General features: G+C 39.7%; 1 protein-coding gene across 2 annotated transcripts; it reads left to right on the top strand.

Annotated features, from left to right (window-relative positions):
- Nucleotides 1–46,253: 46,253 nt before the first annotated feature.
- Nucleotides 46,254–58,557, top strand: LOC124615648. Of its 2 annotated transcripts, none has more exons than XM_047143661.1 (5): nt 46,254–46,511; nt 47,581–47,827; nt 48,055–48,185; nt 48,287–48,499; nt 57,685–58,557. In XM_047143661.1, the coding sequence occupies exons 1-5, from the start codon at nt 46,442–46,444 to the stop codon at nt 57,774–57,776; spliced, it is 753 nt and encodes a 250-aa protein (XP_046999617.1). In that variant the 5' UTR covers nt 46,254–46,441; the 3' UTR covers nt 57,777–58,557. The 2 variants fall into 2 exon arrangements, with proteins under 2 accessions (XP_046999617.1, XP_046999615.1); XM_047143659.1 differs by having other exon boundaries at nt 46,258–46,511; nt 48,269–48,499.
- The last annotated feature ends 13,532 nt before the right edge of the window (nt 58,558–72,089 follow it).

Genomic DNA, 72,089 nt, shown 5'->3' with positions numbered 1-72,089 from the left:
TGGGGTTCCTTCTAAATACTGGTGCATACCGAAGTATTACTTCTTGTAACTCCTCTTTCTGATCTTCTGACAAGCAAGCAGTTTCACTTACTTAGGCCCGGATAGTCTTCGGGTTCGTGTCTTCTTCAGACAGGTGTTACCCCCTTTGTGTATCAAGAAACAGTACGTTTGGGTAATAGAACTGTACTCTTATATCAGTACTCACTTTGAGTGTGTTTTCAGTTGTGTTGATTTTAGTTAAATTTGCTGATTTCGTTTATTGTAAAGAAACATTTTCCTTCCCTATGTCAATCTGTACTTTTTATTGTCTAAAGGTATCCATTTCAGTCAGACAGTTTACTGCAAGTTTTTTCACTACCAGAAAAATACTCTTTAGAGAAAATTTGCTGATGGTAATGGGTATTAATGTCTGAAGTTAAACTCCTTCTGACTCGCTGCCCACTGTGGCCAGAATACAACAATTATACATCAGAAAGGTTGGTGCAGAACATCGTCTTTTCAGCTCGTTAAACAGACCTTGTGAGATGACATTTGTCGATGCACCTGTGTCAAGTACCAGAGGTACATCTAGATTACATATTCAGGTATTAATTATAGCATGCACTGACTCCTCGTTATCCTTGTCCCAGTTGCTTATATCTTCTCAACACAGTTCTTCTTTCATATCTACCTGAGAAAGTAATTTAGGATAAACTGCATACCTCCCTCACTTTCATTGGCCTGCGAATGGGGGGCTAATTGCGACCTGTCTGAGTTTTCCTGGTTGGTCTTCATTGTGAATAGCTTCAATTACCTACACCTTGTGAGTTTGACCCTCACTGGATATACATTTGTTATTCTGTTGATTGTAACTGCCAGTTGGAGGACTGCCAGATGGTCTATTTACGGTCTGCTCTGCCAGTCACTGTATTGGCTATTGTCACTGCAGGGGATGCGTTGTGAACTTATTGGCCACAGCCCCTTTGTTCGGTATAAACCAGTATTTTTAATTCTGTTTATGAGTTCCCTTGAAACCTCTTTTATGCTTTTGGTTTCCCCCATTACCATAATAATTTCGTGTATTATTGTTGTTGCACGGGGCATACGGGTGCCAACCTTGTTCGTTATTGCCGCCATTGCCATTCTGCTGTTGCTTATTTTGCAGAGGTGCGAACTGTGTATTTATGTTCTGTGGTTGCGACGGTCCCTCTTTGTACAGTATATTAGATCAATCGAGTCGAAAGTGGATAAGAAATACACTATATCATTTTCAGTTGTAGTGATATGGGCGGGCAGGCGACTTTTCAGTATTTTCAGGGTTTTCCAATACCTAGTTTTGTTTAAGTATTTTTCGAAATACTTCCTCAGTCCCCCATATTTACTACTGAATGGTGATGGGTTGATAACCTCTCGACATAGCCTCTCCCTGCTGTGGAACAATATTTCTCCAAGAAAACCCGTTCAAATTGATAATAAGTATGGCACCTCTCAGCCGTATCTGTTGCGCACAATAAAACATCATCCTGTGTGTGCCCCACAATGAACTGGATCTTCTGTGCATCTGACCATCTGTGGGGTAACACTTTGCTAATAGCTCTGATAAACACTACGGGGTTCGTTTCCTTAACCTCAGTTGAAAAAATCGGAAATTACCTATGACGGAGCAGTCAGCCGCTGTGGCCGAGCGGTTGTAGGCGCTTCAGTCCAGAACCGCGCTGCTGCTACGGTCGCAGGTTTGAATCCTGTCTTGGGCATGGATATGTGTAATGTCCTTAGGTTAGTCAAGTTTAAGTAGTTCTAAGTCTAGGGGACTGATGACCTCAGATGTTAAGTCCAATAGTGCTAAGAGCCATTTGAACCATTTTATGATGGAGCAGACCCTTGTCTGCTGATATAGTAGACAAACATGCAGTATTCTCTTTTGCCGCCGTGGCGTTGTTTGGATGCACCTGATTATATTCTGGATATGTTCACGCAGCTGGTATTGACATTGGCAGTGTCTATTGCATTTTGTAATTCCTATCTTCTCCCTCTGAAATGCTGGTAGCGAATGGTTGATAAGTATTACTACTATCTATCCTGCTCGACTGCACCTGACTACCTGCTATTGGAGTCTCTCTTGTGACACCCGCAACATTAAATACACTACTCTGCAACTTCTCTGCCTTTAAGCTTAGCTCAATACTAGCAATCAATTCGTTTTCCTTTTCGTTTACTACCTCTTCAATTGCTTCAACGCAGGTCTTAAGCTCTTATACGACATCTGTGCGAGAGTTGTACCCTTATCTAACATTCGCTCTTCGGCTCTATCCGTTAAATTCTTTGCCTTCTTTTCAAATTTTTTTTGTGCTTTCTTTATGAACTTAGTGCCTAAATATAAATTATTGAATTGCACTGACAGCTCCTGTACCTCTTCTGGCAAATCTTCACATAAGGACTGCAACTTGTTAACAGTAACTGTCATAGTTCTTAAATTTAAGCAAAATTTCGACTGGGCCTCTTGCTTCTGAGTCTGCAAGTCACTCACGATTTTTAGTTTACCTGCCATTTCCTCTTGTGCCTCGTCTATAGATGACGCTTTTTGATATAGGTTGTTAATCTCCTGAAATAAATCAGTGAATAATTCCACCTCCAGTTTATTCCCCATATCGACAAATTTGCATGTTAAATCATTAGAGAGGTCAGTATGTAGATTTTGACTTAAATTATCGAACCTCTGTGATTAGACATTTTTAAAATCACGAAATTTTTCGTCAAGTTTTTCGGTTTGTTGTGTAGAAAAATTATTAAATAAACTCTTCATTAGGTCAGTGAGACCTTTATATATGTCCAACATCGAATGTACTGATGACACATTAGTGTCTTGTGTATCTACCATCTCTTGTTCCGTCACATTTGAAAGAAATTCGCTTGACATGGAGAAATTGAAATTTACTGAGTTTACACTAGCGCCTTTTTCACTGGCTTCATGTGAGATAATGCTTCTCGGAGAGATTTGGGAATTAGTATAATCTACTGTCAGCATAGGAGGTAAGACATTATTGTCATCAGCATAAATTGAATTTGTGTAATATTCCCAGCTGCGGTCGATATGACTGAAATTTGCGGTGTCACCATCAACTATCATCGCACCCATTGTGGCGACATTTTGTATCTCCACACTATTTTCATTAGACCGCACAGCCTTTTTAAGTGATTCCATTGCGTAAATCTTTTTTAAAGTTATAAATACGAACTAAAATTGAATTTTAATCTTGAAACTGATCGCGAGAATTTTCCCGATCAGTACATGATTCATTCTACGCCAATATTGCAGCTTACTGTTGCCGTTTACAGTTTTTGTGTCTACAATCCAAAATATCAAAATAATGTTAATCCAAATATCTGTTGCGTTAAAAATGCTTTTGATTTATGATTGGACACGGTAAGATACTTATACTACTTTTGACCTAGGCGTTAGCAAGTGCAGTAATGCAAGCTTTATATGGACTCGCATTCGGGAGGACGACGGTTCAATCCCGTCTCCGGCCATCCTGATTTAGGTTTTCCGTGATTTCCCTAAATCGTTTCAGGCAAATGTCGGGATGGTTCCTTTGAAAGGGCACGGCCGATTTCCTTCCCAATCCTTTCCTAACCCGAGCTTGCGCTCCGTCTCTAATGACCTCGTTGTCGACGGGACGTTAAACACTAACCACCACCACCAAGCTTTATATTTTCTTAAGTGTTGTTTGTAAAATTCCCTCAGTTAGCCGTTTGCAATTTATGCATACCTTGTGGTGATTGACATCATGAAAGAAAGTAAATAAAAAATTGTTGCAGTTGAATGTTATACAACATGTTTTACATCATTTAATTACTGCACCAGCCTAATCTCGGAATGGTCGCCAGTTCTACTGATTAATTAATAATTTTAAGAATAATAATTAAGATGGAAATTTGCTGGCACCGTACAAGAGACGCAACAACAGTGAGTTCGTTTGGAAGCGTGTTTCCCATCTAATTTACGCCCAAGGACGATTTGTATAAGTACCTGTCCATGGGTTTCGGACTCATTCCCTCATTTATATCCGATGCTGAGGTGCTATTCCAAAACATGGAGTCTTGTCAATTCTGTTCATGTGTAAGTAGGAATTTAAAGTAGACTGGGATGGCAGTGAAAATTTGGGTCACGGAAGGTGTGCCAGGGTAATCTGTGTAGTTGTGTGAACCATTGTGCCAAGGTGGTTTAGTGGATAATGCACCAGTCTAGTAAGCAGGAGACCCAGGTTCAATTCCCAGCCTTGGTGCACGTTTGCACTGGACCCCTCACACCTAGTTGATGCACTATTTGGTGCAAATGTAATAAAATTTATCATTAGGCTGCTCTCCTGTATTGGATGCAGCTAATCTAGATTTGGTTAATTTGATTGTTGTTTCACCAATTCTAAAGAAATTATCTTTTTGTAATGAATCAGTGGTGATGATTAGATAATATCATTCAGTTCTATTTTAGATACCTGTGTTACTTTTTAGTTTTAGATTTCTCTTCATCTACTTGTACAGCAAGTTGCTGATGTACCTCTTATATTTTAGATTATTTTCGAAATTTATAGCTTGTTGTTGAACAATTTTTTGAAGACTGAATAGTTTCATATTCTTTCATACATTTCAAATAATCACAAAATATATCTTCAGGTGTTATATAATAATCTGTAATTTCATCACTTGCTTTAGTTCTTAAACTCATTATCAGTTACTTGGAGTTCTTAACAGACACTAAAAACAATCTCTTTTTACTTAAATTGATGGATGTTATTTGTTTGGTTTCCTTTTGAATATAATAATATTGTAAGACATTGGTTATATTTAATTTTTGTATATTCTGAATTACAGTTTTTAATTGAATCTAATAAACATTTTTAATCTGCTTAAGATTTGTAGAGGGGGGTTCTCTCTCCTCTGAAATTCCATAATGAATAAAATATAAAATATTGTTTGTAATTAAAATATTCTTTTGATGAAATAAAGAAAACCAAATATCTTTAAACCAATTTCATGAATTAATCTGATAACTTTTTTCAATAAATTCAACAGCAAAACTACCTCAGTTCCTCTTTCAAAATAATTATTCCTCATCATACTCGTACAATACTTTTTGGCCAAACCTTTGTCTTATAGCTTCTCAATGCATTTCTTCCCAACTCATCATAACTCATTTTCTTATATAGGGGCAACTTAGAACTACTTAAACCTAACTAACCTAAGAACATCACACAACACCCAGTGATCACGAGGCAGAGAAAATCCCTGACCCCACCGGGAATCGAACCTGGAAACCCGGGCACGGGAAGCGAGAACACTACCGCACGACCACGAGCTGCGGACTACAGTGAGGTCAGCGGCCTCTCTTTTCTACAGCTAAGCGAGCGCTTGCGGGGGTGCAGTGAGCTTAGAAGTGGCTGAAGCGACACCATTAAAGTTGACAAGCAACACATACTCAATGCTCTTGCAGTATTACAGTGGTTCGTAAAGTAAATGTCGATGGTTCACAAAATGCAGACAAGTACAATTTCATAAATGTGAAGTAATTCCACTGTGTAATTACCTATGCCAGAGACGTAGTAAAAATGCTCATTTCTCTTTGTTAAATGACCAGATATCTGTGTATTTCTGTGTTAGAGAAATTTTGTACCGATGCATAAAATTGTATAAGCAAATACCATATTAGCTAGGGCTCCTTGCGCTTGCCACACACATGGTACACAAAGTAGGCTTACCCCCATGAGGGATAATGTAATTATACATCAGATGTTGCAGATTAAAACTGCAGAATGAAATGTATCACCCATAACGTTCTCTGTATCATTGTAGTTCAAAAATATTTCTAAAACTTCCAAGTACAAAAAGGTAATCACTAAAATGCGTGTCATGTAGCGCTGAACTATGCTTCTTGCTGTAAGAAAATTTCTGTCATTGCTTAACGGTAAAAATGTGACACGTGTCGTAGTTATCGTATTCCATAAGCAAAATTCTCCAAAAGTTGATGTGCTTACCTTGTCATATATAAAAGTAAAGTGCTATGCGTATAAATGTCGTAGTTATTACGTTCATTACCTTGACCTTGAAAGTATTGTAAAGTACTGTACCATAAGATGTTGATGTGAGACTGTACAGACACAAAACAGATACACCATAAAAACAACAACGAAAATTGTGTCACTCATAAGTAGCGTCGTAATATAATCGTGTAGCTGTCAAACAAAATACTGTGTCATCTGTGACCTGTCAGAAAGTACTTTAAATAAAAAAATGTTTCTTTTCAAGTAAACAGACGTGTTTCAGTGAAACCTCATTAGCAGTATACTTTCCAAGAATGTGATCCTTTTAGTCGGGACGTAATCGTGCAACTAACAATGTGTCATCTGTTCCCTGTAAAAGTGAACTCGTGAAACTACTGTCTTAATAAGTTCCATAGGTTCTTGACCAGATAGTTAACTTGAAAACCACGCTGCATGCTAAATGTGATGAAGCGTAATACCACCTTGAAGTAAAAATTTTATAGCAACGACTATGTCAGAAAGCAAATTATTTCTCAATAAACGGTTTTGCATGAGAAATGTGGTGTAACCCTTTACTTTTCGTAGTACGCAGAGTTTCAACTTCAATACAATTATCATAAGGTATACATCGGATCCTGTAAGGTCCATTGTAAATCAGAAAGTATTTGTAATTCAAATGTCTCTTTTTATGCGACAATGAATGGGCTTTAATGAGAACTTTCTGACCAACATGTAGTTTCTTTGCATTTGTCTTACCGTGTAGTTTTCGCCTTTTGTCTGCAGCAGAATTTATATTTTCCATAGGCAGATCATTTACATCTTTATGTCGAAGTTTACGTGTACTCGGAAGAGGTACAAGCTCTCTGGTTCTGTTCAGTGGTTCCACATTCTTCAGTACAGGAAAAGGTGGTAAAGCAGTGGGGTCATGAGGCATTTCATTCAGTACGTTTTGAAATAGGTGTAAGTATCTGTCCCAATACTGGTTCTACCTGTGAGAATAAAGTCTGCAAAGCTTATTAATTTCTTTCATAATACGTTCAGACGGTTTACAATATGGAGAGTACAACGAAATACAGGTTTGACTTTACGATTCCGTAGCATGCGTGACCAAACAGTAGATTTGAATTGTCGTCTGTTATCTGAAATGACCTTCGTAACATGTCCAACTTCATGTAAGAAATTTTTACCAAAGGCTCTTGATACAGACCATCCAGTGGCCTTGCATAACAGTGTGGAAGAAACAAATTTTGAAGTAAGTTCAACAGCGACGAGAATGTACGAAAATCCATTCAATGTTTTGACAAGGGGTCCCAAAAGATCAACAAAAGCTAATTCTTGTAATCTAGTAGGAGTAATAGTAGACAATGGAGCACGATGTCAGATGGTAGATGGTTTAGCTTTTTGACACAGTTTACAAATAGACAAGACTCTTCTAATTATCTTTTCCATGTTGTTAAAATAACAAGTCGTCCGAAGAATATGATAACATTTTCGTGGACCTAACAAAATCGTCAGGAATGCAAAATACCCATCGATTGTCATCAACAGTGCAAAGTTTGTAGAGTATGTTTTTTCTAACCAGTTAATAATGACGAATCTGTGTGTGTGTGTCTTTTCATGCCATATACTTTCAATATCTTTCCAAATCGGATCCCTCTCTTACTCATGAGCAATGTCCTTTAAAGATGCAGTGAAGAAGTTTTCAAAGGCTACTTTTTGAATATAAAGAATACTGAAATTTTTCTAAAGGTTTTCTGTGCTGCTTTTCTCAAGGACAGCCACTGCATCTGACAGTGCGTCCACTATGATGTTTTCCATACCAGGAATGTAGATTATTGTGGAGCGGAATTCTTGCAGAAAAATTGCCCAACGTTTCGACCAGTCAAGATTTAATGTTGACGACATAATAAATTGTAATGCTCAATGATCTCTATAAACTTTCACATGTTTGCCAGATAGAAAGGAACGAAATTTGTCAAATGCCCAGACGATAGCTAAAGCTTCTAATTCAGTGATGGAATAATTTTTCTCAGATTTTGTTAGCATGCGGCTAGCAAAAGCGATGGTTTCCTGAACATTAAAGTCATTTTCTATGGCTTCTTGAAACAAATGGGCACCAAGACCAACTTTAGAAGAATCTGTGCTAAGACAGAAATCTTGTGACAGATATGATTGAGCTAAGACTGGCACGTTAAGTAGCGCTTCTTTCAAAGAATTAAATTCCAACTGTGCCTGTTCGTTCCAGTTGCAAATAGTGTTTTTGCCAGTGAGAGAACAAAGTTTTGGTGTTACTAGGATTTGCATATTCGGGAGTCCTAGAAGACTGTGAACTTGCCTTTTTGTGGATGGAACTGGAATGGCTCTCATTGCTTCCAACTATTCAGGATCTGGCAGAATGCCCTCAGTAGAAATAATGAGACCCAAAAACGTCACCTTTGTCCTACCGAATTCAAATTTTTCCAGGTTAACAGTAATTCCAGATTCAACAAAAATACATAACAAATTGTTGAGGATACAATCATGTTGTTGCCAAGTGGATTCTGCTATTAAAATATCGCCCACATATGAGGTGATGTGTCATTTTAAGAACTCAGGTAATATGATATTTAGTCCACGAATGAATGCTGCTGAAGAAGTGTTCAAACCAAAAGGAAGTTTCCGAAATTGACAACAAACGCCGAAACTAAGAAAAGCCGTATAGTGTCTACATTCTAGATGAAGTTCAATTTGACGAAAGCTGGATCTGAGATCAATAGAAGACAACAGTTTTACGTCAGTGAAATTTGGAAGAAGTTCTGCCAACGTTCACAGCCTGTCTGTTTCAGGAAAGATTATGGTATTTATCTGTCTGGAATCTAAGAAAGGCCTGGTCGATCCGTTTTTCTTTTCAGCAACGGGTAATGGATTATTGTATGGGCTTACCGTTGGTTCAATAATGCCCTCATCAATCATAGATTGTATTTACGTTCTAACACGGTCCCTCTAATGTGCCAGAATTACGTATGATCTGCCGCAAAATTTGGTATGCTCACGAACACAAATTTTGTATTGAAATCCTTTGATTGCTCCTGTTTTTTGAGTAAAAACTGTGGAGAGTGCTTGTAAAATGTCAAAAAGGTCCTGCCTACCAGTGTCATTACAATTCTCAATTGTTTGAATTTTTTCTGAATTAAAACATTAGTATCTAATACGTCATCAATATCATCCCTGTCAGTACTTGCAAAGCGATTATTAGTGTCAAATTCCGTCGAAAGTTCCAAACTGTGATCTGACAAAAGGTAAAGCCGATTGATTTCCTCGTCATGGTCTGAAAGCTAATCTTCAAATTTCAAAGCTATTGACTTACCTTCTTTTTCTAAACTTATTTCAGCATCGTGATAGCATAAAATTACTTTATACTCATTCAAAAAGTCTACACCTAATATAATTTCCGTAGACAATAATGGAACAATAAGAAAATTCATAGTAAATCTGTGACTTTGACAAAAGAATTCTAAGTTACACTCCTGGAAATTAAAATAAGAACACCGTGAATTCATTGTCCCAGGAAGGGGAAACTTTATTGACACATTCCTGGGGTCAGATACATCACATGATCACACTGACAGAACCACAGGCACATAGACACAGGCAACAGAGCATGCACAATGTCGGCACTAGTACAGTGTATATCCACCTTTCGCAGCAATGCAGGCTGCTATTCTCCCATGGAGACGATCGTAGAGATGCTGGATGTAGTCCTGTGGAACGGCTTGCCATGCCATTTCCACCTGGCGCCTCAGTTGGACCAGCGTTCGTGCTGGACGTGCAGACCGCGTGAGACGACGCTTCATCCAGTCCCAAACATGCTCAATGGGGGACAGATCCTGAGATCTTGCTGGCCAGGGTAGTTGACTTACACCTTCTAGAGCACGTTGGGTGGCACGGGATACATGCGGACGTGCATTGTCCTGTTGGAACAGCAAGTTCCCTTGCCGGTCTAGGAATGGTAGAACGATGGGTTCGATGACGGTTTGGATGTACCGTGCACTATCCAGTGTCCCCTCGACGATCACCAGTGGTGTACGGCCAGTGTAGGAGATCGCTCCCCACACCATGGTGCCGGGTGTTGGCCCTGTGTGCCTCGGTCGTATGCAGTCCTGATTGTGGCGCTCACCTGCACGGCGCCAAACACACATACGACCATCATTGGCACCAAGGCAGAAGCGACTCTCATCGCTGAAGACGACACGTCTCCATTCGTCCCTCCATTCACGCCTGTCGCGACACCACTGGAGGCGGGCTGCACGATGTTGGGGCGTGAGCGGAAGACGGCCTAACGGTGTGCGGGACCGTAGCCCAGCTTCATGGAGACGGTTGCGAATGGTCCTCGCCGATACCCCAGGAGCAACAGTGTCCTTAATTTGCTGGGAAGTGGCGGTGCGGTCCCCTACGGCACTGCGTAGGATCCTACGGTCTTGGCGTGCATCCGTGCGTCGCTGCGGTCCGGTCCCAGGTCGACGGGCACGTGCACCTTCCGCCGACCACTGGCGACAACATCGATGTACTGTGGAGACCTCACGCCCCACGTGTTGAGCAATTCGGCGGTACGTCCACCCGGCCTCCCGCATGCCCACTATACGCCCTCGCTCAAAGTCCGTCAACTGCACATACGGTTCACGTCCACGCTGTCGCGGCATGCTACCAGTGTTAAAGACTGCGATGGAGCTCCGTATGCCACGGCAAACTGGCTGACACTGACGGCGGCGGTGCACAAATGCTGCGCAGCTAGCGCCATTCGACGGCCAACACCACGGTTCCTGGTGTGTCCGCTGTGCCGTGCGTGTGATCATTGCTTGTACAGCCCTCTCGCAGTGTCCGGAGCAAGTATGGTGGGTCTGACACACCGGTGTCAATGTGTTCTTTTTTCCATTTCCAGGAGTGTAGTTTGTTGGCGTACATCTACAATTTTTCCAAAAATTGCATCTTGTAATTTAATCTTACATACAGGAAGTGTGGGGCCAGCATTGGATTTGCTGCATTTTCTGAAAGCTGTTTCACTAGTTACTGAAATAGGACTGTCAGAGTCAAGTACTGCCATAAATTTTATGTCATTTGTTGTGATGTGAATTACAGGATGTGCAATATTGTTCTGTTTCATGACATGTTCCTAATGTCTTCCATTTTCACGTAATTGATAGTCATGGCACCTACGTTGTCAGCTTCATAAGTATGTTTCGTGGCTGCCTGCAAAGCGGGTCATTGTCTCTTATTTCTTTGTTGTTGCGTGTCATTACTGGGATTTGAAGATCTAATTTCTACCATTTCCGCTTGTTGAGAGGGCTCAGCCCTATTTGAATCACTCCAGTTCTGATTAAATTCAGGTCTGTTGTCACGACTATAGCACCTGTCATCTTATCGGTAATTTTTATAATTTCTTTCTCGTCGGTTAAGTGGTGGAGAATTTCTCCTGGAATCGTAATTACGAGCTGGACTGTTGCCTGTGAAGTTGTTTTTTCTCCCTCAATAATAATTATTCTGGTTCCCATATTGTCTATTTCTATGGTTGTCTCTGTGATGATCTTTTTCTGTAACAATTGTTATACTGTCAATGGTTGTCATGTGGGTGATATCTCTTTTGGTCACGATTTGCATTATAACAGTAGCCTTGTCATGTCCAGTTATTATTTCTGTCATCACGGAATTGTGATGGATGTGACCAGTAATTGTTGTCATTTTTCTGTTTTCGCATAATGTGATTGACTTTGTCGATTTCCAATTCTTGCGAAAGTCCCTGAAAAGCTTCGATATCATCTTTACAATGTCCAGCCAAAATAATATGTTTTAAGTGTTCAGGCACCTTAATGAAGCAAAAGTGAATAAGTTCCGAGGGGCTGTATGGGTCTCACAAATACTGATGCTTATGTAACATATCTTCAAAATATTTTACAGGGCTGTTTCATTATTATAATATTGTGTTTTACTCGATCTTTAGTAGCCTGAGACAAGTGTGCAGAAAGGGAGGCATGATAAAAATCTCCACTGTGACAGTCGCGAATAACCAATCACATTCTTACTGCTGGTTCATTCGCTAAGTAGTGACATATAAATTGTAATCTATGCTCTAATGACCAGTTAGGAGAAAAACAATGAGAAAATTGATGAAACCAAGCTTGTGGATGTATATCATTACTAGAATTCTTGAATGTTTCAAATTTACGCGTTGTGATGAAGAACTTAAAGTCATCGCGACGCCGAGTTGCAAATCGGTCATTGTTACGTCGTGTCGGCGCTTCCATCTCATTCGGTCCACCTTGCCAATTCGTTTCAAAATCTCCGAAATACCATATGTTTTCCTTATTTCTAAATCCCTCTTCCCTTGTCGGAGCGTAAGTATTCTCTGAAATATGTCATTCTTGTATCACATGTGCCAACTGATCTTCAACTTCCCGCAATTCTCTTTTGTGTTGCGTATTCATTTGTTTCTGACTTTGTTCGAATTTCGTAATTTCCTCGCATTCCTCTGTATCAGAGGCTACCAGTCTCGTATCATTCAAATCATCATCTACCTTCATAGATAAATTTGTTAACTGATCCGAAAGTTCGGCTACTTTTTCCGATCATGTACTAATTTCCTCCATGTGTTCTTCTGAACCAAGTTTAAAAGTGTCCATTTGTATCGTAATCGTATCTACTGTGTCTTTTAAGTTTACCTGATTTCTTACAAGTTGTGTGACTGTATCGGTAGATGCACCTAAGTCAATTTTATACTGCAGGGTATCGTGATTTTCGTGTACAATGATCTCCAATTCTTTTATGCTCTGCTTCATGATTCTGTAATGTGTTTCCATGTCGCGAAAAAATAGGCTGAAAATGCTCACAAATTTGTGTTTTTACATCTTCAGAAATTCTTTAATATTCGGATTCGACTTTGAGTTTCTCAGCGGTTAAATCTTCACATGTTTGTTCAAGCATTTGTTCAATTATATCTAACTTTTGAAGTTGTTACTGTGTTCATTTCTGATTTTGTTCCATTTTGTCTAACTTTTGAAGCTGTTGCTGTGTTTATTTCTGATTTTGTTCCATTGTGTCTAACTTTTGAAGCTTTTGGTCCGTTTGACGAAATTTTTGAATTAATTGCAATAACAATGAATTAGTGAGTGAAACATGTTCCTTTGTGCTTTTTGTCAGTGCATTTGCGTCGGCAGTATTCGTATTTTGAAAAGCAGAGAGTGTGTCTTGACTTAATTGAGAACAGTGTAATGATGCAAAACCTGAATCTATGGTATTTGAATTCCTGTGGCGAACAGTTACCCACCAATCGATCGACAATAGTTCCCTGTTCACTGACTGTTTCAGTTTCTACCCTGTTGTTTACTGCCTGGTCTATGTCCCTATTATTATTATCATTATTATTATCAGATTATTGTCTTTTTCACTTTGCTTTGCAGCCTAGTTTTACGGTTTTCGCTCGCCATGATTATCAATCTAATTCATACAATGACACACAGAAAACCTATTTCAAAAGCAAAAATAGGAAGATACGCTAAAATAGCACTGAAAATAACAAATATCTAATTAGTTGCAAAAGCGACTCTGACATACTTAGTGCAAATTCACATGCATGCCACAACTGCTTTGCTCATTACAATGCAGTACAACAATAGGAAACTACAAAATCAATACATAAAATTATGTGCTAGCACTAAACAATAACTAGTTTCTAATAATGCACTAATTATGGAAACTACAAGAATATCTGAAGATTCCAGTGAAGTACTCTTGTCTAAGAGTCGACAGGTGAAACTTCTTTGCTTTTTTTGTCTACTGAAAAAACTGACTGGGTGAAATTTCTTAGTTTGTACTGAAACTGCAGAATGCAACTGAACCTACTGTCTTGTTGCTTATTTTTATCATTACAACACTGACCTACAGAATTTTCCGTGACAAGCATGACTCAAACTTAACCTATTCATTTATTACCCATAATATACAAGTGCAACACAATACAATTGCTCTAAAATGACAACCTGACTTCAAATAATTAACACAAAAGAAAGACCCTAAATTGGAAGAAATCCTAACAATAACCCACACTTTTTCATAAGTCACTTACCTCACAGAAAATCTTTATTACATGAACTACAGCAATTACAGCAAGCAGCAACTACAGTCAGCTGAATAAAAAAGATTCTAACTACTATAGGCTCTAACTACTGGTAGGCGTATGGTTAGTAAAAGAAAGATTTTGTTGAAGAGCGAACAATATATTTAGCAGATTTTACCTTAATCATATGACATCCAGCTCCAAAAATTATATAATCGTCAATAATTCCACTACCCAAACATTAGCAAATGCATTAGTCATCATTTTACAATGCATGTCCTACCAACACTGAATCTCGATGAAGGACAAGTGTCCAAACCGTCCTCTTGCTAACTGCTAACTGCAAGTCTGTCCAACCACAGAGTCTCTTACTGAGGGTGCAGAGTACTGTCAGTGATATTAATACAGTCTATAGTGCTGCCAACATACAGACATATAAACAGGATACTTACAATATATATATATATATATCGAAGAAACAAAAATTATCTCATGATTTTATAAGATAATTTCAGGATAAAGGCTTTTACCGACAATTTAAAGATAAATTAGATTGTTATAATATACTAAGATATCAATAATTATCTGAAAATGTTTTAAAGAATTACAAGACAAATTTAATTGGGAGGTTATATCAATATTTCAAAATTCATCTGAAGATTTTGTGAGAGAATTTCAAGATAAATTAAATTGGGATAGTACACCATATCGACAAAAATATGTAAAGATCTTATGAGGCAATTTCAAGATAAACTAAAGTATTTATATAGATCATATCAACCAAAATTATCTGAAGATTTTATAAGAGAATTACAATATAAAATACATTGGGATCACATATCAAATACACAAAATTTATCAGAAAAATTTATGACAAATTTTCAAGACGGATTAAATAGGGATATATGTGAGTTGAACAAGTTGTTGGAAGATTTTTCTGATGGAATTTAAAGATAAACTTAACTGAGGAATTATTCTGTCTCAATAATACTAAAAATAATAAAACCTTAGAAAATGTTATCTACTGCAGAAGAGTATAGTTCTATTTGCTCAATTGATCAAAATCATCATTTTGTCAAAACAAAATGTAATAATCTATTTTATTAAAAATGATTTGATAAAGGTTTAGAAGATAATTTTTCTTGTCCTATCTTTAAGAGCGTTATCAAAAATTGCAGGATGGGAAATTGTTGTTCCTGATGAAGATTTATTGTGTCATTAACAATTGTTCTTGCTTGTAGCCATATAAAATATTGAAATAATTGTGCCAACAAACAGTTCTTAAAGTTTTTTCATTCTTTGGTATAAATTTACTGAACTAGTTTTGTAATTAAATCTTAACATTTCTTCACAGGTTGGATGTCGATCTTTAATATTGTTAAATTACTTTTGTAGATTCTTCTTTGTGATCTAATGTTTCTCTGCCTCATGATGACTGGGTGTTGTGTGATGTCCTTAGGTTAGTTAGGTTTACGTAGTTCTAAGTTCTAGGGGACTGATGACCAAAGATGTTAAGTCCCATAGTGCTCAGAGCCATTTGAACCATTTTTTGATCTAATGACATAATAATCATATTCCTGTTCAAATAATCGTAACACAACAAAAGTTCGTCTTCGATTCTGATCGAATTTTTGAGGAACAACATGAGGTAATAATAAATATATTCCTCTGTTACCCTCTCATACTATTTCTAGAGCGTTTTCAACCAACTCACCTAAATGTACTGTATGTTCATCTTTAAGTATGTTTAAATTTTCTGAGTGAGTTATTTGGCCTTGATACGTTTCTTTAATCTTATATTCTCCATGTCTACAAATTGGTGGTAAAACATGATTGCAACCCATTTCTGAATTCCATGGTCTCTTACTTTTGTGATTTGAAATTTAAAGAAAATAAGCCAGGTCAGTACATAAATATTAACGATTTTTCATTACCAATTAACCCCGAGACTGCCTTGGGGTTTAAACTTTCAAATATTTTTATCTTCTCTATCAACATGTTTCCTAATTGCATAGTCACTAACTTTGAATTCGAATGCTTCTGCAACATCTTTAGCTTTAAACCAAGGCTTATTCTTTTCATCAATTAGCATATATACGTGATTCATATCTATTATTGAATCCATTCAATAATGATTATTTTTATCAAACATATTATTTTTAATTATATACAAGTGAAGATACTTCTACTATAGTTTTTTGTGAAAATCGTAGTTTCAGATGAAAATAGTAATGCAATAATTTATTTAAATGATTTTGGTTATTTGAATATTCCAACGACAGTGGGAAAAGCCCAAGTGATGTATTTAGAGAAGCAGTAATGGTATTTCAAGACACACACAATCTTGAAATAAATAGCGAGTTAGGTAAAGAAACCTTAAAATTTATGAAGAAGCCTAGAAGTGGTGTAAAAGATAAAAATATTGCCTCTAGGACTAGTATGTATAAATGGAATTCGAAAAATATGAAATAGTGTTATAAAGTTGAAACTAAGAAGTGCTTTTCCCATTGTGGCATATGTATGTAGGTATCTGTCTATCGTTAAGTAGGGTGAAACCATTTTCTTCTAGGGTTTCATTGACTAGTTTTGTTTTATAGTTTTCTGTGTCTATTCTGCAGTTGAGATCACCTGCAATAATGGTGGGTTTACTGTCGCATTTTTGATTAGTGTGACTATTTCGTCAATTATTTCTACAGCATTTGTGTGCTGTTTAAAATAGGCTGCAATTATATTTATGTTTGCTGCTTCTACTAGCATACTATTTTCTTGTTTTATGATTTTTTTGGTAGGCGTCATCCAGGGTTTCAGTAGGACAGATATTCCTCCCATGGGTCATCCTCTTTTTCCCTTCTTTGCCATTAGATCAGGCTCATCCAAACTGCGCCCCTGGGGCGCTAGCGCCCGCGATCGCCCGCGGCCAGCGCCCCGGGCGAATTCGTATGTTGTCGCAGTGGCCGAGCCGTGTCGCCTATATGGCCGCGCGGACCGCCCGACCGCCCGCCGCGCCTCTCGACCTTATATCATTATAAGACACAACCACGAGTTTGGATATTTTTCTAGCCGTGGAAAACGTGTTAGAGTCAATGGGTTTAAAATGGGAACGCCTGACCAGTGCAACAACGGATGGAGCCTGTATGGGATCCGTGATCCCACGAACATAGATGCTAGTATCCGACGCCCAGGTCGATAGTAGATAGGAGTCGATTGTCAAGCGCTGCAGGAGGCAATGAGACGAGTGTCGAGTGCGCAGTAGTACTAGAGAGTGTTAAATGAGAAGTAGTGTTGGAGAGATGGGCAAGAATGGTGGTCGCATGAGTTGTAAACGGTAAAATTCACCGGAGTATGACGAGTGAGCACGTCCTCCTGATCGTCGTGGGGTTGACCCTCACTAATACCGATTCGCGAGTGATATGAAACAGGAAGTGACTAGTGCCGAATTACGTGTTTCGCGTCAACCGCGTCGGTCAGCAATATATATCAATGTGTACATCGCAACCTTTGTGGTCCTTAATAATAAACAAACTTTCAATCATTAGCTATTCTGTCTCAGAACAGCCGCATTCGGTTGAAATACTCCCTAAACCACAGCAGAAAAACCGATAGCCTTTCATCCATTAAGCACACGGTCATATATCATAATAATTAACTGTTTGGCGGCTTTGGTAAATTACCCAAAATCCAATAAGGAATTTAATTGGGGGTGTTTCATCTTGGCTCCCGTGAAAAGGACAGTTGCAATCTTCGGATCCGAACAATGATTTATTAAGCACCATTTTTGGTTTCAGTGGAATGACTTTTGCAATTATCGGGCAATTTTAGTGAAAGAGCAATCCGATATTGTCGTTACCGTGACTATAATTACAGTATTCCAACTAGAAACAGTGAAATATAACATTTGTGGTGAAATTAGAAATCTATTGGAAGTTCTAGTTCATGTCACTGGTCATGCATTAGGTCTAGAGCACAGAAATGTTTATTGAGCAATAATGCATCCTTACTATAACGGATCAGATATACATTATTTCAAGATGACATTAGTCTATTGAAAGCTTATATGTTAAAGAAACATCGACACAAAGACCTGTATCAAAAACTACACCAGTTACATCATCTGAACCAACTGAATCATGTAATGATTTTGATCACTTATTATTTGCTGATGGAGTTTTACATATTTTTTCTCAAAAGTGGATAAGGATAGGCAAAGATTTGAAATCACAACTACTAAATCCTTGGTTAACATTCTTACCTAAAGATTAACTAAAAAAAATAGGTGGAGTACATCAAAGACCTCACAGTGAAATTATTTGTTGATAATATAATTGTTGAATTTTCATACATTACAGTTAACTTCAGAATAGCTTAAGCCAATATATAGTACAGGATAATGTAATTTTTTATTAGATGCTGTAGTCAACATTTACACAGGAAAACGATTTTATTCTTTAATGTACTTTTCAATGTGGAGATAGATGAATACAATTCTAAATATAATCACATAATGTCTAGATTATTTCCAGAAGTGCCTACTGGAATGAATTCTGCATTTAGGTATATTAGTAGATTATTGTATTTTTCCAGTGAGAATACTTTCTATGAATATTACGGATTAACAAAAACTATTCCGTCTCAGAACAGCCGCATTCGGTTGAAATACTCCCGAAACCACAGCAGAAAAACCGATAGCCTTTCATCCATTAAGCACACGGTCATATATCATAATAATTAACTGTTTGGCGGCTTCAGTAAATTACCCAAAATCCTATAAGGAATTTAATCGGGGGTGTTTCATCTTGGCTCCCGTGAAAAGGACAGTTGCAATCTTCGGATCCGAACAATGATTTATTAAGCACCATTTTTGGTTTCAGTGGAATGACTTTTATAATTATCGGACAATTTTAGTGCAAGAGCAATCCGGTATTGTCGTTACCGTGACTAAAATTACAGTATTCCAACCAAAAACAGTGTAATATAACATTTGTGGTGAAATTAGAAATCGCGGGAACGAAGCACATTGTTTAGAGATTACAGTGCAAAAGTGACTGAGGAACAGTAAACAATTTCTTTTTACAAGTTCAAGTGACAAAAGCAGTGTTAATAAACAATGTAATGAAGTATGGACAGGAAAACATGCATACTCTAAGAAGAGGCGCGTTTGTGCATAATCGCCAGTGAACCAGCCAAAATTACGTTTCGGAAGTATCAGGAACTTCTTTTCAACTGATTTTGTATCTGAAATTATCTTTTGTACGGTGTAAATCGCTCAATTTGATGTGGACCCATAAACTGTTACCGCATTTGCGAGTGTTGACTGTGGCGTAATTGTTGGATGACGTCACCCAGACCACGAGGGAGCAGTAACTGCTGCGCAGAAGCAAACCCATTTCTGACGTTCTGCGCATGACGTCACTAAGGAACAGCTCTTGGCGCGCGCGAAGTGTACGTCTGAGCTTTGTGTTGCCGTGGTTCGTTCGTGTTGTGTTTCGTGCGTGTTGTCGTTTCCGTTTGGTTATCTTTGTGCAGTGAGTGTTTGTCCGAAGTATTAGAGTGTGAGGAAGCAATGCCAGGTTGTGCTGTTGTTGGCTGTAACTCTCACAATCGCAATACAAAAGGGACTGAAATAGTGTTGCATTGTTTCCCACGTGATGAAAGTCTGCAAAAGGTTTGGCTTTCAAAATGCTTTAGGAAAGATCCTGTGAACGTAGGGAACGCTAGAATATGCTCTCGTCATTTCAAGGAAACGGATTATATCCGGGACTTACGTTCAGAGCTGTTAAATTTACCGCGAAAACTGATCCTTAAGAGTGATGCGTATCCGTCTTGCAATTTGCCTTGTGGTAGTAACGCCAGTGATAACACACCGATTGCAATAGAAGAAAGGAAAGAACGTTTTAACAAACGTGAAATTCGTAGAAGAAGCCTAGAGACTTTAAAGAAGCTCTCACCATTGAAGAGGAATGTTGACAAGTATACATTTACAGATGAAGTTCTTTGTAGTGATCCACATAAAGTCACTTTACAGAATTCTGTAGCGTCACTACAGAGGAGAAATGCTCATCTAAGGAACATGTGCATGAAATTGCGAGCACGTAATAAATATCTTAGAGGTCAGCTGTCCTCAATGAAACGACGTCTGCACGAAGAAGAATTTAATAAAAAGGAACTTGTGTCTCGTGAAACTAATCAAATACTGGGCAAAATATTTTCACCCAATCAAATTAGAAGCTTGTTGCATGGCTCAAAACGGGTTCGATGGGGCAGAGAGGACATTTGTAGGTCTATTACTTTACGTGCTCTGTCGCAGAAGAGTTACAATTTCCTCAGAGAAAAACTCGGATATCCTCTACCTGCAGTGTCAACCTTGCGTTCTTGGATTAATCGCAGTTTCAGTTGCCAACCAGGAATTTTGAAGGATGTTTTAGTGATGATGAAAATGCAGGCTGCAACACTGACTGACAGGGAACGTATTTGCGTTTTGTCATTTGATGAAATGAACATTGACAGTAGAATTTGTTACGATCAGCAAGATGACAGGATTCTTGGACCTCACAGTAATGTCCTTGTTGTCATGGTCCGAGGCTTGTTTGCAACGTGGAAGCAACCTATCTATTTCAATTTTGACGTTCAGATGACAGCAGCACTCTTGAACGAAGTAATTGTTTCCTTGGCCAGCATTTGCTACAATGTTGTGGCTGCAGTAGCAGACATGGGTGCAAAGAATAGTTCTGTCTGGAAGGAGCTTGGCATTACTCATGAAAATACTTGTTTTCCACACCCGTGTGATTCTCTGAGACGTGTGTGGGTGTTTGCTGACGTTCCCCATTTGCTCAAACTCTTAAGGAACCACGTGCTGGATCAAGGAATAATGTTGGAAAACAAGGCTGTGACAAAAACTGTGTTCGAGAAACTGTTAGTTCTGGACAGTGGCGAGATGAAAATATGTCCCAAGTTATCTCAGCAACACATTATAGTGAAGGGCAGAGAGCGACAGCGAGTACGCTTAGCAGCTCAGCTGCTATCAAATACAACTGCACAGGCGATTCGGTATTTGATGCCTGAAGAAGAACACGCCAGTGATTTCATACAGATGGTGGATGAGACTTTCGATGTACTTAATTCAAGGACAAAAGAAAGTAATAAATCACTAGCTTGTGGATTTGGTGTCAATTTTCAAGCCCAAGAACAGTGCCTACGTAAATTTTCGAAGTGTTGTGAGAAGATGCGTATTGGCAACTCAAAACATCTCCTACCCTTCCAGAAAGGATTTTTGAAAACTGTTCGGTCACTTTTGGGTCTGTTCAGTGACTTAGCTGTTTATAATATTGAATATATTCTTACAGCAAGATTAAATCAAGACTGTTTGGAGAACTTTTTTTCTCTTATAAGAGGCCTTGGACGTTTTTATGATCACCCATCGCCAGTCGAAGTAAAGAGCCGAATAAGACTGTTGTTGTTGGGAGCAAACGCTCATGATATTCCACGTTCAAATGCATCGTCTGTTGAGCCAGATGAAGAAGGAAGATTCGTGACTGCAACTGTTTTTGGCAATATCCTGCCTGATATGTCTGAGGCGTTGCCAATGGTTGAAGGAGAGAAGGAGATAGAAGATTTAGATTTTGGAGTAGGAGAATTCGATGTGCCTCCAATGTCACTGGCTTCTGATTGCAGCACTGAAGGATTTAAATATCTTGCTGGATATGTAGCTTATCGATGCAGACAGTATGACAGATCACTGGCCACACCCACTGGAGAGTTACTGACACTGCCTGAGGAGACATCGAGAGGATGGCTGGGCATGGTTTCTCGTGGGGGTTTGCTTGTGCCTTCAGAAACGTGGCTCGAAACAATTAGCAGATTTGAGTTAATTTTTGCCCAGATCCATGGACACGACAGTTTGTCCAGGGAAACTGGTGTCATCAAGAACCTGTGTGCTATACTTACCGAGCGATTCCCCACTATTCCCCCAGAAATCATTAAGATTTATGCTAGGACGAGAACCTTTATCCGACTGCGTTGGCTGTCTGCAAAGGACAAGTCGAAGAAAGCAGTTGCCGCTCAGCAACGGAAAGCAAGGAAGTGGTATTTGTCATCGCTTTAGAATGGAAATAAACATTATTTGTGAAAGTTAAATAATATATAAACTTAGTGATAGAAGTGAAGGTCCTCTGACTGTGTGTTTCACAACAAGCAAGACTCTACACTGACAGTGTCAAGGATTGGCTTATTGTTTCCCACACTACATACCAACTTTGCTGAACGGCGGACTCGGTAAGTTAATTTACCACTATTTCTTGTAAATCGTATTTTGCAGCACTTTTTTTGATTCAATGCTCTTTTATATAAGTGAATTTTAACAACTAGGACAAACATTATACAGCCACCTTGATAAAAATATAAGCCAAGGTTTGAGGTGTGAGAAAATTAAGAATGTGTGTATGCGTGTGTGTGTGTGTGTGTGTGTGTGTGTGTGTGTGTGTGTGTGTCAGTTCAGGTAGGTAATTCAAATGCTTCCTACAAATAAGGCAATTGCATAATTTCTTGAGTGAAAATGAAAGTGTTTTTGTAGACATGATGTAAACAGAATATAAATGAGCGTTACATAGAGCTTGTCTACAAGTTAACACTTTTCCCAGAGCCAAAGTTAGAAAATCAAATGCTCATTTCGAACGTTTACTTCGTAGAGAACTGCAAAACAGACTGTACTTTGCACTTATTTTTGTATAGTTTGATCTATAGACGCTTGATTTTATTAAAGTCACCACTCAGCAGTGTCTGTTTAAAAGCTGGACAAGTTACAGAATATAGCAGTAACTTTCTAGAAATAGCAGAATAACAATTTACCTTTTACTATTTCTGTAGAAACTGAAACATTTCACGAATACTTCGCTTAAATGCGCGGACTGCGTCTTGTAGCGCTGTTCAGAGGCAGCGGCGGTTCCTTCGTGACGTCACAGCCTCAGCCAATGGCAGGACAGAACGCTTACTGCTCAACCTTATTTTTTTACGGACCTTGACCCAGACTGTGAGCGGCTAGTCATAGAGTCTGAAGCAGTGAAGAAGTTCCACCCGCGACAGCAAGGATTTGGACAGCGGAAATGCACCACACTGACCAGTGACTACAGCGGAGCCAAGTGGTTGAAGTAGAAACAACGACGACGCGGAGTTCGACATCTAGTGGCGAACACCCGAAGTATACGACGTCTGCGCCACCTACCCGCCGATCAACGAAATACGTGACAGCAGCTCCATCTCGTCGCCAACCACCGAACTACGAGACTGCGTCAGCGCGATTCGTCGCGGACGTAAACAGTGCACACAGCACCACACCAGCTAGAACGACGCTTCGCGTGACAGCTGCCGCGCCAGAGGAACCAGCGCCAACACGACTAGTAGCGCGACTTCAAACGTCAAAACATCGCGACTTCGACGAGCGTCGAGGGGTGAGTGAGGACGATTTGCTGGCGAGAGACTAGTTAATATTGCACTATCTTCAGAGTGTGGAAGGAACTTCAAATTAAATTTGTCAATTGCAGAAATTATAAAAACGATATTTTTTTAACATTTTTTTTTTTTTTTTGCGAATTTGCTCTGAAGCCTGGTGTGCTAATATGCGCGTGTTTTCATGCTGTACAGCACAGAATAGTGCCTCATTTGCATTATTTATTGTAAACTACATATTTATACGTCTTGTAAGTTGTGTGTATATTACTTTGAGTGTTTGTGTATAAATGCAGTCATTGATATTTGATCTGGGTAGATTTCTGTAATTTATGGTGTTCAATGGAGAGGTCTATTTTGCCAGTCTGGGTTAACCTAATACAGTGAAGGATTATTTCGTTATTAGCTTACTGGTGAGTGTTTGGGTTACTAGGAGGTTATTTTTATTTTTATTTTTTTCTTGTCTGTGCATAGTGAATAGTTAGAATGGATCCTGAATTGAAAGAAAAGGTTGTGGAGGAGGTAGTTAGAAAAATGGAGATAGGGCAGGAGGACAAAGATGAGTCAGGAATTGGTAGTAGTTGAATGTCAATGGACAGCCCTTTGGGTCATTCAACCGGTTACCCTGAGATACCAGTAAAACCAATTAGAAAGGAACTGAGTCTAGAGGATGTAGAATTGCAGTCAGTAATAATTAAGATGCTCCAAGGAATCAACAAGCAGTTAGAAGAGATCTCCAAAGGAAATGAAGAAATGAAGAAAGAAAACAAAGAAATCAAAAAAAGTATAGCAGAGATGTCTCAAGAAAACCAAGAAAGTTTAAGGAAAAGACTGCAGGAATTCCAGGAACAGATGAGAATAATTCTTCAGGAGAGAGATGACAAGTTACAGGTGAAGGTAGATCAACTCCGAGAAGAGATGAACGATATGAAGACAGAGATAATTGGAAAAGCTGAGGGAGATGTTGAGGGTGTCAAAGTGAATTGGAAGGGAGACTGCAGAAAATGGAAACACAACAACACCAGCAGATTAAAGACATGGTACAAGTACAGGGCTATTACAAATGATTGAAGCGATTTCATAAATTCACTGTAGCTCCATTCATTGACATATAGTCACGACACACTACAGATACGTAGAAAAACTCATAAAGTTTTGTTCGGCTGAAGCCGCACTTCAGGTTTCTGCCGCCAGAACGCTCGAGAGCGCAGTGAGACAAAATGGCGACAGGAGGCGAGAAAGCGTATGTCGTGCTTGAAATGCACTCACATCAGTCACTCATAACAGTGCAACGACACTTCAGGACGAAGTTCAACAAAGATCTACCAACTGCTAACTCCATTCGGCGATGGTATGCACAGTTTAAAGCTTCTGGATGCCTCTGTAAGGGGAAATCAACGGGTCGGCCTGCAGTGAGCGAAGAAACGGTTGAACGCGTGCGGGCAAGTTTCACGCGTAGCCGCGGAAGTCGACGAATAAAGCAAGCAGGGAGCTAAACGTACCACAGCCGACGGTTTGGAAAATCTTACGGAAAAGGCTAAAGCAGAAGCATTTCTTAAACGGGAGATTGGAAAACCGATGGATCGGTCGTGGTGGAGATCATGATCAACAATTCATGTCATGGCCTCCACGCTCTCCCGACTTAATCCCATGCGATTTCTTTCGGTGGGGTTATGTGAAAGATTCAGTGTTTAAACCTCCTCTACCAAGAAACGTGCCAGAACTGCGAGCTCGAATCAACGATGCTTTCAAACTCATTGATGGGGACATGCTGCGCCGAGTGCGGCAGGAACTTTATTATCGGCTTGATGTATGCCGAATCACTAAAGGGGCACATATCGAACATTTGTGAATGCCTAAAAGAACTTTTTGAGTTTTTGTATGTGTGTGCAAAGCATTGTGAAAATATCTCAAATAATAAAGTTATTGTAGAGCTGTGAAATCGCTTCAGTCATTTGTAATAACCCTGTACAACAGCAGTGCCAAGTCAATATTGGTAAATTGGGAAATAGGCAAGTGAAATTGGAGGAGGCTGTGGAGCATATAGTCACAAATGAGATCGAACAGCTGCAGGAGGGAGTCCAACAGCTAGAAACTAAAACCTAAGAGATTGATAGGAAGATAAATAGTGCCTCCTTAACAGTAGGGGAGGGCAAGTTCAATACACTAGTAAATGCCAGACCCACATTTGACAAAAATATAAACCCAAAGGGGCATCGCATCCAATGATATTTACTAATTGGTTATGAGGAGTTTTCCCAGCACACTTACGAGATGCAGATAAAATTCAGTTCGCAATAGATAGAATGGAAGGTGAAGCTTTTACCTGGGGAGTTAGGAAGAAAGAAGAAGTTACAGCTACAGTCAATATGAGGAAGAGTTTTTAAAGAAATACTGGTCCAAAAGTTACCAGTGTGCAACACCTGAAGATTTACTGCATCGCAAGTCCCTTAATACCTGGAGACGTACCTTGAGAGAATTTGCTAAGCATCTGTGGGAGTTGAGTGAAACATTGGAGCAGCCATTGAATGACGACATAATGATATCAGCAATTAAAAGGAGATTAAGTCGTAGAATGCAAGAAAACTTATCTGGAAGCCTGATTCAAGATAAAGATACTTTAATGGGAGTATTGGAGCAATTAGAGACTATTTGTACAAAGGAAAACAACCAGATGCATGATCAGAACCAAGGTGGAAATAATTACCCTCAAAGTCAGTTTAATGGCCCACCAAATTACAGAGGTAGAGGTGGGGGTAATGGACATAAGAACCGTGGCGACAGTTTTACCACAGTCATGGGACAGATGATGATGATACTTACAGGAATTATGAGAGGGGAGAAGATAGTCAAAGGGATCATGAGGTACGAATTGAAGAAAGTTAGGTGTAGGGAGCCAGCAACTCTTTTGCTGGTATACCAAGTGGCAACTGGTACACTCCCAGCTGAGTGAGACTTTATTTCTTATTTCAAATTTCACTCCTCTTCTCTCTTTCTCTGAAAGTTAGTGTGTAGTAGTTAGGATTGGTAGTGGTCATCCAAGTAATTCAGGCAGGAACCATGTAGCAGATTTATAGTTGACTTAAAATAAGGATAAGTAGTTACTGTTGATGTAGAGTGTGAGAGGTCAGAGAATCAATAAGTCAAAAATCAGGTCAGTGTCAGTACATTGCAAAATTAAATAGTGCCAGAAGTAATAAAATGAGAACCAGATCAGAAAGCTAATGTTTATAAAATGTGGTGGGAAGCTAATTGGTCAAACAAGAGTTCGTGCAATCTTATAGAGTTGTTTTATGAGGCATGAAAAGGTCAAGCAATGGTAAGAAAATTGAAGTAACGTATTAGCTTGCCAATAGGAAGTCATATAAGGAAACAAATACATGAGGAGATACTTGTTTGAATAAGTGATGCGAAATATGATGTACGGAGAGGCCAAGGAGCCTGGAGTAGTATTTTTATGTGGTTATTGCAGCGAATATGGAGGGTTGATGTAGTTTGAAGATGTATATTTATTTGCAGTTGAAGTTGCTGTCAAGTTGAGGAAGTTATGTGTAATGAAGTGTATTGAGTATGAGATGTTTGAAGTATTGAAGTATATGGAGGATTGATGTAGGTTGAAGATATATATTTATTTGCAGTTGAAGTTGCTGTTAAGTTGAGGGAGTTATGTGTAATGAAATGTATGGAGTATAAGATGTTTGAAGTATTGAAGTATGTCGTTTAGCACATGAGCAACATCTGTTTACAAGTTATTTGTAGCTATACATGTTGATCCGGGGTATGTTGATAAAACGAAGTGTAACTAATGAATAATTAGTAATTCATGCATCCAATTAGCTATCAGAGTCAATTATGGTTACACGTAGGTCAAGCTTTAGAAGCAGAATTCTGGCACTGTTTAACAAATAATAACTATCCATATAGCAGATTCCCCCCCCCCCCCATGAACCATGGACCTTGCCGTTGGTGGGGAGGCTTGCGTGCCTCAGCGATACAGATGGCCGTACCGTAGGTGCAACCACAATGGAGGGGTATCTGTTGAGAGGCCAGACAAACGTGTGGTTCCTGAAGAGGGGCAGCAGCCTTTTCAGTAGTTGCAGGGGCGACAGTCTGGATGATTGACTGATCTGGCCTTGTAACATTAACCAAAACGGCCTTGCTGTGCTGGTACTGTGAACGGCTGAAAGCAAGGGGAAACTACAGCCGTAATTTTTCCCAAGGACATGCAGCTTTACTGTATGATTAAATGATGATGGCGTCCTCTTGGGTAAAATATTCCGGAGGTAACATAGTCCCCCATTCGGATCTCTGGGCGGGGACTACTCAAGAGGACGTCATTATCAGGAGAAAGAAAACTGGCGTTATACGGATCGGAGCGTGGAATGTCAGATCCCTTAATCGGGCAGGTAGGTTAGAAAATTTAAAAAGGGAAATGGATAGGTTAAAGTTAGATATAGTGGGAATTAGTGAAGTTCGGTGGCAGGAGGAACAAGACTTTTGGTCAGGTGATTACAGGGTTATAAATACAAAATCAAATAGGGGTAATGCAGGAGTAGGTTTAATAATGAATAAAAAATAGGAGTGCGGGTAAGCTACTACAAACAGCATAGTGAACGCATTATTGTGGCCAAGATAGACACAAAGCCCATGCCTACTACAGTAGTACAAGTTTATATGCCAACTAGCTCTGCAGATGATGAAGAAATTGATGAAATGTATAACGAGATAAAAGAAATTATTCAGGTAGTGAAGGGAGACGAAAATTTAATAGTCATGGGTGACTGGAATTCGTCAGTAGGAAAAGGGAGAGAAGGAAACATAGTAGGTGAATATGGATTGGGGGGAAGAAATGAAAGAGGAAGCCGCCTGGTAGAATTTTGCACAGAGCATAACTTAATCATAGCTAACACTTGGTTCAAGAATCATAAAAGAAGGTTGTATACCTGGAAGAATCCTGGAGATACTAAAAGGTATCATATAGATTATATAATGGTAAGACAGAGATTTAGGAACCAGGTTTTAAATTGTAAGACATTTCCAGGGGCAGATGTGGATTCTGACCACAATCTATTGGTTATGAACTGCAAATTGAAATTGAAGAAACTGCAAAAAGGTGGGAATTTAAGGAGATGGGACCTGGATAAACTGAAAGAACCAAAGGTTGTAGAGAGTTTGAGGGAGAGCATAAGGGAACAATTGACAGGCATGGGGGAAAGAAATACAGTAGAAGAAGAGTGGGTAGCTCTGAGGGATGAAGTAGTGAAGGAAGCAGAGGATCAAGTAGGTAAAAAGACGAGGGCTAATAGAAATCCTTGGGTAACAGAAGAAATATTGAATTTAATTGATGAAAGGAGAAAATATAAAAATGCAGCAAATGAAGCAGGCAAAAAGGAATACAAACGTCTCAAAAATGAGATCGACAGGAAGTGTAAAATGGCTAAGCAGGGATGGCTAGAGGACAAATGTAAGGATGTAGAGGCTTGTCTCACTAGGGGTAAGATAGATACTGCCTACAGGAAAATTAAAGAGACCTTTGGAGAAAAGAGAACCACTTGTATGAATATCAAGAGCTCAGATGGCAACCCAGTTCTAAGCAAAGAAGGGAAGGCAGAAAGTTGGAAGGAGTATATAGAGGGTTTATACAAGGGCGATGTACTTGAGGACAATATTATGGAAATGGAAGAGGATGTAGATGAAGACGAAATGGGACATACGATACTGCGTGAAGAGTTTGACAGAGCACTGAAAGATCTGAGTTGAACCAAGGCCGCGGGAATAGACAACATTCCATTAGAACTACTGATGGCCTTGGGAGAGCCAGTCATGACAAAACTCTACCATCTGGTGAGCAAGAGGTATGAGACAGGCGAAATACCCTCAGACTTCAAGAAGAATATAATAATTCCAATCCCAAAGAAAGCAGGTGTTGACAGATGTGAAAATTACCGAACTATCAGTTTAATAAGTCACAGCTGCAAAATATTAACGCGAATTCTTTACATACGAATGGAAAAACTGGTAGAAGCGGACCTCGGGGAAGATCAGTTTGGATTCCGTAGAAATGTTGGAACACGTGAGGCAATACTAACCTTACGACTTATCTTAGAAGAAAGATTAAGAAAAGGCAAACCTACGTTTCTAGCATTTGTAGACTTAGAGAAAGCTTTTGACAATGTTGACTGGAATACTCTCTTTCAAATTCTGAAGGTGGCAGGGCTAAAATACAGGGAGCGAAAGGCTATTTACAATTTGTACAGAAACCAGATGGCCGTTATAAGAGTCGAGGGGCATGAAAGGGAAGCAGTGGTAGGGAAAGGAGTGAGACGGGGTTGTAGCCTGTCCCTGATCTTATTCAATCTGTATATTGAGCAAGCAGTAAAGGAAACAAAAGAAAAATTCGGAGTAGGTATTAAAATTCATGGACAAGATGTAAAAACTTTGAGGTTCGCCGATGACATTGTAATTCTGTCAGAGACAGCAAAGGACATGGAAGAGCAGTTGAACGGAATGGACAGTGTCTTGAAAGGAGGATATAAGATGAACATCAACAAAAGCAAAACAAGGATAATGGAATGTAGTCTAATTAAATCGGGTGATGCTGAGGGAATTAGATTAGGAAATGAGACACTTAAAGTAGTAAAGGAGTTTTGCTATTTAGGAAGTAAAATAACTGATGATGGTCGAAGTAGAGAGGATATAAAATGTAGACTGGCAATGGCAAGGAAATCGTTTCTGAAGAAGAGAAATTTGTTAACATCGAGTATAGATTTAAGTGTCAGGAAGTCGTTTCTGAAAGTATTTGTATGGAGTGTAGCCATGTATGGAGTGAAACATGGACGATAACTAGTTTGGACAAGAAGAGATTAGAAGCTTTCGAAATGTGTGACAGAAGAATGCTGAAGATAAGGTGGGTAGATCACGTAACTAATGAGGAGGTATTGAATAGGATTGGGGAGAAGAGAAGTTTGTGGCACAACTTGACTAGAAGAAGGGATCGATGGTAGGACATGTTTTGAGGCATCAAGGGATCACAAATTTAGCATTGGAGAGCAGCGTGGAGGGTAAAAATCGTAGAGGGAGACCAAGAGATGAATACACTAAGCAGATTCAGAAGGATGTAGGTTGCAGTAGGTACTGGGAGATGAAGAAGCTTGCACATGATAGTGTAGCATGGAGAGTTGCATCAAACCAGTCTCCGTACTGAAGACCACAACAACAACAACAATAGCAGATTTGGATTAATGTCAATATGACAGGAAATATTGTACCTCTCATCTGAGTATCAGTGATAACAATTCACATATGGCAGTAATGTTTGGCAAAATGAAATGATCAGTAGTTTAAATTTTTTCATTGGATGACCACATTAATTATAGTGATGCAAATAGTTATCTAAGACATACTTAGTGCAGTAATGGAGCGTTTAATATTATGGAATCAATTTGTAGAGGTATGAGGGATCGTAAAATAATTGCATAAGTCAAGGTGTAAATGCTATATTTTGTTTTGATATTCGATTTCGCTTGTGTTAAGGACTCAAATGAGTAAGTTGTGAATTTCTTCCTTAACTTTAATGTGTGTTGACCAAGTGAGTTATAAGTCAGAGTGATAGTAGTATGGATGGCACGACCCCTGCTGAAGGGACAGCATACCAAAGGGGTAGCTGGCATTCAACTAATTTGTTTTCTTGTCTTTGCTGTAGCAAGTTATAAAACATTAACCAGTAACAAATACGTAGTTAACGGCCCACACAAACCTTTCAAAGTGAAGATTTTTCGTAATTGAATGCAAGACAACGTTTGTAAAATATTTACCATGCTATGTTAATTAAGATATATTGATATTGTATAATGTTTCTATAGGGGCAGTTTGCTACCAGAGTCAATAGGGTGTTATTTGTGATACGATGTAACTTTCAGTATGTGAACTAAAACTTATGTTCCTCATTTTCATTTATATACGGTGTGATAATTTTTTCCTATTATCCTTTTTCGCCTGTGGCTACAAAGAAGGTTTTTAGGGTGGGGATCACGGATCCGACGAACATAGATGCTAGTATCCGACGCCCAGATCGATAGTAGATGGGAGTCGTTAGTCAAGTGCTGCAGGAGGCAGTGAGACGAGTGTCGAGAGACGGGCAAGAATGGTGATCGCGTGAGTTGTAAAAGGTAAAATTCACCGGAGTATGACGAGTGAGCGCGCCCCCCTGATCGTCGTGGGGTTGACCCTCACTAATACCGATTCGTGAGTGATATGAAACAGAAAGTGACAAGTGCCGAATTACGTGTTTCGCGTCAACTGCGTCGACCAGCAACAACCATGGATTGCAGGGAGGATTGGTGTGAATGTTAACCATCAGCATTGCGTGTGACGAAGTAATGAAAATCAGCAATCAATAAAAAGAGATAACCACAATTAGATGTGTAAGGCGAAGGTAGCAACTGCCTCAGAATTTGTGTGTTAGTAGGAAATATATATTAGTTTGTACATCGCAACCTTTGTGGTCCTTAATAATAGACAAACTTTCAATCACTAGCTGTTCTGTCTCAGAACAGCAGCATTCGGTTGAAATACTCCCTAAACCACAGCAGAAAAACCGATAGCCTTTCATCCATTAAGCACACGGTCGTATATCATAATGATTAACTATTTGGCGGCTTCGGTAAATTACGCAAAATCCAATATGGAATTTAATTGGGGGTGTTTCAAGCCCCTGTGCTACGAGGGACACGCACTGGATTCCTGGGTTACGTCAGGTCAAAAATGTCTAAAGTCGGCTGTTCCTTATTTGCGGCAGTCCATTGTCTGATATACCAGGAGGCACTTTGTGCGAAGATTGTCTACATAAAAAATGTTACGGACACAGTTCTTCGAACAGTTAATTATCTTCGATCGTATGGACTCACACATCTCCAATTTAAAGAATTTCTGGCTGATATCGAGGTGGAATACCCAGATATCCCCTACCACACCAAAGTAAGATGGCTGAGCAGAGGAAAGGTGCTACATCGGTTTTTCTCTTTGAGGGGTGGAATAAATACCTTTTTGAAATGAAAGGATGTCCAGAAGAATTACTTTGTGATCCTAAGTGGGTGGCGAATTTGGCTTTTTTGAGTGACCTTAATGGTCATTTAAATACTTTGAACATTTCACTCCAAGGCGAAAATCACTCTGTTGCTGATTTAGTGCAGACGATTCAAGCATTTAAAAAAACTTATTTTCTGGGGAAAACAGTGGCACGAGAATTGTGGACACTTTCCTGCACTAGACAGTGTTAAAGAAGATGTGGATTTTTCAGATTATGTTCAAATCATTTGCGAATTACAAGAACAGTTTGAAAACAGATTTTTGGGGATAAGTGAACTTCAACCGGCCTTATATATATTTGTTCGCCCATTTTACCTTTGGGCAGAGGACGCCTCACTAGTGCTTCAACTAGAGCTGATTGACCTGCATTGCGATATCTGCCTGTAGAACCCCTTTCTTGTGTGTAAAACTTTGGATGACTTTTACAGATGTCTTCCACGAGAGAAATATCCTCTTTTGTACAAGTACGCGGCCAAATTTCTCTCAATGTTTGGTTCTACATATATTTGTGAGCGCTTTCTCTCTCTTTTAAAGCTTGCTAAAACCAAGAACTGTTCATTACTTTGCGATAAAAATTTGACTAATTCTTTGAGGTTAGCAGCCTCATGGAATACGTACCAAACCAAGACAAAATCGTTTCCTCATAAAGGAAAAACGTGTAAAATGTTAATTGTCTTCTTTAACAATGTTGATCATAAGAATTAAAGAGCTTTATCACCTTAATTCTATTTTTAATAAGTTTTCAAACTTGGTCAGTTAAAATTATTACGTACAAAACAGCAAACTAAGGATCCGAATTCTAAACTCTGAAAAGGGATACAAAAAGCTGTAGCACGAAGTATAAAAAAATATATATGTTTACTTGTAACTACTAACAGTAAGAATGAGACATTATATCCCTTACATAAAACTATTTCTAAAATAGAATATTTTGTTTACATTGGATCAGACTGCGGGACAGTCCAGCACAGAGAAGTGCTGTGCACTCTCACTCGCCCCGAAGCTCTCGCTCTCGCTCCTATGGCGACACTAGCGACACACGGTCGCAGACGGGGCGCTGAACTACACTGCCTTGCGCACGCGGGACGCGGGCGCGCCCGCCGGGCGCAATTCTTGGATGAGCCTGCATTAGATGATAATTGTAGAAATCTTTATGTTGCCAGTTGTCTATCAGGAAGGTTTCTGTTAGAATTGCAAGATCCGAGTTTTCCACAGTGTCTGTTGGTGTTAGGTTAAGAGCACTGTTTACTCCCTCTGTATTCCACGAGACCGCTTTTATTTCTTGCACTTCTGGTTTTCTTCTTAGTTTAGTTGAGTTCTGCTCCCTCTTCCATTGATCGTCTTGGGAAACTAAATCGACGTACTTTTATGTTTTCTGGCCAGAATTCTGGTTCTTGTGTGATTTGTAGCTTTTCAAACAGAATGCCTACTTTGAAAGCTTGTTTGTCGCCCAGTGTGCGCAGTTCTTCACATTCTAGTTGTCCCAGTATTCCGTTCTTGTTAAGGCAATTCACTACTGTAGCAATTGTGGTGGTTCTCTTTAAGTTACTGATATATAGCCACACTGTTGTTTCTGATGCTTGCATTTCCTCATCCTTTTTTTGTATCCGTTATAGTTTTATTATTACTGTGGTTTCTTCTGTTCCAGCTCCTCCCTACCACAGTACTCCAAGTTGGTTCCTCTAGTTCATTAACCTGATTTCGGGTTTTATTATCTTGCTCATGTGCATTGATTTGGGCTTGTAGCTGATTTTGTTCCTGGAGCAGAGAATTTCTATATATTGTCGTTCCCCCTGGTTTAGCTTTGTTGTTGTATTTAGTTCGTATGTTGTTTCCATCAGTTTTGGTTTTCTCTGGGTCTAGGTGACTTTCCTTTTCTAGAGTTTTCTTTATTTCCTCATGTATTAATATCCCTAGTTGGTTTTTTAGGAAATCAGTTATCTCCTCCACTTTATGCCTAAGTTCTCCCATTTCCGTCTTGTTTCTGTCTTTTCTTGCTTTTTCCAGAAAGCTACCCACACTGATGTCTCTGTTGAAGTTCTTCTCCGATCCCATAGGTGTATCTTCCGTCTGTCTCTGTCCGCTATGTGCTGTTTCCTGTGTTTCGCCATTAGAAATCGCTAGGTGCCCAGCAGGCCACTGTCCGCTATGTGCTGTTTCCTGCGTTTCTCCAATAGATGTCGCTAGTTGTCCAGCAGTGCAGCTGTGTTCTCCCCCACTCATCTCCTCTTGTTGGATGTTCCTAACCTCTCTCATAGCATTCCTATTCTCCTCCTTCTTTGCTTTTGTTTCGTTTTTAAAAGATTTCCTTCTTCATATATCCTCCTTCTTCTGCCACTTTTCCAATCATCATATGACCTTTCTCAATTCGATCCACTTCACTGTCCGCCATCTTTTTTCAACCTTCTTTTGGGAGTACAGAACGCAAGAGGAAATATTACATAATTTAGATTTCAACACAAACTATAGAATCACCAGAAAGAGAGAAATAGTTAAAAAATTTAAGACTTGTAAACCAAAATATTTTATCACAAATGTCTAATTTTCATATGTGAGGTTCAGGTTGACCAATAAATAGAATTATCATTTTTCAATTAAGAATTAGTAGATATATTCCATTAAAAGTCTCATCTTCTATTGACATTCCAGAAACAATCAAAATAAAAAATCCTGTATTAAAGTAAAAAATAATGATCATAAATGTTTTCTATCATTTATAAAATCAGCATTATGTCCTTAAGTAAACATATAGATAGAGTCACAAAATGTATACAACTGTTGGTCTGGATCTTTATCAAAAACTTAAAAAATTTTTATTTCCTGCAGTGGTTCATAATGTACCAAAAATTGAGACTAGAATTAATGTATCTATTAATGGTTATTCATTTGATGAAAGATATCAAGTGTGTCCATTAAAAATAAGAAAATATGAGGAAGACAAACATATTAAGTTACTGTATTTCAAAAATGGTGAAAATTCACTCTATTGTTATATAAAAAACTTATCTACATTTACAAAATATAAAGAAGCAAAATTTATTTGTGATATGTGTTTACTCCAGTTCAACAGTAAGGAATAATTAGATAGTCACACATCAAACTTTATAGTTGACAAACCATTAAAAGTAGAATTACCACAAAATGTTTAATATTTAAGATTTATAAATTAGCAACATACACAGAAAGTTCCATTCATCATTTATTCTGATTTTGAAAGTTTTATATTAAATATGGATGACTGTCAGTCGAAACCAAAAAGCTCATGTACAATGAAATATCAGAAATATGAACCATATGATTCCTGTTATTAATCAAGTATATCAGTGGAGGCTATACAGATCCTGCTGTATATAATGAAAAAATTTATCGAATGTGTGAAAAAAGAGGTTGAAGGAATTGGAAGAATTTATTCTAAAATCGAAGGAATGGGATATTAACATCTGAAGAACAATCAAGACATACATAATCTAATATATGCTCATTATGCAGAGATTCTTATACAAAAAATAATAATAAGTTCGTCTTCATGATCATTTAACAGAAAATATATGAATCCATTGTTTAATAATTGGAACAGAAAACTAAAAAAATCCAAGTATTGAACGAATTTATTTACATAATCTCGCAGGATATGATTCTCATTTGTTTGTAAAAGGTCTTGGTTATGAAATAAAGTATATAGATTTAATAGAATATAATGAAGAGAGATATATTAACTATGGAAAGAAGATGGAAAATTTGATTATGAAATTTGACACATTTAAATCAATGTCCACAAGCCTTGACAAAGTTTCATCAAATCCGAAAAAGAATCAAATGAAAGATATTAAAAACTTTTTCCAGAAAATTTATTCAATTTGGTAATCAAGAAGGGAGTCTATCCCAATGATTATATGAGTGCTTGGAAGAAATTTGAAGAAACATAGGTTCCATCGAGAGAATACTTTTACAAGATTCCAAATGACTGTGAAATATGTGATGAAGATTATAAATATGCAAAAGTACTTTGGGAAACATTTAATATAAAAAATCATGCTGAATATAGTGATTGGTATCTTAAAACTTATGTTTTGTTATTGGTTGATGTATCTGAAAATTTTAGAGAAACATATATAAAAGCACATGAGTTAGATCCATCTTGGTATTATTCAACACCTGGTTTATCTTTTTATGTGATGTCAAAATTGACTGATACAGCACTCGAATTGTTGTATAATTATGATATGCTTTTAGTGGTTGAGAAAGGTATAAGAGGTGGTATATCCAAATGTTGTAATATGCATGTTAAAGCAAATAATAAATATATGATAGATTAAGATGTAAAAAAAGATATTGAATTATTTGGCATGTTTAGATGCAACTAATTTATATATTTCCGCTATGTATCAGTATTTACCACATGGTGGATTAGAATGGGATGAACGAAATAATTTAGATTTTGGAAAAATAAGTGAGATCCTAAATACATCTAAAATTGGATATATATTTAAAGCAGATCTAGAATATCTAAAAGAAATGTATGATTTACATAAAGATTTACCACTTGCTCTCCAAACTGCAATCTTACCAGGAACCCAAGAAAGTAAGGTATCGACTTTTTGTTTACTCTGGAAGACAAGCATAATTTTATAGTCCACTATAGCAATCTTAAACAGTGTCTATCCCTAGGAATCAAGATAAAAAATACACAGAATATTAAAATTTAAACAACATGTTATAGACTTGAACACAGGTATGAAGATAAAGCAATTAATGATTCTGAAAAAAGTTTCTATAAGTTAATGGATAAAGTTGTTTTTGGTGAGACAAAGGAGAACATAAGAATGACAGTAGATATAAAATTAGTTGCAGATGGAGGTAAGTGTGATACACATGTAGTGAAGCCAAACTTCAAAGTAAGAACAATGTTTAATAAAAATTTTCTTGCTATCCATAGGAATAAAACAAAAATTATGTTTTATAAGCCAGTTTATGCTGGAATAAATGTACTTAATTTTTACAATGAACTGATGTATGATTTTCCCTACAATGTTATGAAATGAAAATATGGAGAAAATAGAGAACTATGCTTTCAAGATATATATATATATATATATATATATATATATATGTATGTGTGTGTGTGTGTGTGTGTGTGTGTGTGTGTGTGTGTGTGCATGCACGCCTGCATATATAGACTGAAGGGTTTTATTATGACACGAAATTGATGATTGATAAATTTGATAATAGAGACTATCCCATGGATAATAAATAAAGTATCCCCAAGCAAAAAAGATAGTCTTAGGAAAAATTAAAGAAGATTGTAATGGGCAAATAAAGGAAGAATTTTGTGTTTTAGGAGCAAAAACGTATGTCTATAAAGTTGGTGACAAAACAGAGAAGAAATCGAAGGAGTTAAGAAATGTATTATTAAAATTAAAATATGTTTAGAAGATTATAAAGATTGTTTGCTTAACAATACAGAACGACTTATTTGATGTGAAGCATTAACCATGAATTTTGTTCAGTCAAAGTAAAGAAAAAAGTCACTAGCCCACATGACAATAAAGGATTTAGAAAATAAAATAAATACATATCCATATGGACATTATTTGATCAAATAATTTCATCATTTTTCAGAATGGTGTTTAAATTTTATAAATAAAAATGTTTACTATATAAATGGAGGCTCTACTGAAGAATCTCGGCAACACTAACAACTCTATTTTGTTTATAAAGGTTAATGAGCTAGAAGTAAATAATTTGTATTACATTACTGGCTGTGAATATTTGAATACTAGAAATGGAGAAAAATTAGTATAGAGCTTGATAACGAATTTAAGATAATTTTAGCAGACAGATATTACAAATTAATTGGGAATTTTCAGTTTTTTGAAGAGTAAAATATTAAGCTAAGGTATAAAGGACTGAAAAAATTGGAAACAATGATAGTCAGTTTGATGAACTAGTATTTCTAGCTTCAAAAATTTATTTTTCCTATTAAATTTTGGAATGTTATGTCTGCTAAAAATCAAAGCATTATGGAAGGTGTTGAACATACAGGAATATAATAAATGGAAACTTTTTCCGTTATTTTCTCAAATGCAATTTTTTCTGGAAAGGGAATGTAAGGGGGCAAAAAGTCTTCCTTAGTTCTTTTGTCTCTTGATTTTGTACGTATTTTATAATGAAATTTGTATTTTTTATAATTTTTACATGAAAAAGTGAGTTAGAAATTAAAATTTGGTGTAGTAAGGGGCAATTGTAGGTTCAATTTTTTAAAAGTAAGCTCTCTTTTTTATCTTACAAAAAGTGACCTTACTTTTGAAAAATTGAGCTCCTGGCAGGCAAAGCAAAGTTCTTCCTAAGTTGCACAGAAGTGTTGCGTAATGCAGAGACTTCTATCAACTGAGACAAGGATTGGAACAACAGTACAGGAAGCAGAATAGTGTGCAGTTTTTTCAGGAGCTTCAGGGTATTGTGTTCAAGAGGTATAATGAGGTAGTGCAGAAGTTCATGGATAAGATTAGAAAGCTGAATGTTTACACCTGTGAGTCATCACCAAATGACAATGTTAACAAAGTGATATTGTAGGAGCCCATCTAAGGAGCACCCGATTTTTTCTGAGGGATTTGGCACCAGAGATGTCTAGGAGGGTAAGTACATGAGCCCCTAAATATCTTCACGCAGGGGTTAGGTTAGTGTTCGAATTTGAGGAAACAGATCGACAGGAGTGAGAGACCAAAGGCACATATTTTCATTGAATGTGAACATGACATACAACGAAACAATGCTACCAGCCATGAAAGAGCGACGAAATTAACATAGGTGACCAACAATTTTATGGAAATTGTAACAGGGGAGGTGTAGGTCATCAACAAGGGTAGAGGTGGGAGAGTGATAATAGCGGTGGTCCAGCAGGAAGGTAGAGTTTGTTAAACTTAGTAGGGAACCACAGGACAGCAAACAGAAGGTCCCAGTAAAAGTAAAATCAGTCTGAACGAATACAGAGGCGGAATGTGCCATAATAGGTGTGATAGAAGGTAGGAGATATAGAGTTTCGTTGGACACAGGGGCACATGTGTCAGTGGCTTCAAAGTAGTTAGTGGAAAGGACACATTGAAACCCACCATGTTATAATTCGCATTGGGTAGGGAATACTGATATACAACCATTCATGTCAGTAGTAGTGAACTTTTAGTTCAAGACAACCAGATGTAAGGAATGTGTACATATGGTGTCTTAAATAACTGAGAGCTACAGTATGATCCTAGGGTTGGACTTTCTGCATCAACATCATGCCAAAATTGACCTTTGATAACATATATTAGAATGGACATGGGGAAACTGTTGTCGATATTGATCTGCTGTGAGAACTGTCTAATGTACAAAACAATCCAGTTAAACAATGAGCAATGACTGCATGCTAGGAGGCACCATGAAGACACTGTGGGTCAACGTGGAGCCTGAATTGCCAGTTGATATACTATGTGCAGTACAACTGCTAGAGGGTAGTGAGATACTGAACGCATTTTTTGGTGAAACATAACATTGTAAGTGTACAAGAGAGGGATAGAGGCAACATAGCACCCGTTAATGCAGATAATTTTGGTGCTGAAGAAATTACATTTTTAAAGAGAATGCTACTGGTTATATTGGAATTTCTGGATGAGGACGACTGCCACACAGGGGTATCGGCTGTTGTGAGGTAGGAATACTGCTACCACTGCATTTCGTGAGAAATTGAAGAATGTAATTGGAACAGATAGGACATATATGTAGGATCCAGTGCTAGAATTTCAACATTTGTTTTTCTGTGAGGGCCATTCCCTTCTGTGCCAGTAACACTAGACAAGATTCCAACAGGAAATGAAGCACTGATGTATTGGGGGCTATATATAATTCCACAACTGCTGCAATCAATTTTGGAGGAATTCATAAATCTTGGTTGGCTGATTGAAATATACAAGAGAGTACTAGACCCTGTAGGCAAGAATCGTGATCATGATGAAGAAGCGTATGGATGAAACTTCCTGGCAGATTAAAACTGTATGCTGGACCGAGACTCGAACTCGGGACATTTGCCTTTTGTGGGCAAGTGCTCCACCAACTGAGCTACCCAAGCACGACTCACGACCAGTCCTCACAGCTTCAATTCTGCCAGTACCTCGTCTCCTACCTTCCAAACTTCACAGAAGCTCTTCTGCGAACCTTGCAGAACTAGCACTCTTGAAAGAAAGGACATTCCAGAGACATGGCTTAGTCACAGCCTGGAGGATGTTTCCGCTGCAGAGTTAAAATCTCATCCTCGGTCCAGCATACAGTTTTAATCTGCTAGGAAGTTTCATATCAGCGCACACTCCGCTGCAGAGTGAAAATCTCATTCTGGAAACATCCCCCAGGTTGTGGCTAAGCCATGTCTCCGCAGTAGCCTTTTTCCAGGAGTGCTAGCTCTTTTCAAGGGATGGACAATAACTGAGGGAAGCCACTCATTTGACACCCAGCACGAAAAAATTACGCTTTGCGCTGGAAGAAGTTAGCTATCTGGACCATATCATTAGTAAGGACAGTGTGAGAACCGCTCTGAAGTTAATAAAAGGGGTGTAAGAGTTTCTGGTACTAAGACCTACCAAGGAATTGTAGTCTTTTTTCGATCTCACAAATTATTATAGCAAGTTTATAAAGGGGTTTGCGGATGCTGCCAGGCTGCTTACACAGCTGTTATAGAAAGGGGATTATGTCTGTATGGTTGGAGGAATGCCAGGAAGCATTTGTTGAGTTGAAGAGAGTATTATCAAATCACATTCTGGGGTGTGTTTTGAGCCAGGAGGTCGATAGGCAAGAACATCCTGTTGCCTATACATCAAGACAGGTGAACACGGTGGAGACCAATTATTCCACAAGAGAGAGGGAAATACTTAGCTTGATATAGAGAGTGACATACTCTCAATGTTACTTGTACAGATGGACCATACTACTTTGAAGAGGGGGACCGATGACCGTTGCAGTCTGGTCCCTTTAATCCCTCCAAACCAACCAACCAACCAACTTTGAAGAGGTTACTTCACTTGAAGAATCCACCCAGTAGATAGAAGAGGTACTCTGTCTTCAGGACACGAGTGGCCTATCGGTACCATCCGACCGCCATGTCATCCTCAGAGGAGGATGCAGATAGGAGGGGCGTGGGGTCAGCACACTGCTCTCCCGGTTGTGATGGTGATATTCTTGACCGGAGCCGCTACTATTCGGTCGAGTAGCCCCTCAATTGGCATCACAAGGCTGAGTGCACCCCGAAAAATGGCAACAGCGCATGGCGGCCTGGATGGTTACCCATCCAAGTGCCGACCACACCCGACGTGCTTAACTTCTGTGATCTCATGGGAACCGGTGTATCCACTATGGCAAGGCCGTTGCCTGATTGATGAGGTGGCCATTAAAATTCAGTGAATTTGAATGTGAAGTAACTCACAAACCATGAAAGGAACAGGGAAATGCAGATGGTCTTGGCAAAAAAAAACAGCAGTCGTACAGGCACTAGGTCATGACCTTGGCCAATGATGAGCAGCACAGAGAACCAAATGAAGAGTATAAGTAGTATGGCAACCACAACGGTTAAGCTTGAGTGACAGAGCGTTATGCAGAGGGATGAAATTGGGTGCATGAGCAGTGGTTCTGTCCAAGCTGAAGCTATAAGTGTTACATAAGACGCATGATCACATTTTATTGAGCCATCCAGTTTCATTGGGGTGGATGTGTTAGGCCCATTGAGCCAAATACCAGCACCTAGCATTTTGTATGGAATATAAGATCAATTCTCTTATTACTTCAAAATGGTGCCAATGCCAGATCAACGGGCATTCAAAATTGCACAAGCATTGGTGAATAGGTGGATACTGTGGTTTTGGGTGCCAGAGATGATAATTACGGACCAAGGGACAAACTTCATGTCATATCTGATGGAAGATTTGTGTCAGTTACTGAAGGTGAAAAAAACTGAGAACCAGTCTATTTCACCCACAAGCTAACAGAAGAATGAAACGAGTTCCTCGAACAGTTGGTAAAATGCTTAGATATTATGTGAACTTACATACAGATCCATCCTTTGTGGTGAGAACGTATAACTCTTAAAGTATACACTAGCACAAGGTTGTCTACATTCTAGGTGGTTTACAGAGAAAGATGCTGTCATTCTATATAATTCACCAGGAAAGTGGCAGAAGGAGAGGTGGTACAGGAGTTTTTCAGAACAGTGAAGCAAGTATGGGGGACGGTCCAACAAGCAAATACTAAGGTGTTGAAGAAGTAGGAAGAGGCAGTGAAACGAGTGGGGACATTACCTTGCATCACACTGAGACAGCATCATTGGTAAATGTGAAGCTACAACTGCTGATGAAGACGGCAATTGGCACGTTCGGCATCTATAACCATTCAAGAGTGTACCAGAGGCAATTCCACAGAGGTGTTGGTAAAAGCGAGGAGAGACAAAGAGAAAAAGAAGAAGCAGAAAGATGAGTGATGGGAGAGAGAGATCCAGAAACCTCAGGCTTGTAATGCATTGAGGTCAAGGAATTAATTGATACATGGAGTGATTTATGCAATTTCTGAATATTTTTCTTTTTTCTATAGTGTAGGCTTTTAACATTGTTTGGATAAAATTATGTGTGAATCGTACAACTCTTCAGGGCACAACAGAGAGACGTCTTTGCTAAAAGATGTGGTCGAACTGAAACCATATTTTCAGAAGGCAGGTTTACATTGGATATACTGACAAGGGAACCTCCCCATCGCACCCCCCTCAGATTTAGTTATAAGTCGGCACAGTGGATAGGCCTTGAAAAACTGAACACAGATCAATCGAGAAAACATAAAGAAATTGTGTGGAACTATGAAAAAAATAAGCAAAATATACAAACTGCGTAGTCCATGCGCAAGATAGGCAACATCAAGGATAGTATGAACTCAGGAGTGCCATGGTCCCGTGGTTAGCGTGAGCAGCTGTGGAACAAGACGTCCTTGGTTCAAGTCTTCCCTTGAGTGAAAAGTTTATTTACGCGAAGTTATGATCTGTCCGTTCGTTCATTGACGTCTCTGTTCACTGTAATAAGTTTAGTGTCTGTGTTTTGCGACCGCACCGCAAAACCGTGCGATTAGTAGACATAAGGACGTGCCTCTCCAACGGTAAACGAAAACATTTGATCACAAGGTCATAGGTCAACCGATTCCTCCACAGGAAAACACGTCTGATATATTCTATACGACACTGGTGACGGCATGTGCGTCACATGAGAGGAATATGTTGTCGACCCACCTAACTTGTACACTTGGCGAATGGGTAAAAAGATTCTTCTACCTTGGCCGATTTAGGTTTTCTTTGTGGATGTGATAATCACTCCCAAAAAAGTGATGAAAACATAAGAGTTTGTCACATAAACTGCAACAAATGAATGCAACAGTTTCACAGTCGCACAGTTTTCCCTGTTCTCTGTCAAAACATTTGTTTTTAAGGTTTTCAAATTTTTCCGTATGTAGACCTTCAAATCCTGCATATGTCCAAGCAAATATGAACATGTCCTGGAATTTTGGAGAGTGAAGTTGATTATGTGTGAGTGCCTGAACTTTGATAATTGACACACGATCACGTAAACAATACTGCTCTGTGTACCTGTGCAGCTACGCAAAATAATTGTCTGCGTAGTCCATGCGCAAGATAGGCAACATCAAGGATAGTATGAACTCAGGAGTGCCATGGTCCCGTGGTTAGCGTGAGCAGCTGTGGAACAAGACGTCCTTGGTTCAAGTCTTCCCTTGAGTGAAAAGTTTATTTACGCGAAGTTATGATCTGTCCGTTCGTTCATTGACGTCTCTGTTCACTGTAATAAGTTTAGTGTCTGTGTTTTGCGACCGCACCGCAAAACCGTGCGATTAGTAGACATAAGGACGTGCCTCTCCAATGGTAAACGAAAACATTTGATCACAAGGTCATAGGTCAACCGATTCTTCCACAGGAAAACACGTCTGATATATTCTATACGACACTGGTGACGGCATGTGCGTCACATGAGAGGAATATGTTGTCGACCCACCTAACTTGTACACTTGGCGAATGGGTAAAAAGATTCTTCTACCTTGCCCGATTTAGGTTTTCTTTGTGGATGTGATAATCACTCCCAAAAAAGTGATGAAAACATAAGAGTTTGTCACATAAACTGCAACAAATGAATGCAACAGTTTCACAGTCGCACAGTTTTCCCTGTTCTCTGTCAAAACATTTGTTTTTAACGTTTTCAAATTTTTCCGTGTGTAGATCGTCAAATCCTGCATATGTCCAAGCAAATATGAACATGTCCTGGAATTTTGGAGAGTGAAGTTGATTATGTGTGAGTGCCTGAACTTTGATAATTGACACACGATCACGTAAACAATACTGCTCTGTGTACCTGTGCAGCTACGCAAAATAATTGTCTGAAAATAAAAAATTAAACTTTTCACTGGAGGGAAGACTTGAAGCAAGGGCCTCTCGTTCTGCAGTTGCTCACGCTAACCACAGGACCATGGGGCTCCTGAACTCACGTTCACCTTCATGTTGCCTATCTTGCACATGGGACCGAGCGAGGTGGCGCAGTGGTTAGCACACTGGACTCGCATTCGGGAGGACGACGGTTCAATCCCGTCTCCAGCCATCCTGATTTAGGTTTTCCGTGATTTCCCTAAATCGTTTCAGGCAAATGCCGGGATGGTTCCTTTGAAAGGGCACGGCCGATTTCCTTCCCAATCCTTCCTTAACCCGAGCTTGTGCTCCGTCTCTAATGACCTCGTGGTCGACGGGACGTTAAACACTAACCACCACCACTTGCGCATGGACTACTCAATTTGTATATTTTGCTTATTTTTTTCATAGTTCCACACAACTTCTTCCTGTTTTCTCGATTGATCTGTGTTCAGTTTTTCAAGGCCTATCCTCTGTGCCAACTTATAACTAAATCTGAGGGGGGTGCGATGGGGAGGTTCCCTTGTGAGTATTTCCAGGCACTCAGGCAAGAAATTGAAAAGTATCCAGTACATAGCTTGTAATTTTCTAGAGTTCATTGTCGTTTTTAGACCGTTATCATGCTACTTTTTTCGAAAAATTTAGCTCAAACATTTGTAAATTGATATTTGTAAAAATATAATTGTTGTAAGTATGTTTTGTTGGGAGTTGGGGAGGGGTGGAGGTATCATGACACCCTCCCCCCTTCGCCCGCCTGCCCTTGGATTCTCGCCCGCATTTAGGTAGTATACCGTACTTCCCCTGTAAACTGGCTTATGTATGCGCGAGTTCTGCGCGTCTATGTCTTAGTTTATCGGGCAGTTTTGCTTTGCAAATGGAGCCTGAACGAAATTTCATTTGCTCATTTAGCTTGTCTGGGCACAGCGTCTCAGTCGCCTAGTTTTAATAAATCCGATACCTTGTTTCTTAGCTGTCTAATCAAAATAAAATAACGTATACTCATACGCGATTGTAACTGAGTCCATAAATTTAAAGAAGCATGTGTTATTTTTTCAGAAAGGCTTTACAGGGTGTTCATACGATAATACGTGCGTTCTACACGTAGTCACTGTCGGAGTTCAATGCTAATTGGATGAACTTTTCGTTTGCAAATGTTGCCTGTACCGCATGGTGTTGGTGATCTAAGAGACAAAGCTTCAGCAGTTCAAGGAAGTAGGGGATGAGAAGTGATAGTTCGGTGCTTGTGGCTTGGTTAGGGTGTATTAAATTTTGCATTGGCTATAAGTGGAACAGCATCTCTTGCTCAAAATTGCACATGGTTGTCTGTGTTGCTTTTCAGTGAAAACAATGTTCTCCATGTTTACTTACCGATGTTTGACAGTGGCCGTATTGCTAGTATGTGTATCACATGTAACAGGTAGGTCTAAGTGGTTGTTAATATGTTAAGCGTAAAAGTAATTGGAGGTTCTGACATTATTTCAACTTTTTTTTGTCATTCTGTTTTATAACGATGTGATGATGCGGCACAGACCGTAGAATTTTTGTGATAATTTGTAGCACTGACAAGGAACAACAAACTATTTCTATTATGCTTTGCCGCAAGTAGATTCATGTTAAAATGTGCTTAGGGCTTTGGTAGTAGCTATCTTTTAGTATTCAGATGCAGTCCTATCAGCGTTTCGTTACACTGCTATGCTGTGAGAAAGTATTTGAAGATTAATAAGCGTGAACATTGTCCGTAGTAGGATGTAATGCGAATTTTATTTAATCGTGCCATTAGCCAATTTCGACTACTTGTCATTGTCAAACACCTAGCTGCATACATCGCCATGTATAACTTAACACTTTACAAACCTCTCATTAAGATAAAAGATTATTCATGTTTTATCCTAATGTGAGGTGTGTAAAGTGTTCTTTATACATGGCGATGTATGCAGAGAATGTAGTGCTTTCCATGTTGGTTTGACAATGACAAGTACTCGTAATCAGCTAATTGCACGATTAATTAAAAATCGCAGTTCAGCCTACTACTGAACCTGTTTATTAAACATCTGTAGGCTGTAGAACCTGAGAAATACAAGAAAAGTCTAATACAAAATTTTATTTGAACACTCGTGATCAGCGCATGTATCCCCAAAACTGCATAAGTGCCGAAATATTCCAATGAAAATTACAAAAATGTATGTATAGTGTGATGTTGGTAGCGCCCCTCTCTCTCTCGATCTCTCTCTCTCTCTCTCTCTCTCTCTCTCTCTCTCTCTCTCTCTCTCTCTCTGGAATTGAATTTGCTGCTGTTTAGCAGCTCCATGGTATTTTTTTTAATGTAGCTACTGTATTTAAGATTTCCACAGCAAATATGCTTTATCAGTATTCTAATGATATCACAGTCAGTATGGATCTTCTCTACACTGTTGGCCAGTCATGTTTACTTACTGATTAATTATCCCACACTTCCATACAACCTCAACATTAATATTTGATTCTAGGTTTTTCGTGTGAAGCTGGGTGCCCAGGTTTCCTCGATGATCCTGATAAAGACAAATGCTGTTTAACTGAATATGGATTACCAAGATGCTGCACATCTATAGAGTACCATATGCAGGTATTGAAAGATGGTGTTAGTGGAGCTCTGAACGATTGGCAGGGCAACTTAGCATCAGGGGACTGGAATGGCAACAGACCACTGCAAGATAATAGAGATTGGGAGATCAGTACGTTTGACGGAGACTCAAAGTAAGTATCACATAATTTGCCTCATTTATCACTGGTTTAAACTGTCTAAGATTCTCAAGTGTAGTATTGAGAACTGCATTTCTTCCTCCTCTGGTTTGAAGTTTAAATTAACAAAGAGAGGTAGATTTTATATTATTTGGGTATTTAAAAAGACTGGAAAAGTGTAAATAATGTCTGTGTGTGTAGTTAAACTCCGTCCTTTATTAAGTTAAAAAAATTGCTTGCAGGTTTCCTACAATACTTATCATAATTGCTATGGCAGCACTTTTTGGAATTGTCGTTACATGTTACATACTCTGTTTATGCTGCCCATGTTGCATACTCTACAAGCGAAGAAAGAGAGGAGCTGTTTACAGGCGTATGTATTTGATTATGGTATAAAAATATTACAATTTTCATAATCTGACAGTTATTTAATCTGATTAAGAAATGAATTTACAGGTGTTGTAACACCCACAGTGACAGTCCCACAAGCGAACCAGTCATCTGCAGCAGTTGTGCCCAATCATCCTCAAGAGGCAAACTTCACACAGCCAACTACAGTTGGGGCAGGTTTGATGCCCAGTGTATATAACCCGCCACCTCAGCCTTTGGAAACAAATTTTGCTGAGCCAGTCACAATGGGACCACCTATGGGATATAGTGGGTACAATCCAGTACATCATCCTCAAGGTAGGACATAATCACACAAATTCTGGTAAATTATTTTATCCTCAAGATAAGATAACTCAAATTTAGTTCAGGCAACACAAGATTGTACTAGTGGCTTGTTTATTTGTTGATCTGTGGACAAATTTTGCTAATTGTTTCAGACCTTGAGTTCGTAGTCCTAATAATGTACCTTTGAGTATTGTTGAACATTGTTATTCTTGTCAGCTCTGCAACAGCAGTTTTACTTAGTAGTTGCCACTTACACAATGTGCTTCTGAGAAATGCTGCTAATAGTTGACTGGCCTAGTAGTTCAAAAACTGGACTAGGGCTGTGCACATAAGAAGGGCACTGCATGACGATGGGCAGAGACAACGAAATAAAATACTTAGTAACAGTTGTCCCGTGTGCTGTCTTGGTCCATCTCCATATTGTCTGGCAACTGGTCATGGTAGGTGCCAGAGGGGCCACTGTTAAAGCTTGTAACTAACATTAAAAATATTTATATTCTTAACATGCTGTCACTATCTCTTGTCTAAGCAATACATGTTTTTAGTACTTGACCTACAAGTAATTGTCACAATTCATACAGTGGTTAGCACACTGGACTCTCATTCGGGAGGACGACGGTTCAATCCCGCGCCCGGCCATCCTGGTTTAGGTTTTCTGTGATTTCCCTAATTCGCTCCAGGCAAATGCCGGGATGGTTCCTTTCAAAGGGCACGGCCGACATCCTTCCCTAATCCGATGAGACCGATGACCTTGCTGTTTGGTCTCCTCCCCCCAAACAACCCAACCCCACAATTCGTACGAAACTATGAAGATGAAGATGTTTGTGTTAAATGCTTAACTGATAGCACTTGCTATAGATTGATGTCACATGGCTGGTGTCACATGGTATACACCCTCTAGCTGTTGTGCGTCGCCCCACGCCATCTGCCTTCATGTGCACACTGAAGTCCGGTTCAACTTCAGTAGTCGTCGTCGCCGTCAGTCCTGAGACTGGTTTGATGCAGCTCTCCATGCTACTCTATCCTGTACAGCTTCTTCATCTCCCAGTACCTACTGCAACCCACATCCCTCTGAATCTGCTTAACGTATTCTTCTCTTGGTTTCCCTCTATGATTTATATACTCCACGCTGCCCTCCAATACTAAATTGGTGATCCTTTGATGCCTCAGAACGTGTCCTACCAATCGGTCCCCTCCTCTTGTCAAGTTGTGCCACAAACTCCTTTTCTCCCCAATTCTATTCAATACCTCCTCGTTAGTTATGTGATCTACCCATCTAATCTTCAGCATTCTTCTGTAGCACCACATTTCGACAGCTTCTATTCTCTTCTTGTCCGAACTATTTATCGTCCATGTTTCACTTCCATACATGGCTACACTTCACACACATACTTTCAGAAAGGACTTCCTGACACTTAAATTTATACTTGATGTTAACAAATTTCTCTTCTACAGAAACGCTTTCCTTGCCATTGCCAGTCTACATTTTATATCCTCTCTACTTCGACCATCATCAGTTATTTTGCTCCCCAAATAGCAAAACTCCTTTACTACTTCAAGTGTCTCATTTCCTAATCTAATTCCGTCAGCATCACCCAACTTTATTAGACTACATTCCATTATCCTCATTTTGCTTTTGTTGACGTTCACCGTATATCCTCCTTTCAAGACACTGTCCGTTCCGTTCAACTGCTCTTCCAAGTCCGTTGCTGTCTCTGACAGAATTACAATGCCATCGGCAAACCTCAAAGTTTTTATTTTTTGTCCATGGATTTTAATACCTACTCCGAATTTTCCTTTTGTTTCCTTTACTGCTTGCTCAATATACAATTTTCATAACATTGGGGAGAGGCTACGACCCTGTCTCACTCCCTTCCCATCCACTGCTTCCCTTTCATGTAGTATTCTAGCAAAAAGCTGTAATGAGAAAAATGGACCTGCCAAACAATAGCTTTTTACTAAATAGTTGGACTGGCATAGGTATAAGATTCCTGTGGGATTCCTAGAAAGGAGATGTGGCCTATTGGCCTTCTGACAAACAGCATTTTGTTTGTGTTTGGTCAAGACCTTGCTGACTTCTCCATTCATTGAAATACTGGGCTTCCTTTATTATTGCTTTTTGTACCAGTGGATTATCATCTTAGAATATTATTCCCTGTCATTTCCTATGTGAACTGACGTAAGTGATAAGACAGCAGTCCCAAGTTCCCAGCGCACGTGTTGAGTTGATAATTACATAAATCTTTGTGTAATCTTCTGGAGATTTACCTTCTTCTATAAGCACATATTCAACTGATGAAATTCTGCGCTAGTGTGTGGTACTGGACCCCCTTAATCTTGGCTGTGGTGCCAAACTGATCTGTAGTATACCCAATGGATACGTTAGGTTCAAAAGGTGATAATTTGGTTGTGAGTTGGTGAAGGCAATGAATATGAATCTGAAATGAAAATTATGGTAACACATTGATTTGTTCATTAGCCTGATGTTTACATCTGTGCCATATTTAGTGCACTTCCCTTATGAAAATGAGAACTGTATGTAAATTCAAGAACCTATACAGTATTATTATTTAGACATTTTTACTTATGATTCCCAGTTTTTTTGTCCTCTCAAGAATAATCCAATGCAGTTCAAAAGCATAGTGATTAAGAGGATGGTTTGATAAGTCTGGCAAAAAGCAAGGAAAAATGTTTGTTTTTAAAAAACTGCATGACAATCTTGTGTGAGGGATATACACTTGGTCTAGCGATCCTCTAGTCTTTTCATCCCATTGGGGAAATAGGTTCTGTCAAACTCTGCAAAATACTCATTGACGAGTACTATCATTTCACCATTTGATGAAAATTTCTTCCCTGCAAACAAAAATTTAAAGTTACAGAATAGGAAGAAGGCATTTGCGGCAAAGACTGCTGAATGGGGTGGATAAGTCAAAGCCCAGTTCATGCACTTTCACCATTTTTATTGGTGTGTTGGTGCATTATCTTGGTGAAATAGCACTTTTTTGCATGCCGACCTTGGTCTTTCTTCAGTCAGCTCGTTTCATGTGTTCCCACTGTGAAGTGTAATAAGATCCTGTTATGGTTCTGCATTTGTCCAAGTTAGTTATGAGGATTATTCCTTGGGAAACCCAGTAAACAGAGGCCATTACCTTATCAGCTGACAAAGTGATCTTTGCTTGCTTTAGTGCACTTTCACCAGACTTTGTCCATTGTTATGAGTGCCATTTTGTGTCTGGCGTGTAATGATCGATCCAGGTTTTATCAACAGTCATAAATTGACATAAAATGTCATTCAGATTGTGGTTAAACTTCACCAGGCATTGTATTGAAATCTTGGGCTGGTTTTCGTCGACTGAGCAATTGCGGCACCCACCTCGCACACAGTTTCTTCATAGCCAATTCTCCATGCAGGCTATTGTGTAGTGTCTCAGTTGAGAAGCCTAAGCAAAATTATGAATTTTTATTCGAATGTCATGGATTATGGCACGGATTTTGTCGATGGTTTCCTATGTGGTGACCTCAATTGGAGAGCTGGAGTGTGCTTTGTCTTTAGTGCATGTCCGACCAAATTTAAATTCATTAATCAAAAAGTAAATGGTGTTCAGTGATGGCACAGAGTCTGCATGAACTTCATCCAATTCTGTTTGATTTGTGCGACAGTCTAACTCTTCAAATGAGTGTTAATAACAGTATGAAATTCTGTTTCCTCCATTTTCAAGTGCACTCACCACACCAACCATTCAGTCTGTTGACAGTGAACTGAATGCTGTACATTGTTGAAATTCTTTGTATGAACCTTTGAATAATAAAGCTTATCAACTGTGAAAAAATGTATTCTCTTCGTTCATGGAAATTTACTAGAGTCCTGGAACCATTTTTGTACATAATTACTATACCTGAAGAAGAAGTAACATTCATGATGCCACATCAAGGTTGTCTGTAGCACAAAAAGGGTGCATAATTCTGCAACCAAAATTTACACCATAAGTGCACACCACCTTAGTTATCTAGCTAAATTTAGATTGTTGACTAATTTCAATGCTGCCTCGGTAACGAACTTGACGTATTGTCCCATACAGCGTAGCTGCTGAATGATTCTATTAAGACATTGTCAGAGTTGTGAAAGGAGCCTTTGAAATTCCTGCCCCCCCCCCCCCCCTCCCCCCATTGTTGGCAGTGAGAAATCTAGTGCATCTTTGTGTTAATACCGTGGCATTGCCTCTGTTTATCTCCCAGCGTGTACCATTGGGTGACACTGGGTATAACATGTTCAAGTGGAAGTGCTTAGCTTTGTTTTGTATGCGTCTTCATCGGAACTTAAATTGGTTGGATTACATTAGACTAGATGTAGTTTTCATTCCAGTTTATCCATAGTGATGAGATCCTCTACGACGTGGAATATGGCAGAAAACAAGAATACACAATAAATATTTCCAAAATAAGAACAGATATGCTAATGTACCATCCCCAGTTCCCAAAAATGCCCTTGTGGATGTAAATTCGGTCAAACTAAATAAATCACATCAGTCAGTTCTGCTAAGACATTCATCAGTTGAGTAGGAGGAGTTGGCCAACAATAAATCCTTTAGACTCTTCTGAAACTAAACTTTATTCTTAGTTAAACTGTTTATGGCTGCAGGCATGTTATTGAAAATATGTGTTGCTGAATAATGGACACTTTTTTGAGCTAAATGTTAAAAACTTGGTGAAAGTTATTCGTATTTCATGTACTGATTCCATGAACTGATTTGTTGATTTGAAAAAGATGCGTGTTTCATGGCAAATTTCATTAAGGAGTAAATATATTGGGAAGCAGGATCTCTAGTTCCTTAAACAGCACTCTGCAGGACATTTTTGAGTTCACACCACAAATAATTCAAATAGGATGTTTTCGGGCTCACAGAACTTTAGCATGACTTGGTGAGTTACCCCAGAAAAATAATCCCACATGACATTATGGAATGAAAGTAAGCATAGTACAATAGCTTTCTTATTTTTGCATCACCTATGTCTCACAACATTCACATAGCAAATAGAGATTTGTGTAGGCACTTCAGCAGTTCTCTGGTATGCTCTTAAGAGTTGATTAGTTGCTTTAGCTTATTTTATCATCAGCTGAATGACAGTTTATATTAATATTATGGAAACAGGAGGCACCCACCTCCACTAAACCACCACCTCCTGAGTCATACATTGCTCACAAACATTAAAAATTGGAGTCAATGCCTGATTTCAGTTGTCTTTATTGTTTGACGTTCTGCCAGGTTAAGTTATATTAATCTAAATATACAGTTTTGACCGCACTGTCACATCAAAATAACTAGTAATTACAGTGGAATCTATATTTGTTTGCTTTCTGCATTAATGGAAAATCTCAGATGGAATAAAATTTATGTATGACTAGGAGAGACAGATGTCACTTGTTTGGAGAAAGAAGCTCCTCTATTAGTATCAAGAGTTCAGATGGAAAGTCAGTATTATGCAGAAAAAGGGAGCCTGAAAGGTGGAAGGAATGTGTAGAATGGCTGTACGAGGGAAACCATCTGAACTACTATTATAAAAAGGGAAGAAAAAGTAAATGTGGTGGAAGATGTGAAGCTGCGAAAAGAATTTGAAAGAGCATGGGAGTACATGATATTCCCTCAGGATTAAGGATGTCCTTGGGAGAACAATCCATGACAAAACTGTTGCACTGGTATGCAAGATATGAAACTGGTGAAATATCCTCAGACTTACAGAATAATTTAATAATTTCAGTTTCGAACAAAGGAGATGCTGACAGGTGTGAACATTAATAAACCATCAGTGTAATGAGTCATTGTTGTAGATTACTGCAGATCTCAGGAAAGATCAGTTTGGATTCAGAGAAATACAGGAAAAATATGAAGTAATACTGATCCGAAGATGTATCCTAAGCCTGCCACACAAGGAGTCAGTTTAGCATCGAATGGTTGTGGTTGACTGGGGAGGGGCCAGGAGGCATCACTGTACATACATACATACATACATACATACATACATAAATTAATCCTTGTTCCATATCTCATGAATACAACATTTCGTAATGATGTTGAAGTGTCACTTTAACATAAGTTTTCTTTAAGCAAAATAATTAATTAATTTTTTTACAGTTACTACTAAATATCTAAGAATTCATCTATTGAGGAGTTGTCATTCAGAAATTCTTTTAATTTGCTTTTAAATGTTGGTTGGCTATCTGTCGGACTTTTAATACTATTTGGCAAATGACCAAAGATTTTTGTGGCAGCATAATTCACCCCTTTCTGTGCAAAAGTGAGATTTAATCTAGAATAGTGAATATCATCCTTTCTTCTAGTGTTATAGCTATGCATTTCACTGTTATTTTTGACTTGGGATGGGTTATTAATGACAAATTTCACAAGTGAATGTATGTATTGCAAAGGCACTGTGAATATCCCGAGTTCCTTAAGTAAATGTCCGCCAGGTGATCTTGGGTGGGCTCCAGCTATTACTCTGATTACACACTGTGCAATGAGTACTTTCTCTCTTAATGACAAATTGCCCCAAAATATGATGCCACATGAAAGCAGTGAATGAAAATAGGCATAGTGGGCCAATTTACTGATACGTTTATCACCACAATTTGCAATAAACATAATACCATAAGTAGCTGAACCTAACCGTTTCAGCAGGTCATCGATGTGTTTCTTCCAATTCAATTTATCATCAATGCACACACCCAGAAATTTTGAGTATTCTGCCTTAGCAAGAGACTTCCGTTCGTAGTCTATATTTATCAATGGTGTTATGCAATTTACTGTACAGAATTGTATAAACTGTGTTTTCTCAAAATTTAATGAGAAAATTTGCAGAGAACCACTTAATAATTTTCTGAAACACATTGTTTGCAATTTCCTCAGCTGATTCTTGCTTCTTGGGTGTGATTACTATACTTCCATCATCAGAAAAAAGAACTAGCTTTGCATCTTCCTGAATAATGAGTGGTAAGTCATTAATATATATTAAGAATTAGGGACCCAAGACTGAACACCATTCTTGGTACCTCCCCAGTTAGAGGACTCTGATGGTTTTTGCAGACTATCTGTACTGTTAATTTCACCCTTCTGCATTCTTCCAGTTAAGAATTAATCAAATCATTTGTGCACTGTCTCACTCATACCACAATACTTAAGCTTATCTAGAAGAATTTCATGATCCACACAATCAAAAGCCTTTGAGAGATCACAGAATATCCCATTGTGTGATGTTCTGTTATTCAATGCATTTAATATTTGATCAGTGAAGGCATTATAGTGTTTTCTGTTGAAAAGCCTTTCTGAAAACCAAATTGACATTTTGTTAGTACTTCATTTTTATAAATATGTGATGCTACTCTTGAATACATACTTTTCAACAATTTTGGATAAAACTGTGAGAAGTGAGATTTGGCAGTAGTTGTTAGCATCAGATCTATCCCCTTTTTTATGCAATGGTTTAATAATAGCGTATTTCAGTCTATCTGGAAAAATGCCCTGTTCCAGTACATATGTTGCTGAGAATCCTACTTATTTGTTGGGAACAAGCTTCTAGTAATCTGTTTGAAATGCCATCAATTCCATGTGATCTTTTACTTTAGAGTCGATTTATTATTTTTCTAATTTCAGTCAGAGAGGTGGGTTGAATTTCAATTTTATCAAATTGCGTAGCTACTGCGTCTTCCATGTACTGCCTTGCATTTTCTAATGAATAGCTGGATCCTATTTTCGCTACAACACTTAAAAATGTTTATTAATGTTTTGTACTTCTGACTTCTTGTTAACAAACTTTTCATTGTGTTTGATAGAAATACAGTCTTCCTGTGATATGGGTTGCCCTGTTTCCCTTTTCACAATATTCCAAATTGTTTTAATTTTATTATCAGATGTGCTAATCTCAGACATAATACACGTACTTATGGACTTTTAATAACTTTTCTTAATACAGTGCAGTAGTTTTTATAATGTTTCACTGTTTCGGGATCATTACTACTGCTAGCTATATGATACATTTCCATTTTCTGTTTGCAAGATAATTTTATCCCTTTAGTAAGCCATGAGTTTTCACATGGTTTCTTACAATTATATTTCAGTGTTTTCTTAGGGAAACTGTTTTCAAATATACTCACAAAGGTATCATGAAATAGGTTAAATTTTAAATTAGCATCATGTTCCCTGTACACCTCACCTCAGTCTAACTGTTGCAAGCTTTCCCTAAAATTTTGAATTGTTAAATCGTTCATGGAACACACTATTTTGGAAGACTGTTTTGCATTGCTGTATGGAGCTATATCATGTACTGTAACTAGCTGTTCATTATGATCAGACAGACCATTCTTAACAGGAAAAGTTTTTATTTGATTAAATTTATCTTGGTTTATGAAAACATTATCTATCAGTGTGCTGCTTTCCTGTACCACCCGAGTAGGAAAATCAATAACTGATGTCAAATTCAAAGAACCAAGTAATACTTCAGGCTCAAGCTTTCTATATTGGACTCTTTCAGAAAATCTATGTTGAAATCCCCACAAACAATAATTTGTTTTCCTTTGTGTGACACGTAGCACAACAAAGAATCATAGTTTTTCAAAAATAGTTGAAAATTTCCCAATGGGGACATGCACGGCTACAATTATAAAAGTGCCATTGTTTAGTTTCTCACATGCACATGCTTGTATATGTTGCTCTATGTAAAATTTTTTAGTTTCCAAATTTTTCACACTGACTGATTTTAACATATGTTGGCAGCTCTTCCTCTCTCTCCATAGTGTCTCTACTTACAAAAGCTTATATCCACCTACATTTACCATTTCCATACCTGTGACTATATGATGTTCTGACAGGCATAGTAGATCTATTGCACCCTCACTTTCTAAATCTTCTAAACACATAAGAAGCTCATCCACTTTGTTTTTTAATCCCCTGATATTCTGATGCAATATATTAACATTATTTTTCACTGTACTGTCACTGTAGTCTGATGTGGTATTTTTTGTCATTGGCTACAGACTGTGTTTCTAATCAATGAAGATGACATGACAAGGTTTGTTTTATTTACGAACTTTTTTCTTCCTTTTATTGTTACTGTGATCACTAAGAATTTTGCTGTTCTGTTCAGATGTTTTATTAATGGTTAGAAATGGTCCACAAGCTTTCATTGAATGCTTTTGTTTTTTACAGTTGCCATGCAGCCACCTCCTCCATATAGTGTTGCAGTTGCAGGTGATCCTTATCCCAAACAGGCACCATATAATCCATTATATCAACAGTAAAAGGAAAAGAAAACTTAAAATTTTTAACTCACTGCAATGACTGCATAATTTGGTCATAAATATTGCCACAGGGTGAAAGTCTGTTGCATGTTGACACGAGTTCATAATGTCTATGTAAGGAATGGATACGAACCTCTTACTCAAATCTATGACTCCCTACCTTGCACAGTTTAGAATTTAGTAAAGAGAAAGGTAAAGAGAATTTAATAGTTCATCAGTAATAAATATCTAGGTACATTTCATGTATCATATTTTATAAATGTGACCTATTTACATTGTGTGCTTCCATATATCAGTGAATATATTTAGTGTGGGGCATTTGCCTCGCGTTTTGAAAATTAATGATATTGAGCACTTTGTTTAAATTTTTTATACCATTCTAAAAAGTAGTTAAAATGTTGGAATTATATACTGCCATGCTGAGCAGTACTTTTTTGAAGTGGGTGTATAGGAAGTTCGTTAGAATTCTGAAATTACATAATGTGCTTCCATATACAAGAATTGTATTACGTATTCAAAGACTTCAAATCGACACAGTCTTGTGACTTGCCACTAAAAGATTCATTTTTGGGTGCTATAAGGTGGGTGCCTTTAAATAGTCATCTACTTTTTAGAGTATTTTTTATGTAACTATAATTATGAATTGATCTGAATTAGTGTTTGTGAATTGTGTTACTGTGTTAAACGCCAGTAAAGATTCCTAAAATCATGACACTAGAGTTATAAGAAACTACTGTAGAGCTTTATCAATTTTTTGAAAAATAAAAGGATTTTTCTAGTTTTCTTTGTCTTCTTATTGCAAAAAAAAAAGTGTGTGTACTAGTTAGTGTGTACTAGTTGTCACGATAAGTTTTTGACAGTTCCCTTTGTAATTAACACTCTTAAATTTGACCATAGTAGTAGTTCAGCACTATATCATGCCTACGTGCACTTTTTTAATAACAGGAGCTGATACAGATATCAAATTCTTAAAGATGAGCTTCACTAAGAAGAATTATCTCTAAATAAGTTTACCAAATTTATCCAAAATCCGTATATAAATTTTGTCTTAGAGTTGACAGAAGAAGTTGGCATTGTTAGGTGTATGTATTGCTTCAATTCTGGATACTACAATTCCTTCAATGTTGGAATCTGTATTTTTAAACAAGGATTAGTCTCCATGAGAAAGTTAATTGCTCCAATAAATACACTGTTTTTGACATCCAAAGTATACAAACACAAATTTCATCGCAAGACAATACAATTCTAACATTAAATTGTTGCTGCCTGCAACTTATAACATACTCACACTGTACCAGACAAGTGTCAGCAGTTAAACTCTTTGATAAAATGTAATATTACAATGTGCATCTTTTACCATTTCCATTTGCGTTACATAATATGGTTTCAATATAATGGAAGGAAACATTCCACGTGGGAAAAATTATATATAAAAACAAAGATGAGGTGACTTACCGAACAAAAGCGCTGGCAGGTCGATAGACACACAAACACAAACATACACACAAAATTCAAGCTTTCGCAACAAACTGTTGCCTCATCAGGAAAGAGGGAAGGAGAGGGGAAGACGAAAGGAAGTGGGTTTTAAGGGAGAGGGTAAGGAGTCATTCCAATCCCGGGAGCGGAAAGACTTACCTTAGGGGGAAAAAAAGGACAGGTATACACTCGCACACACGCACATATCCATCCACACATACAGACACAAGCAGACATATTTAAAGACCAATGTCTTTAAATATGTCTGCTTGTGTCTGTATGTGTGGATGGATATGTGCGTGTGTGCGAGTGTATACCTGTCCTTTTTTCCCCCTAAGGTAAGTCTTTCCGCTCCCGGGATTGGAATGACTCCTTACCCTCTCCCTTAAAACCCACTTCCTTTCGTCTTCCCCTCTCCTTCCCTCTTTCCTGATGAGGCAACAGTTTGTTGCGAAAGCTTGAATTTTGTGTGTATGTTTGTGTTTGTTTGTGTGTCTATCGGCCTGCCAGCGCTTTTGTTCGGTAAGTCACCTCATCTTTGTTTTTATACATAATATGGTTTTTATGAGAATATAAATAATGTCATGTTTGCACAGTATTTAGTACTGTAATAAGCTGTAAGTCATAAATTTATATTCAACACATAATATTTACAAAATATGGTTTGTCTGAGATTCCCAGTTTGAGAATTTGTATATAAATTACTAAATTTTCATAATTTTAATAATTTGATGTTACAAATAATATTAAAGTATCGAAATCTGTTCACAAATACGTCTATTCCCAAAACTAGTCATTGTGCCACTAAAAATCCATGTTATAAGAAAGATATGGGCTTCCTAAAAATCAGTAATATTAGTACATGTTAACAACACTGTGCAACATTTCTTTTTAGAAATACAGATAACTAAAGTTTTAATTAATTAAAACATTTAAAAAATACATAATGTGTAATTCTAAATTAACATAGGTGTTGCACAAGGCACCACATGGTGTATAGCGGAGGGTGCCCTGTACAACTACTAGTCATTTCCTTTCCAGTTCCACTTGCTGCAATAGAGTAAGTGAAAAACTAAAATCTATATCGCTCTGTACGAACCCTATTTTCTCGTATTTTATCTTCATGGTATGTTGGAGGTGGTAGAATAGTTTTGCAGTCGGGGTCAAATGCCAGCTCTCTAAATTTTCTGAATAGTGTTCCTCGAAAAGAACATTGCCTTCCCTTGAGGGATTCCCATTTGAGTTTCTGAATCATCTCTGTAACAGTTGCATTTGTATGAAGCTACCGGTAACAAATCTAGCAGCCCACCTCTGAATTGCTTTAGATGTGTTCCTTTAATACGACATGGTAAGGATCCCAAACATTCGAGCAGTAATCAAGAATAGATCATACTAACATCCCGTTAAGCAGTATCCTTTACAGATGAATCACACTTTCCTCAAATTCTCCTAATAAACCAAAGACGACCATTTACCTTCTGTACCACAATCCTCCATCCTCGTTTCATTTTGTACAGATCTGCATCGTTATGTCCAGATATTTAAATGAAATGACTGTGTCAAGCAGGACACGGCTAATGCTGTATCCAAATGTTATGGGTTTGTTTTCCCAACTCACCAGCATTAAATTACATGTTTCTACTTTTAGACCCAGCTGCCATTCATCACACCAATTAGAAGATTTGTCAAAGTCATCTTGTATCATCCTATAGTCACTCACTTTCGACAACTTACCATACGTCTCAGAATAGTCAGCAAACAATTGCAGATTGCTGCCCATCCTGACCGCCAAATCATTTATGTACATTTGAAATAACAGTGGTCCTGTCACACTTCCCTGGGGCAGTATACCATTGTCACTGATGAACACTGGCTGTCGAGGAAAACATGCTGCATTCTATAAATTAAGAAATATTCGAGCTACTCACATATCTGTAAACTTATTCCACATGCTTCTACCTTCGTTAACGGCTGCAATGGGGCACAGTGTCAAATGCTTTCTGGAAATGTTGAAATGTGGAAGCCCCCTGTTGACCTTCATCCATAGTTTGCTGTGTATCATATGAGAAAAGGGCAAAGAGAGTTTCACATGAGTGATGCTTCCTAAAACAATGCTGATTCATGGACATCAGTTTGGTGCCTAGTATCTATACTCTCCCACAGGCAGCAGAATTGCGAGTTTCTTTCCGATGCTGATAGTAGTCTCGCAAGATCTGATGGACCCACTCATGCCCGCCCACTGATCCACATGCCCAGCAGCTCTGTACTTTGAGGGCCATCTCCCATCACTATATAAAATGGTCCATAGCTCCGCCCACTCGTGCTCAGAGTCACTTCGCAACGTCATGCCATGCAGATGCCGCCTGGTCGTGGCTGTGTGTTCACTGTTGGTCTTTGACTTTCCCTTGTGGGCACCGTGATAGTTGGATCCTGTTTCTTGCTGCTTTGGTTATAATGAGTACTAGTACATTTCGAGATAAAGTAAAGCAAATCTTCTGTTTGCTGTGTTACTTTTTCACTAATCATTACTGCTCCTGTGCAACTTTCCTATGACAGTTGCGACACCACTCTGTAGCCCAACTCTACTTCTGTTGTGTACGAAGTTGTACATAACAGTAAACTCCTGTCTCTAGAAAATTTATTCTGTCCGAAGTGAGAGTATGTTCCAGGATTCTGCAGCAAATCTTGTTAGTGATATTTGTCTGTAATTTTGTGGGTCTGTTCTTTTTGCCCTGATATATAGGAGTTGCCTGCATTTTTTTTTTTTTGTTACTTGGAACTTTGTGCTGGGCAAGAGATTCATGATAAAAGTGAGCTAGGTAGGGGGCCAGTGCCTTAGTATACCCTTTGTAAAACCAGCTTGGGATTCCATACAGACCTATTGACTTATTTGTTCCCAACTCTTCCATTTGTTTCTGTGTCCAGGGATGCAAGGATGCTTTTTACCAAGTCATCCAATTGCTCGTGTAACACAGATTGCTGCACACTTAGTGCTGGATGTTTCACTGCCAGGCCAGGAACATGGCATCAGGTGTGAGGCTCTGCTGTGGCTGCCAACAACAACATAGCATCAGGCTTGTGGGTCTGTAGTGGCCACGGGTGGCCATATGACAGCCACATCTCTCTAAAGTACAATTACAAATGTTGAAGACTGATACCAGTCTACGCAAATCAATAATCATGGAAACTATTTCAGATTACTTTATACAGAAAAGAAAATGCTCTTGAAAAAATACCAGTGATCTTCCTCTTACACTACTCAGCTGCTGTTCTTATAAACTACTTTATACTGAGAATTTAAGAAACCTCACTGATTTCAGGTAACACTATCAGCTGCTTATAAACTGAAAAAGTTAAAATCTATTTAGTATAATGTCAATTTGAGTTTACATCCAAGCCCAAATGTTGTGATAAATTATAAAAGGAGTGGCTTAGAAGCAACTGTTGTCAGCAAGCCACATTTGAAGCCTCCCAGTGGGCTTGCCACTCTTTGGTGGGTTCATGCTTGTCTACCACGGGGCCCCAGCCTTTGCAGCATCTTTTCCCTTCCATGCTGCAAGTCTAACCTCGTGCTATTCTTTTTCCCCTCCCTTGGGGAACATGTCTGGGGTGTCATTGGGAACATTCTGCATTGTCCATCGCTGACATAAGAACAGTCTCATCACTGTTTTTCCTTCTGTTTTCCTTTCTTTTTTTTTTTACCTTCTCCTATCCTTCCCCCCGCTTCAGTGTTTGAGGTTCCTCTTTTTCTTCTTCCCCCCTGTGCACTTTTGAAGGCCAACCCACAAGTCAGACACATAACAGGTGACTGTGTAATGGGTAATTCCCAACCCCGGGTCAACAGGTAGCGTATGCATGGTACAGGCCAGGCCCAGGGAGGGTAATTGCCCGAGCTGCTACCCCAAATTGCCAATTGGTCCCTCTGTCAGGAGTTTGGGAGGTGTGAACAGTCACCTAAGGCGGGTGTGCCCCCTTGTGAAGGGAGCCCCCCTGTTGGAAGGAGTGCACCATTGGAGGCGCTTGCAATCTTGGGGATTGTGTCACAATGAGCCAATCATCTTCCCAATAAACGTCTACAAAAGGTAAACAGAGTGACACTAATGAGTCAGACCCTTCCAGCTGCACCACAGTTTGTCTTGGTTTCACATACTGAAGACGGTCAGTCCTTTACAACAGTAAATCCGTTTATTATTCAGAAAGGTGTTGATGCAATTGCTGGTCCTGTGAAATCCTGCTCTCATTTACGGAATGGCACTTTGCTTTTGCCGACTACTTCAGATTCTCAAGCACAACAACTGCTTGCCGTTTTGCTTCTCCACGGCTAAACTGTTTGAGTCGAGGCCCATAGAACTCTGAATTCTTTCTGGGGTGATATTTACAGTAGACTGCTCGACAATCTGACCAAGCCCAAAACCCAAACGTACCTCTCTGATGAGGGTGTCATTGCTGTGCATCAGGTGATGAAAAAGGTAGATGCCTACTCACTCTTTTTCTCACCTTTGATAGATTGGTGCATCTGTACAAGATCAAAGCAGGCTATGAAGCTATCACAGTCCAACTGTACATTCCGAACCCGATGCACTACTACTAGTGTCATTGTTAGAACCACACTCGAAGGTCTTGTCGACACCCAGCCAAATATGTAACCTGTGGAAGGGATGCACATGAGGGCAATTGTCTGCCGCCTCCTCCCCGCTTGCATCAACTGCAATGGTGACCGTACCGCTGCCTCTCGAGATTGTCCCGTGTATCTCAATGAATGGGCTTTCCAGGAGATCTGGGTAAAAGAAAAAGTTCTTTACCTCGTCACTCGCAAGCTATTGGCCAGTTGAAAACCCTGCAGTCTACCGTCTGGCACTTACAGTAGTGTTCTTGCTATGTCTCGCTCCATGAAGGACGTGGCCACGCAGACATGTGACCTCAAATTCAGCTCTGAGGTTGTGAAATTCCCCATTGTCAACATAGCATTGCCATCCCCTCATCCACCTGTGCAACAAGCCATCAGATTCTCATCTCAAGGGGCGAGACACCAGCTACACAACCGGCAGGCTAGAAAGGACAGGAATAGTACTCCCGTGAAGATTTCCTACGTCCCTCCAGCCAATCAACACCTGAGTTTTCCTCTGCTAACCGGAAAGGCTCGAAGAAGTCCATCAAAGTAAAATGATCTTCTCCTTCGCTGACTCGAAGATCCTCTTAGACAGTAGTGCCACGTGATACCTTCGCCTGGCCGACCTACGTGTCGCTGGTGTGCATCACAAACTGTTTCTCTGCGTTGGACTCCGCAGACCGACAGCACAAGAAGGCCGATGATTCAGTGGACTTCACAGAGCAGAATCCTCCTGCCTCTGTGTCCTGTAGCAGCGAGTCTTCGCAGGTTGTCACTCAGCAGCTACTGAGGTGACACCCCTTTGTTTTCTCCTCATCATGACTCTCCTCCAATGGAACGTTCGCAACCTTTGATCTAACAGAGAGAATTTATGGCTGATTTTAGAATCACAGCATACCCTCGTACTCTGCCTTCCGGAAGCAAAATTGCATCCTCAAGACAGCTTTGAGCTTCAGCATTTCCTCCCAGTCCATTTTGACCTCCTTGGATGTTGGCATTCCATCTCATGGGAGAATCGTGCTGTTCATACAGGATGACGTTCATAGCCAACTGATCTCCCTGTCTACCCCTCTTCAAGCTGTTGCAATTCACCTTTTCCTTCCTCAGCTGACATTTTCCCTTTGATGTCATCAGGGCAGACTTTCTCCAGCTTATTGGGCAGTTACCTCACCCATTTCTGTTGCTCAGTGACTTTAACCTTTTAACTGCTCTGGACGTGTTTACGCGCGCCACCAGGCCTTCTACCTGGTACTCTGAACGTGTCTACGCGTAGAGACCTTCAGAGTACCATGTAGGAGGACTGGTGGCACGTGTAAACACATTCAGAGCACACAGGGACTGGTACAAAGGCGCGTGCGTTAACACGTCCAGAGCAGTTAAACAGTTAATGCACACCATCCCCTTTAGGGTTCTCCCAGAACCTAGCAGAGAGGTGCCCTCCTGTCTGACCTTCTAAATCAACTTAACTTCTTCCACCTTAACACAGGAGCACCCACATTCCTTTCAGACTCTTCACACACCATATTCCCATATGGATCTATCCTTCTGCACAGCCCACCTGGCCCATTGTCTTGTGTGGTCCATTCTTTTTACACCTACTCGAGCAGTCATTTCCTGTGTGCTATCTGTTTCCTGACTCCTACCCCACCTACATGCCTACCAAATGGTAGCTTACTAAGGCTGACTGGTGGCTTTTTGTCTTCCTGACGACCTTCGACGAACACAATTTCCCTATTTGTGATGACCAGGTGGACCATCTTACAAATTTTATCCATGCCGCTGCAGAATGTTCCATTCCTGGCACTTCCTCTTTACCACACTGTGTCTTGGTCCCTTGGTTGACTGAGGCATGCTGCGATACAATTCGTGCACGGAGATGTGCCCTCCACATTTTTTACCGTCATTCTACGAAGGTAAACTGCATTCATTATAAACAGATGGGTGCACAGTGTCATTGTATTATTCAGGATAGCAAAAAAGGTATCTGGATTTCATTCACCTCCTCTGTCATGTGGGATAACCTCCAATGGCTCTGTGGGACCAAGATCCATTCCCCAATTTCTGGCCTGACAGTAGCAGACAATGTCATCATGGACCCTATTGCTATCTGCAACACCTTCGGTCGCCATTTTGCGGAAATTTCGAGCACTTCCCACTATCACCCTCCATCATAAATGAGCAGAGAGGGCTCAGGCAATATCCTTCTCTTCTCAGAATCGTGAACGCTGCAATGCCTTTTTTACTATGAGGGAGCTAGATCATGCTCCCACTTCATCCTGATTCTCTGCGCCAGGGCCAGACACTGTTAACATTCCAATGTCGCAGCACGTTTCTCTTGAAGGGTAGAACTGCATCTGGGCAGAGGGCATGTTTCCCAGACGTTGGCGTGAAGCCACTGTCATACCCATAGCTAAGCCTGGTAAGGACAACCAACTTCCTTCTACCTACCACATCTTTCTCACCAGGTGTGTTCGCAAGATGATGGAACATAAGATTCATGCCCAGCTAGTACGGTAGCTCGAGTCTCCCAGTTTAATAACCAGTGCACAGTATGGGTTTCGAGCGCACCATTCTGCAGTTGACCATCTCACCACTTTGTCCACCTACGTTATGATTGCTTTTTTGCCAAAATTCCAGACTGTGGCCATGTTTTTTGATTTGGAGAAAGCTTGACACACCTGCTTGAGGACTGGTATCCTCTGCTTTCTACACATGGGGCTTCTGTGGCTGCCTGACCAGTTGCTTTGACGAATTTATAAAAGACAGAGTTTCCAAGGTCCCTGTGGGTTCTGTCATGTCAGATACCTTTATCCAGGAAAACAGTGTGCCTCAGGTTTCCATCCTGAGAGTCGTCTGCTGTGCTGTCGCCATTGGTGCCCTGTCCCTCCCATGGGGCATCTCCGGCTGCGTTTTTGTTGACGGTTTGGCCATCTATTTGCAGCTCTCCATGGACCTCTCTCATTGAGTGGCGTCTTCAGCAATGTCTCGATTGTATTTTTTCATGGAGCATCAACAATGGCTTTGGCTTTGCCACTGACAAAACACATTTTTGTGAATTTCTGGTGTCATAATTGGTTTCTCCCACCAGTTTACATCTTGGGCTTGTTGCTCTTCCATATGTTGAAACTACAATATCCCTGGGGCTCATGCTCTATAGGAAACTCTCTTGGTCCTTCGTGTCTTACCTGGCAGATCGCTGTACATGGTCAGTCAGTGTCCTGTGTGTACTCAGTGGTTCTTCCTGGGGTGCGGATTGAACCGCACTCCTCAGTTTGCACCGGTCCCTAGTCCATTCGAAAGTAGACTCTGGGTGCTTTTTTTTTTTTTTTTTTTTTTTTTTTTTTTTCTCCCCACATTCGTCCCTCTTATGCTGTCTCAATACTTTGCACCATCATGGCATCTGTGTGACCATTGGCACCTTTTACACTAGCCCAGTTGAGTCTGTATGCAGAAGCTGTCGAACTACCATTGTCCTACCGCCGTGACTTTCTCCTTAGCAGATATGTACGCAGTTTGGCATGCATGGCCAACCTTCCTGTGCCTCCTTCGATGACACCTTTGATCGCCAGTATGGGTTGCATCCCTCTTCTGTTACCTCATGGAGTTCACTTTCGGCTCTTGCTCCGGAAGCTTAACTTCACACTACCTACAACTTTCCCAGTGGGCGTGAACCCTTCACCATCTTAGCTTCATGCGGTGGCCCATGTTCACCTTGGGTTACATTCGCTTCGTAATGGCATTACTCCAGTTCGTGGTCACCTCGGCTTTTATACACTTCCTAAGGGCACTACTCCAGTCTTGCTCTGTCGCGTTCAGTTTCACGACATTCGCATGGAACTTTGCAACTGTACCTTTGTGTACACTGATGGCTGTCAGACTCATCGAGATGCTGGGTGTGCCTTCGTAATTGGCGCTGATGTTTTTCAGTATTGGCTTCTGGTACACTGCTCTGTATATACAGCACAGCTCTTCGCCCTGTATCAGGCGACGGAGTACATCCAGCAACACAGGCTTTTCAATTTTCATCTGCTCAGTCACTCAGCGCCCTTCAAAGTCTCTGTACCCTGTACATTGCACGGTTAGTGCAACAGGTTTAGGAAAACTGTCACTTGCCCACTCTTGATGGAACCATTGTGCTGAGTAAGTAGGTTTCTGGTCGTGTCAGTCTGACAGGAAACAAGGCTGCTGAAGCTGCTACTGAGGCTGAAGTCTTCATATCTCAGTCCACTAGTTCTTATGTTCCCTCCAGTGATATGTGTTGCCTTCTGTCAGGAGGTGGTGTCATTTTGGCATCACCACTGGTCTTCCCGTCATGGGAATAAGTTCCACGTTATTAAGCCTCTCCCAGCAGGTTGGATGACCACCTCTCGGCACTCCTGCCACAAGTTGGTCATTTTAACTAGGTTGTGTATTGGGCACAGCCTTTTTAGCCATCGTCATTTACGTGGCACTCCCACACTACTTTATACACATTGCACACAACTTTTAACTGTCCGCCATTTCGTGACTGAATGCTAATTTTTTAACTTTTTATGTTCCCACTTCGGTTTGCTGTCTGAGTTATCTGTCATTTTAGCAAATGATGCACAGGCTGTTGACGATGTTTTGTGTTTTACCCATCGCAGCAATAAAGCAAAGGCCATTTAAGTTTTAGTTCTGGACCTCTATTTGTCTGTGGTGTATTTTGTAGACCTTTTCTCCGCGTTCCTGTTTTTAACTGTCTTCTCTTCTGTGATTTCACTCTTTCTCGGCGTATTCCACTGATGAATTCTTCTCAGGTTATCAGCCGAGTGGTGGCGTCATCGTGTCGCAACATTTCAATGAGTTTCGCACCCATCATCTTTTGGCGAAGTTCTGCTGTGTTCTGCATATCTATATAGATGCTTGGTCATCGTCTGTTGCTGTAGGCTGGCCAATCACCTTCCCCCAGAAGGGGGTACCGTGTTGGGGGTGGGGGAGGTGGGGGGGGGGGGGTTGCCACAGACCAGCGTCGAGACCCAGTGGCTATCCAGTCTGTCTGCGGACGCCACTGCCTTCATATCGGAGCATTCCTGATGTATTTTGTGGGATTCCATGCTGCACTGAGCTGAAAATCGCTATCCCTATTTACTAAATTGTTGTGCAGACATATCTCCCCTGCCTCTCTGAAGTCCCAGAAACCGTTGGCACTACACATCTTCTTCGTTTTTTCGAATTCGAAGGTGTGTCCCTCAACAATGCTCCCTGCCGCCGTTGGATAAGCAGCTGCAGCAGCAAATCGTATACTCTTAGCTCACTTATTTGTTACATAGTTTAATTCTTAATTTCTTTGCGTGTTTTTGGTACTTGCATTGTTTAATTCATAAATTCGGGCGTATTATAGTATTTAGAGTGTAGCATCGCGTTTTAGTACCTGAATAGTGTAAAATCGCCTAGTCTCCTTCCGCTGCCGAGCAGTGTGTCAGCAGTGCGCAAGTAGCAGCATTACTGCATCTATTAGGCAGTCTTGTATTTTAATAACCGTTTAAATTTTGTGCCGAATTGTTTGTGCTCTCTGTAGATTAGTTCAGACGTTCTTTGCACAACAGTTTTTAGCATGGACAGGGACTGCAACTGCTGTGTTAGGATGCAGGCTGAGTTGGCATCCCTTCGCTCCCAGCTTCAGGCAGTGTTGGCTTCAGTCACACAGCTTGAGGCTGTTGCCAATGGGCATCACTGTGGGGGTCCGGATGGGGGTTTGTCGGGGACAGCCAGCTCGTCCCACGCATCCCCCGATCGGACTAAAACTGTGGCTGCCCGGGATACTGCCCACATTGAGGCTGATCCCTCACCTGTGGTAGAGTGGGAGGTTGTCTCGAGGTGTGGCAGGGGGCGAAAGACATTCCGGTGGGCTGAACGGAAGGCCTCTCCAGTTTGTCTGACGAACCGGTTTCAGGCTCTGTCTCAGGCTGATACTGATCATCGACCGGACATGGCTGCTTGTCCTGTTGCAGAGGTTGCCCCTCAGTCTGCAAGATCCGGGCGCTCGCAGAGGGCGGGCTTATTGGCAGTTGGGAGCTCCAATGTCAGGCGTGTAATGGGGCCCCTTATGGATATGGCAGCAAGAGAGGGGAAGAAAACCAATGTGTACTCCGTGTGCATACCGGGGGGAGTCATTCCAGATGTGGAAAGGGTCCTTCCGGATGCCATGAAGGGTACAGGGTGCACCCATCTGCAGGTGGTCGCTCATGTCGGCACCAATGATGTGTGTCGCTATGGATTGGAGGAAATCCTCTCTGGCTTCCAGCGGCTATTTGATTTGGTGAAGACTGCCAGTCTCGCTAGCGGGATGAAAGCAGAACTCACCATCTGCAGCATCGTCGACAGGACTGACTGCGGACCTTTGGTACAGAGCCGAGTGGATGGTCTGAATCAGAGGCTGAGACGGTTCTGCAACCGTGTGGGCTGCAGATTCCCCGACTTGCGCCATAGGGTGGTGGGGTTTCGGGTTCCGCTGGATAGGTCAGGAGTCCACTACACGCAGCAAGCGGCTACACGGGTAGCAGGGGTTGTGTGGCGTGGACTGGGCAGTTTTTGAGGTTAGAGAGCCTCGGGCAAGTACAGAAAGGGCAACAGCCTCAAAGGGTGCGGGGCAAAGTCGGGACATGCGGGGACCAAGCAGCAATCTGTATTGTAATTGTAAATTGTCGAAGCTGCATTGGTAAAGTACCGGAACTTCAAGGGATGATAGAAAGCACTGAAGCTGAAATCGTTATCAGTACAGAAAGCTGGCCGAAGCCAGACATAAATTCTGCCGAAATTTTTACAAAGGCACAGACGGTGTTTGGAAAGGGTAGATTGCATGCAACCAGTGGTGGCGTGTTTGTCGCTGTTAGTAGTAGTTTATCCTGTAGTGAAGCAGAAGTGGATAGGTCCTGTGAATTATTATGGGTGGAGGTTACACTCAACAACCGAGCTAGGTTAATAATTGTCTCCTTTTACCGACCTCCCGACTCAGCAGCATTAGTGGCAGAACAACTGAGAGAAAATTTGGAATACATTTCACACAAATTTTATCAGCATGTTATAGTCTTAGGTGGAGATTTCAATTTACCAGTTATAGACTGGGACACTCAGATGTTTATGACGGGTGGTAGGGACAGAGCATCGAGTGACATTATACTGAGTGCACTATCCGAAAATTACCTTGAGCAATTAAACAGAGAACCGACTCGTGGAGATAACATCTTGGACCTACTGATAACAAACAGACCCGAACTTTTCGACTCTGTAAGTGCAGAACAGGGAATCAGTGATCATAAGGCCGTTGCAGCATCCCTGAATATGGGAGTTAATAGGAATATAAAAAAAAGGGAGGAAGGTTTATCTGTTTAGCAAGAGTAATAGAAGGCAGATTTCAGACTACCTAACAGATCAAAACGAAAATTTCTGTTCCGACACTGACAATGTTGAGTGTTTATGGAAAAAGTTCAAGGCAATCATAAAATGCGTTTTAGACAGGTACGTGCCGAGTAAAACTGCGAGGGACGGGAAAAACCCACCGTGGTTCAACAACAAAGTTAGGAAACTACTGCGAAAGCAAAGAGAGCTTCACTGCAAGTATAAACGCAGCCAAAACCTCTCAGACAAACAGAAGCTAAACGATGTCAAAGTTAGCGTAAAGAGGGCTATGCGTGAAGCGTTCATATGTACCGACTTTACAGAAAATCCTAGGAAGTTCTGGTCTTACGTTAAATCAGTAAGTGGCTCGAAACAGCATATCCAGACACTCCGGGATGATGATGGCATTGAAACAGAGGATGACACGCATAAAGCTGAAATACTAAACACCTTTTTCCAAAGCTGTTTCACAGAGGAAGACTGCACTGCAGTTCCTTCTCTAAATCCTCGCTCAAACAAAAAATGGCTGACATCGAAATAAGTGTCCAAGGAATAGAAAAGCAACTGAAATCACTCAACAGAGGAAAGTCCACTGGACCTGACAGGATACCAATTCGATTCTGCACAGAGTACGCGAAAGAAATTGCCCCTCTTCTAACAGCCGTGTACCGCACCCTCTCGAAACCTGGAAAAGAGCACAGGTAGTCCCAGTATTCAAGAAGGGTCGTCGAGCAGATGCGCAAAACTATAGACCTATATCTCTGACGTCGATCTGTTGCAGAATATTAGAACATGTTTTTTGCTCGCGTATCATGTCGTTTTTGGAAACCCAGAATCTACTCTGTAGGAATCAACATGGATTCCGGAAA

This window comes from Schistocerca americana, chromosome 5, assembly GCF_021461395.2.
Source record: "Schistocerca americana isolate TAMUIC-IGC-003095 chromosome 5, iqSchAmer2.1, whole genome shotgun sequence".
Lineage (NCBI taxonomy): Eukaryota > Metazoa > Arthropoda > Insecta > Orthoptera > Acrididae > Schistocerca > Schistocerca americana.
This window is presented reverse-complemented; position numbering and strand designations above follow the sequence as displayed.

Bases quoted from the DNA above. Each gene is read 5' to 3' on its own strand.
- LOC124615648 (XM_047143659.1), top strand. From the start codon at position 46,442: ATGTTCTCCATGTTTACTTACCGATGTTTGACAGTGGCCGTATTGCTA. The intron at 46,512-47,580 runs GTAGGTCTAAGT...ATTTGATTCTAG, and splicing joins ATGTGTATCACATGTAACAG to GTTTTTCGTGTGAAGCTGGG. The intron at 48,500-57,684 runs GTAGGACATAAT...TGTTTTTTACAG, and splicing joins TCCAGTACATCATCCTCAAG to TTGCCATGCAGCCACCTCCT.